Below are 72,089 nucleotides of genomic sequence, written 5' to 3' on the forward strand. Positions count from 1 at the left end.
GACCCAGGTGTAGGACCTTGCACTTGTCCTGGTTAAACTTCATGAGGTTGGCATCAGCCCACCTCACAAGTGTGTCAAGGTCCCTCTGGATGGCATTCCCTCCCTCCAGCGTATCAACCGAACCACACAGCTTGGTGTCATCGGCAAACTTGGTGAGGGCGCACTCAATCCCACTGTCCATGTCAGCGACAAAGATGTTGAACAAGAACGGTCCCAACACTGATCCCTGAGGGACACCACTCATAACTGGTTGCCAGCTGGACATTGAGCCATTGACCACAACTCTTTGCATGTGGCCATCCAGCCAGTTCTTTATCCACCGAGTGGTCCATCCATCAAATTGATGTCTCTCCAATTTAGAGACAAGGATGTCGTGTGGGACACTGTCGAACGCTTTACACAAATCCAGGTAGATGACATCAACTGCCCTACCCCTGTCCATCAGTTCCGTAGCCCCATCATAGAAGGCCACCAGATTGGTCAGGCAGGATTTCCCCTTAGTGAAGCCATGCTGGCTGTCACCAAGCACCTTGTTGTTTTTCATGTGCCTTAGCACGCCTTCCAGGAGAATCTGCTCCAAGATTTTGCCAGGCACAGAGGTGACACTGACTGGTCTGTAAATCAGTTCTGTAGCCCCATCGTAGAAGGCCACCAAACTGGTCAGGCAGGATTTCCCGTTTCACTGTTTCTCTTAAATTTGAAATTGGTACCTGTTACTTCAGTAAAAATATACTTTTTTTGTAAGAAGTAATGGGGAAAATTGATTTCTGTTTGTTCCTCTTTAACCTCACGTGCAGGAGAATAGTAATGTAATGTATTACAGTATTGATCCTGCCATTCATTGCTTTTTGCATAAGGCTTCTTGAGAACTGTGCTCTCTGGGAAAGGTTTTCTCAGCCAGATGGGCTCTTTACCATCTCTAGGAGACAGTAACTTGCAGTTCCTACAACATGGAGCAGGCTGGTATTTTAACGTGTCTTTGTGTTAGCTGTTTGTGTGTGGCTGATGGGCCACAGGGCACTGTAGGCTGAAAGACCACATTTCTTGGATGGTAGTTGTGCAAATTTTTTTGTGCATCAGCATTCTGGATCACTAATCATGCTACTAGGTAAAACAGTGCAAAGAATGGTCTCACTCAATGTGACTTCACAAGATAACAGTGAACACTATCAACCACAGAGCAGAAGACTGAAAAAGAGATATTAAAAAGGAGGATTTCTGTGTCTTGCAACATGCACAGATGAAGCAGGCAGGAGATTGAATGAAGCTTGGCCTATGCTATTCTTTGATACATGTTAGGCACTGGATGGGATCGCTTGTGGGGAACAAAAAGAGAGCAACAATACAATTCCAACCCTTTAGCAGATATCCACTTTGAATTTTAAAGGGCCAGATCAAACCCCAAGTATGCAGCATTCTGATGAGGAACTTGCGCCTGAATGTCTACTATTTATTCATGCTTATGAGGAGAACTATTTGTCTTTCATATTATATGAAAAATCATATGGTTGGAGTTTATGGAGAAAGGAAAACAGAAATTATTGGGTGGGGAATAGAGCATGCAGTGAACTCTAACGTGGGTTGTAATATTTGGTCAACTGGCTGTCAAATAGAGCAGCCCACAATTTCTTCACACTTCTTCAAAGCTTCAGGAAGTTTCATTCATCTCTGATAGCCTAAGACATCAAGACCAACCTCTTTTTCCATCCTGAACTTTTAATAAGAAGGTCAGTGAAGCTCCGTTCCTATGTCTGTTGGTGTGTGTCAATATAGCTTTTGGATGTTTACATCTTCATCTGAAAAAAAAAAAGCTTTTTGTCACTGGTAAGCAATAAAACCATGGATGTGCTTTTCTCTTCTGAACTCATTTTAATTCTAGGCTGGGAAGTTTCATCTTTACCTTCTAGTGGATTTTCTATGCTGATTTTAAACAAGATGTTTAATAGAAAAAAACCAAACCTTAGTATGATTTTCCTTAGTGATTCAGAAGGAGTTGGGACCTAGAACGTAAACTCAATTCTAAAATGTAGTTAATAATGATAATTTCTGGATAGAATTGATCAAATTGCCTAACATTTGTCCACTGCATCTCCTGTAGCTGCATCTTAATGGCAAATGGAGGCCCACCATTGGATGTAAATGTTATTTGGTACTGAAAACAATAAAGAAAGATGACAGTTCATCAATGGCAAGCACTTCAAGTTATCGATGCACGATTAAATCCTTAAAAACAAAATGGAATCTTTAAAGTGCAAGAATTTTGCCTTGAACAATAAATGTAACCAGTTTCACAACAAGTATAGTACTATATTTGGAGCAAGAATTAATAGGAAAAGAATCTGCAAAACCCAAACATCACAGCTTGCTATTTCAACACCAGAATTGTGTGAGATATTTCTCCATCTTACAAAGAGTTTATAAGAGGAAAGTTTCATACTTTGTTGTTTTGTTGGGTTTTTTTTTCAAGAAAGTACAAGTAAGTTTTGGATTTACCAGTATTAACTGATTTATGCAACTTTTAAACTTATCCTGTCCATGAATTAATTAGTTGCCAATCTCACTGTATTTTAAGTGAGAACAGCACCAGATGGAGAGCAGACAGACTTGCTTATTAAGGGGTTTTACTAGAAGAACAATTCAGCAAATATACCTCTGAAACCCACTATTGATACTGAAACAAACAAAACTTTCCTAAGAAATTATCTGATGCTGTGACTGGGTTCAGTTTTATTGACAGAGATTAGCATCCTTTCCTTGAACTGTGCTCTGTCTAAAATAGAACACTGAGCTCAGTTATGACCCCTGTGAAGTCAGTAACTCAGTGCCAAGTGTCTTCAACTGCATTAGGACTCGGACTATTGTTTTTAAGACAAACACTGGCAATTATCTAATCTGCACACTTTGACTGCCATGGTAAGGGTTAGACTAGCTCTTTCATTTCCATGCAAGCAGTTTAATTAGATTGGTCAGATACATTCAGCAATATGAAAGCAATCACACTGAGGCATCGCTTTTCCTCTGTTCCTGCTTCTACACAGGCCCTGTGAGGGCAGACTGCTTCTCTGTGAAGGAGGAATGTAGACCAGGAGCACATTCCCATCAGAAAAACACAGGGTTTGCTGAAACAAATATAACATAACCTAGTATTAGGTCAGGTTTTGGGTCTTGCAGCTACCAGCTGCCTAGACAAAGACAAATTCAGGCTGCAAGGCACTGTTGAGTCTGACAGCATCTAACTTCAACAGGTGTTGCTAGAGCCTGTAGGAGGTGTTGTGTCCTCACAGAGGCTGTCAAAACTATCAGGACAGCTTGAGAAGGCAGTCTCACTAAAGGCTTTGCTGGTTGTACAAAGAACCAGGCCATTCACAAATGCAAAAGATGAAAGCATGTTGCAGGAGAGTCCCCCACACCCACAGCCAAGACACACAGTTTTACATTCACTACAACACTTGAGCATCTCAGAAACAAGATCATTGTGCTCAGAATGGCTAGTGGCTACAGTTAGTATCCAATAACATTCTCTGTTGTTCCTCTTACATTAAAGCACACAACAGCCTAGTTTGGCCTCCTAAAATCTAGAGAAACAATTAGATCCCAGCAGGTCATAACCTTCTCGTTTGTATTCAAAGGACAGTCAATGCATGTTAATGAATTAGTCATTTGTCCCTGTGAAGCCTGTACCTGCTTTAATGAGCCTGAATGTCCACTGCTAGTGACACATCTGGTGTAATTGTGGGAGACCAGGCAAAGATCCCAATGATCTTGTTTCACTGACATTTACATTTTCTCTGGAAAGATAGAAGTGAGATAGTCACCTGCAAATGTTCAATTTATCTGCAATAGTTGGGATGAAAAGGAATCTTGAGAGATTCCTTCAGAGAATGAGGAAAGAGCTAGATGAATACACACCAAAATGGCCAGTGAAACTTGCAACCACATCATTTGTAAAGAAAAAATCCTCACATGTATTACAGAGATCTAAGCCTTTTATATGTTCCAAAAAAGGGCTTGAGCACCTCTGCGTATGCATATACAAGCTGTCGAAAAGAAGCCAGCCCAAATTTAACATTTAAATCTGAATCAGCCTGACACTTACCTCACTGAAGTTTGAAGAGACCTGGCTGTCATCACTTCAGTTCAGTGCTCTACTTCAGTTACTAAGAAAGACCACCAGTGTAGACAAGGCCTTCGTTACTTGCAGAGTGAAGGCTTGTGATGACCTATGCAAGCTACAGTTAAAGCTACAAAGATGCTAAAGTGCATGTGGAAAAGAGACTGAAGCTGAAAATGTCATGTCATCTTTACCTTAATTAGTGTATCAACCCCTTTTGGGATTCCGTGTGCAGCTTTAGATGCTGGAGCTCAGAACAGATGAAAAGACTTACAGGACACATGGTAATGTCCTCAATAGACTGTCATATTGAAAACTGTTGGAAAGACTGGATTATTGCCTTATAAAGGATACAAATAAGAAGACTCTGGGCAAAATGTATTCTACATAGAACCTGGTAAATCAGATAGACTGAAAAAAAAAGAAAGCAAATCCAAGGATAGTGAATAATATATAAGGGAGGAAATTTAAAAATGGGAAAGGAATTCCTTTTTGCATAAATGTAATTAAGCTATAAAATTAGTGACGCATGCAGTCACACAGGCCAAAAACTTAACTGGATTCCAAAGGGACAGAACGCTTACAGAAATATCCAGATTATAAACTACAGACAGTAAAACCATGGATTGCTATTCCAACTGTCTTTTCAAATACTTAGTACTAGCAAGGCATGCTGTGATGCTACACAAGGCCTTTAAACGTCAATTTATTACTTGCAACCTTTCAGATATATTTTCTTAAGGAAAGTCCAAAAGTCTCACTTGCCTCAAATTTCTAAATTTCTTCTACATTCTGGAGCTCCATTTTTTCCAGGTTAAGCATTATCTATTGACAGTGTCACCCAGCCTTAGCTAAGGCCATGTGATGCCTTTCTAGAGAGCACAGAAACAGACTGAATCATCATTTAGGCTCAGAGGTGACAGTGAATAATAATTACGTCATGCCCACCATTTTTTGAAGTTCACACTCTGTGATGGTTTTCTTTTATTCAGAACAAGGCTCAGACTGGCTGCTACTCTGTCCAACCAGCAGTGGGGAAGTTTACTGAAAGCACAAGCAGTGCTATTCGAGTCTACATCTGCCAAAGCCAGTTGCAAAACTTCTATTCAATTATACAGAGCAGGCCTTCAGAGTCCAAACGCAATTTGAATGAAATAAGGGTGAAGCAGGCATCACTCTGGTCCAAGTTCCAGCCATCAGCATGTTTTCCAGCTAAGAATGGTAAAGTTTTTTCATACCTTATAGGATTAAGTTACTCTTCATTCCATACCCATGAAATCTGATAAGAGCTATGATTTATCCACATATTGAGCAGCACAGATCATTCTCAACGCCATGTGTACTTCACCATGGCTGAAAACAACTGCCTTCAACATCCACAGATGACAAAAAGAATTTAGCATTTAAATCAAATATTGCTGAGGAATTTGTTGAATTCTGCTCCTAGTGCACAACAAATTGTAGAGATGGCATGTCTGTTTTCCAATCACTTTCACTGAATTTCTGAATTCTCAGGTGACTTTTAAAAATAGTGTTTGTCTACCCAGGGAAAAGCCATGTTTGTTATGGTTAGTCCCTGCACAGTCATTTTCTTTTAAATTAATAAAGACTGAACTTGTTTTAGCATTCTGAAGTGGACAAAGTTACACAAGTCAGCCCTACCTTTACTCCGGACAAATATGATTATTCACAGAGGAGTATGATCCATTTCAAGTCATCGTACCTCAGATCTAGGTATTTTTCTTTCAGATTATGCTTCCCAAGTGTTCCCATGCAGACAAAGCCTTACAGCTTTAGAAAAACCCTATCTCCAGTGCTTAAGCTTTCTCTGCAGCAGGAAAATTGCTGATAGCAAAGTCTGAAGAGCCATAGTAATGTCTCTGTTGCATGCACTGAAGTTTCCCAAACAAATGTAGCTGCACCAAACAGGTCAAAATTCTGCAATAGAAACTGCAAAATGATTCTCAGAACATACATATGTGGTGGCAGCACCCCAGATACACTTCTATTCCCAACCCTACCTTATGATTCGTCACCTATGGGTATAACAAAATGTAAGGCTCAACTATACGAGGATTTGTCTTTTTTATTTTTTCTGGAAAGCATGCTTTCGTAAGATATTCCTTGCCTTTAGTCTGTGTGCTTACAGCATTATTTTGAAAAGCCACTAGGCAGATGGTCCCCAAGTGTGAGTTAATAACTTGTAGGTAGCTTTTGGGGAAGCTTTTTTTAAATCCCTTCATGCAAAATGATTTTGCAAACTGCCTGCACATCATTTTTTGGCTGTTCTAGCAGACTATTTCAAAACGGTCAAGAGAAAATGGCAGATTATGTTCCACTCGTTTTGCAGCAGACTGTTACATTTATTTTGCAGAGGTAAAAGAATACAGAGGGAAAACAAATCACACACAAGGCCTTTACTGAAGATTTTTCTAGAAACTACAAGTCCCCACTGGCTACAAGGTCAGCATGTTTGGGCTTCTGCCCCTCTCCTGCAGCACATCTACAGCATTTCTTACCATTCAAAATAAGACTGCTTTTTGACAGAATAGGATAGGCTGAGTATTCAACAATCATGAGTCAGATTTCACAGTATCATAAGATTAATTTAAAAATCAGATTTCAAATGTAGGGCTCTTCCTGTTTACCTTTGGCTTGTTAAGAGATACTGCATAATTTGCATGGTATAAAGTCAGAGTTACTGTTAGTGTCTCATCTAGTGAACATCTCCCAGTGTTTTTGAACAGGTTTTACAAGAAGCCCACAACTATATGATGACAAAATGCTGCAGTCTTTCTTAACAATATCAGCAGGTCAAATGCCTTCTAATCCCTGCACAGATCTGTCTGTATGTAAACCAATCAAGTTTAACTGTCTGCCTCCAGGGTGATCCTTTGGTAAACAGATTATAAAAACAGAAAATAGAATATTTTCAGTTGGAAAGAACCAACAATGATCACCTAGTCCAACTGCCTGACCGCTTCAGGGCTGAACAAAAGTTAAAGGATATTATAAAGGGCATTGTCCACATGCCTCTTAAACACTGACAGGCTTGGAGCATCAACCACTTCTCTAGGAAGCCTGCTCCAGGGTTTCACCATGCTGTTAGTAAAGAAATGCTTCCTAATGTCATGTCTGAACCTCCCCTGGTGCAGTTTTGAACAATTCCCATGAGTTCTGTCACTGAATACCAGGGAGAAGAGACCAGCACCTTTCTCACCACTTTCCCTCCTCAGGAAGCTGCACAGAGCAATGAGGTTCTCCCTCAGCCTCCTTCAAGCCAGGCAAACCCAGAGCCCTTTGGCTGCTCCTCACAGGACATGCCTTCCAGCCCTTCCGCCGGCTTTGTTGCTCTGGACACATTACAGGACCTTCACATCCTTCTTAAATTGTGGGACACAGAACTACACCCAGCATGCAAGGTGAGGCTACACCAAAGCTCACTACAGCAGGATGATCACCTCTTTTGGCTGGCTGGTTGTGCTGTGTTTGATGTACCCCAGGATGTGGTTTGCCCTCTTGTCTGCCAGGGCACACTGCTGCTTCATATTGAGCCTGCTGTCAACCAGCCCCAGCAGGTGCCTTTCTGCAGGCCTGGTCACCAGACACTCCTCTCCTAGTTTATTTGTGCCCAGTGCTACTACATCCCAGGTGCAGAATACAGAATTTTGACTTACTAATTTTCATCTCATTAATCATAGCCCAATGCTACGACCTAGATCCCGCTGCAAAGCCTCCAGTCCCTCAAGAGAGTCAACAGCACCTCCCAGTTTGGTATCATCAGCAAACTTACTAATGATGCATTCAGCTCCTGCACACAGATCATTGATAAACACATTGAACAGAACTGGCCTTAGAATTGTCCCCTGAGGAAACTGAACTTTGGCCTGAGGTATTGAAAAGAACAGCTAAGAGCTCCAAGTTGATAGTTACAGGGAGTGCATTTCTTCTTCTAGCACAGCAAAACCTCCAATGACAAGGGACCAGGAAAAAACACCCCCTCTGGGATAGGGCCAAAGTTAGGAGTATAAAGAACAAACTCCAAAATGTACTTTCTTCTCAGAAATCACATAATGCTAATGCATATGTATCTATATTTTCTTTTTAAATACCCCAGCTGCTTCACTGCTCACAGCTCTCATGAGGAAAGGCTGAGAGAGCAAATGCATAAGGGATATTATCCTCTTATGGCATCACTGGAAGGGTCTCATCCACAGAATTGGTTATGAACACAGTATAAGAATCTCAATAAACACTGCATGGGCTAGACCAGAAAAGTCTAGTGATTAGAGTGACAAACATGTTTGCAGACAACACAGAAAAATGCATGTAACAGCTACCCTACTAGAGAGCATTTATTTTTGCTAGGTATACCTTACACTTTCATTTTAGTTTATGACTATAAAACATATGGGCAAAAAGTGTGACCACAGGGTCTTTAAAAATTAAGGTATTAGCTTCCCCATCAGGAAGTGTGCCTTCTCTTCTGCACCCCAGCACTATGTGACCGTGGGAAAGCTGTGTAGAACTCAGTTATGCTTTTCAGATCTAGTCTTAAACACAGCACAGTAACATGTTTTGCTTTTCTTCCTGTCTACTCTTTAATCAGGCCACAAAGTCCTATAGCAAATGCCACTGGTGAGCATAATATGTATGGATAGCTGGTAAGTAAGTAGGGAAGAATCAACTCTTCACAGTGCCTTATGTTTAGAAAAGCAAGTAGGGTGAGCTATTACTTGGTCCCAGGAAGCAGAGGAGCTGCAGCTACTACTGCTGCTGTGCAGGGCTGCTAAGGGGCGTGCAAGCCAATCTACTTAAATCCAGTCTATTTAAGTCCAATAGAAAAGATGCAGTCTTCTTGTAAACTCTTCTCTCCCTTCCTCCTACCCCTCCACACTCACAACTGCAATGCAGCAGTTTTGTTTTGTCAACTTGTAAAACACCGGGATGGCATAAGATGAATGATAATGAAGCTGACCCCAAACTCACTGAAATCAAGAGGGCTTTCTCTCCCTGCATATCTCCCTTTTCCCTCCAAATAAAATAGACTTTAGAACAAGTTAGAAGCCTGAAAAAATATTCTGGAAGTAATACTTGAAGGAAGGAACTCAGTCCCAGTATGTAAGTCACTGTTTGCCTTATTTCTAAGCACAGCTCTGCTTCTCACTGTTATTCTACAAAACCCATCTAAACAGCACTTCAAAGATGTCTGTGAACATGCTGTTAGTGGATTTCACTCACCATGTCTTTCCTGTTTTGATAGGGCAACAATTTAAGAGCTCTAATGTTACAGTTTTTTCCTAAGAGAAGCAGCGGTGACTCAGGTCTTTCTTTCCCCATGCAGTCAGTTACTTTTACAAAAGTTGAAAAAATCTGAAAAGTTTCTTCAAAGCCGTTGCCCTTCTCTCAGATTTGGCTGCAAATAGCCAACAAGCTCAGAAGTTACTGCCATATAAAAGAGTGACTAAAGAAACCTAGTTTCCCTTGGAAACGACCAAACCCTTCTCCAGAATGAATCAGAGTGAACCCAGTTCAGTTCAACATACTGTTGTCTGTAAAGCTGACATAATCTATTTCTGTAGTGCTCCAAGCAGCAGATACAGAGCAATCCCACCAGCAAATGATGTGTGAAAATAGCTATATCTACACTTCCTGCTAAGGCCACCACTGAGCCACAGTGTCCCTGTGTGGGGAGCTATTCACAACAAGAGCTGGCCCAGGGAGCCCTGCCAAGGCCAGAGTATTGCACTCGACAGCACATGGGCTAGTGTATGCAGCACCAGGCACAACCACATCCACACAGCCCTGCCAACATGTCAGAGGAGAGATGATGATGAGGAAGAGACTGCTAACTCTGAAAAAGAGAGAGAGCACTGGGAGCATGTCCACCAAAGCATCAGGAGAACCATGGGGCAGCTCAGCAGATTTTGCTGCTCACGGAGGCAAGAGGATGCCAGTCAGCAGACTGGGCTCAGTACTGAGCTCAGCTGGAGCTGCAGGGCCCTGCCACTCACTGAGCACTGTTTTGCCTCAGTGAAAAGCACCAGCTCCTGGCTCCAGGCTCCTACTGACATCCAAACTGAACAGAGCCAGCAGCTCAGCAGGAGCTGGCTGTAGCCCTGGATGTAGACATAGCCAATCTGTTCTCAGTGAGGACTGATGCTGCACCCTTAGAGCATGTCCTGCACTGGTTTAACCCCTGTGCAATCCCTTGTTCACTTGGGATGGTCCACTTCTCTTCAAGGGCGGGCAGCACCTGACCTGCACTGTGTGAAAGCCTACTGTCTGTTAAAAAGACATTTGCTCTGATGAGGCAGTTAAAATGAGCACGCTGCAACGCCTATAAAAATTATTGACATTCATAGCACCATTAATCAGCTGTGCTCATCCTCCAAATTCCACCACCTCATTGTGAAATGGAAAGCTGCAGGCTTGATTCACTGCACACCAGCTCAGCTCTACACCGTTTTGTCCCAGTCACGTCAGCACTGAACTGGAAGGAACAGCCACAGATCAGGGAGATTTGTCTGAACCACTTTGTTATCCTTGGAATTAAAACTTGGAAAATCGATTTTTTTCCAGGATCTTTTGCTACTTGCTCCCCCAATTGGGGAAGATGCTAATTGGTTGTTTATCATCTGGTCAGAAAGGGGAATTGAGTATTGCTTGAATGAGTCACAGCCTGCTGGAATTCCCTCCTGCCCCTTCCTTAGGTGTGTATGCCACACACCTGAGTAGAGAGACACTTAATGAGTAAGGCTGCTTTTCAGTGAAGGTACCTGGCTCCTGTTTCCTATTCAACAGAGACTCAAACTTTACAGGATCAGCCGCTGGCAGCACTCCCAGGATATTTTTCCATTCGCACATATTTCTAAAAATGTCAACGCCAGTCTAACCACTCTCATCTGGGAAGCCTGACATCAGATGTACATTAGCCCAGGAAAAAAAAACATAATCCAAAATGCAAGCCCCTTCTAAAAAGGAAAACAAATTCAAAGTATGTTACGTTGGCTCCTGCCTCTGTGCTCTATGAAAAAAAAACAGGAGGAAAATTTAAAGTGTGATTTTACACCCATGACAATTCAATTAGAGAATCAGACAAGTGAATAGTACAGGTTTCAGGGATGAGAAGTGATGGTATGTGAGATTCTTATTCGGCCCGATTCCTGCATGTTTGGGTTTGTTACTCAACAGGAGACAAAAAAGGTCCCAGGCAGAGCCTTAAGAGCCATGCTTTCTTTGCAGTTCTGGGATTAAAACCAGACAGCCAAACAGCACTGCATTTGACTGTGGGAGAGCTTCCCCAGGGAGGAACCATTTTGGCTTGAGCATTTTGTTCCCGTCATACATCTCTGATTACTTTCTATTCCAAATCTGGACCTTTCACACACCTTCCCAGCATCATCTGCTTCGCATGAGAAAATAGTGTAGACGAACAAGACATGCTATGCTGCCATTTTGCAAGCTGAGCTCAGGAATAAGCAATATTGTTTCCACACTCTCTTTTCCCCACAGCACGTGCTGTCAGCATGCATGCTATCACTGTAAGAGAGATCTCTATTTAACTCAGCCTGTCAAGGCTCAAAGAAAACAAAGGGTATGACTGCAGCCCTAAAGTCTATCTGAGTAGGATTCCCGAAATGGAACAGAAGTTGACTTCAGTAGGACTAAGCCATAATTACAGAATGAACCAAGAGCAGGATGTGTTCCTAAAATACTTTAAATACATATTTCACTGTCCGTGAATACTGCAATAATGACTTTACAACTTCTCTCACTAGGGGAAATTAATAGAAAGGCCCCTTCCTCTTACTGGCTCCAATGATGATTTTGTTTGCTTACTTCCAAGATATGTTTGGTTCTTGAATTATACTTTTGCTTTCTTGCAGATCTACATGTTTTTTTACATGTTGATTTTAAGTATGCATCCTGTCTCTAAACTTAATAATACATAAATATTATGAACAGAGGTTTTATCCTTACTCATTGTTAGTATGATGCCCTGACATAAAACTGATGCCCTGACATAAAAAGTTTCATCAGACTTTCCAGGTGGTGGACCTCAGCATTCCAGACCCCAAGTTTTGGTGGTATTTGCTATAGTCACCTAAGAGATGACCTCCACACTAAGCCATTGACCTACCCATCTGCTGCAGAAAACCACGCCTACAGCAGAAATTCCTTAGACAACAAGTTTCATCGTCTAGAAGACAATGCCTTCATTAAAGAGTCCTTCACAAGCCTTCTCCTGCCACTCCTACTCAAGGATGACAACAGTTGTCAGAGAAGTGAGACAAAGAAGAAAACTGAGTAATTAGGAGAAGGACTATGATCAGTGGAAGATCACATGGGATGCATGCTTGCCTATACAAAAACTAAAAATGAAAGCCCATTCATAGGTCCTTAGTGGTCCCTTCAGAGGGATTTGCTTCTCACCCACTTGTTGAAGTGGTTGACAGCATTAACATCTTGAATTACTGCAGTTAGAGCTGTCAAGATCCAAGAATTACAATGTCAGAAAAGATTTCAAGTGGAAGTTTACTTCTAGACGTGCACTCTTACTTCTCAGCCTGACTGAACTTAACTAATGTTCCAGTCCTTGGGGGCCACAGCAGAGCAACTTGCCAGCATATAGATTCAGCTTGAAGTTACAGTATTCCAGTGGTGGTCCGCTTCCTGCCCATACTGGGTGGTCCATAGTTTCTACAGCATTAGAAGCAGTAATACAGTTACACATGCTTGTAACAGTTTTGCTTTCAGTATTACATTCAAAATCCCAGTGCTCTGTAAGGGAAGCTTGGTGATGCTTTCATACCAGTCTTTAATTGCATACACATTTTTCTGAGGCCACCTCAATGGGTTTAGAGAAGTCAAACCATCTGGAAGCAAACACTGCTCAGAAAGAATGTATTTGTTTAGACCTATAGTTACTCCCCTTTCAGGTTGCTATTAGTTTAGGATCAAATTCTCCTTTTTAGCATACATGCAGAGAGAAGTAAACTGTGTAAAACTCATGGACCAGCACAGAAGGGCCTTATCCATGTCAGGTACAGGCCAGGCAAACATCTGCAGTAGATCATTTAGGTGAGGCTGACCATTTCTTTGGGAAGGAAGCTGGCCACAGTGAGATCTCTGCAGGTCTCATCCTGACTGAATTTCTTTGCCTACAGGTAGAAGCGTGCCCCCACCCCCTTTCTTATTTGTTTGTGCCTTATTTTTCCTTTCCAGTTATTGTCTACTGCAGCCTGGCAGACGGCAAGAACAGGAGCTGCACTTGGCTACCAGAGCCTCAACTGCACCACAGTTCCTAAGCAGTATACAAGATGCAGTGACTGAAACATAAGTTACAGCCTACACTAGGGCTGTGCAAACAGGAAAATCAGTCAGACAAAAAACAAAGCAACAGTATCCAGCTCTCACTGTCAGATTCACTTGTGCTCCTCCATTTGCACTTAAAAAAGTAGGGGGGAGGGAGGGTGGTGGGGTGCCTTTTAGTATAGTTGCATATACATGAGCTCAGGTGGAAGCAGAATTAGATGAGAACAGATTGCTGCAGAAATAATTGTGCTCAGTGAATAGAGACTGATTATTGTTTAAGGTAAAAAAGCACCAATGGGGGAACGCATAAAGCTTTTGAGATACTCCAAGAAATTGCCTTAAGGCAAGATGCCATGCAGCATCAAAGCAGTGCATGCTTCTCAACCCAAAGTGTGAAACCGAGCAACATCTACACTTGTCAGTTAAACAGTTTGAGGGAATGCTTCCAGGCAGTAATCACAATAAACTACACTGTTAAAAGCTACTGGTCACACTTCTAAGTTTGTACCAGAGACCTTTCTTTCAATTACTTCCTAGGTACAATCTGGCAATCACCACAGGCCAGGAACTGAGCCCGTTAGGCAGTTTGCCTCCGGCCACCTTGTTTTAGAGGGAGACTCTAACAGTATGAACACAGGCTGTTGCATGCCAATTGGCCTCAGTGACAGAGAACGCTCCTGGGCACATTTCATTTTCTAATATAGATGCAGTCAGGATGTCTATGAGAATTTGTATCTCCTCCTTAGTGGAATATCCAGCTTCCTTATTAAGAACAGAACCTACCCCATTTTCCACTACCAAGAAGCATTGCAAATTCCATTTTGAAATGCAGAGTGTTTCCAAGCCTCCCAGAGAGATTCTTTCTCATGCTTCAAAAATTCTACGCTCCTCAGCCTCTGCTCCATTATCAGTATGCATCACTGAGATCCTTCTTACATCCCTGGTACTCTTCCAGCACCTGTTTAAAGTGATTTCAATTCAGAATGTCAAGAAGACAGCTAACATTTGAGAAAAAAAATCCTCCAAAACTTAGCCAGGACAACCTTGGGAACACTATGTTGTGCAGTCAAAAGAATTTTGCTATCAGAGCAAAACAAGCAGATGAAGTTAGAAAAATATTTAGCTTCTAATGATAAATAATTTTTCTCCATCGTGTAATAATGATATTTAGCATTTCTGCAATAGTTTACCTGTTGCAACCACTATATGTGAGCAAGCTACACACACCTGTCAGTGGTGTCTGTGCTTCAGAGACAGATGGGGCCCTGAGGAACTGGTACTGTTTTCATCTCAGCTCCAGAGAAATCCAGAATGAAATGCCTTGGATACAGTTTTTGCCCACAGGAAGGTTTGGGACATTTCTAAATATTCAACACGCTGGCATCAGAGCCACTAAAGTGAGCACTATAACCCAAGGAATAGGTCACTTGGAGATACCCTGCCAGACAAGCGGGCAACAGGAATTTGAACAAAATTCTGCTATTTACTGGGACTCACTTCACCAGGCCTGCAGGAATATTTGAGTGTCTGCTTTGAATGAACACTTAAGCACACTCTTCTAAAGACAAGTACCTGTATCCCTTCTTTCAAAGCACTGTGTAGACTTTTAAAACATGATCCTGAGAGATATCATGCAAGTATTTTGCCCAGTAGCTGAAATCCAGAAAACACTCTGGAAGACACCGTTCCTTTCTCAGGCAAATGAACTGATATCTCAGCTATAAACTCATGCTCTTCCCTTTCCTTCTTATTTAGCTCCAGGAATATTTTCTCCTTCAAAGCACAGTGGCTAAGCTTTAGCTACAGGGTATTCCTTCCCAGAACAATCTTTGTCACCCTGCAGACTGACTGTTAACTGTTTCTGCACATCATTCTTGTGCACGGCCAGAATTTCTCAGCACGTTAAAGATTATATTTCCTAACTGAAACATTCCAAGAATTGCGTACTAAAAAATAACAACAACAACAACTATGTATTCTCAGACCAATCTTTCTTTAAATAAGCCTTTTATGCAGCACTGCCTTGAAAATTATATAGTTTTCTGCTCTAAGGAACTCATAAAATTTGTTCTGCAAATTCACATTAAAGCCTTCCCTCAATTACACCCCCTCAGATTTTCAAATCACTTTAAACAAGGCAGAAAAAAATGATAATGCTACACTGCTTGAATAATTCAAATAATTTCCAGCTGCCCCCCCCCCCCCCCTTCCCCCCAGTCACATGCATTGCACTTAAACAGGGAAGAGGGAGAGGAAGAGGAGGTGGAAGAGGTTTTAAATTTGTTGAACTTGCTTGACAGAATTAAGTGTGGTAGAATCTAACTAGTCCCTGCTAACTCTGGAGGGAGCAAAGAAAATCCTGGTATGGATTTGTGAGATTCTCTGGGGAAATTACTAAGTGCTAGGATAGAACCACTGAAGTGCAACCATATAAACAAATTTAATGTTACCAACCTCTGCTGCCTGTACACACCTCAGACCCTTAGATAGCTGTGCTACCAATCTAGTATATTTAAATTGCACCTTTTCCTCCAGTACCTTCATACAAATTGCAACCCAAAATATGAGTATTTATTATGCAACTGCATTCTCGTGATAAAGGCTGCAAGGTTTCATTGTACTCCTCACCTACAGGAAACCACCTCTGCCTGGTCTGGGTTAGAAACATGATCTGAAAGAGGCATATTTCAGTGTCAGACAACTGGAGAAGGGTAGAATTACCACTACCCTGACAGGGGAATTATTACAGCATTTCCATCCAAGGTGGCTTCTCTAGCAACCTGCTTTCCTATGTCAACTTTAACATAACTACCTCTAGCAACACATTCACATGAAACTGAAGAGAGGCAGCTGAGGAGTGCCCAGCACTAATCACATCTATTACATATAGCATCAAGACAGCTCTGCCACTTACTGCCTTGCAGTAATGACTGCTATCACTATCAAGTATACTGTGTGACAAAAGGGAAGGCATGAAATGAGCAGTGAGGTATTAATGCAAATGGTAAGACCTAGGGTATTCCAAGAACAAAATAACTGGAGTTGGAAGAGAAGGCAATAATGCATATCACCCCTCTTTTCAGAAGCAGTGGATCTGCATCTTCTCAGATAATACTAGTGAAGACTGGGAAACCCTTAGTCTAAGTCATTATTCACATGAGAAGGATTGCAATTGGTGACATAAACTACAAAGGAGAAACCAACACAGGATGTTTTTTAAAAAATGCAGTTATCTCTGGCTGCTTCAAAGCCGTTTCCCACAAGATCACAGATGACAGTCTCCATGGCACACTGCAGCTGAAACACAGAAACTAGATATATCTTTCTTTTTCATCTTCTGCATGTCAGACAACTGCTAAAACCTACACTGATTTCTTTGGAAACATCATGCACATGAGTGAATTCCTAATACGGAAGAGAAACTGCAGATTAATTTGGGTAAATGCTAAATTCTGTTTTGAAAATTATTAATTCTGCAGTAATCATATAGAGTTTGTGTGCTGGGAAGCCCATGCTCTAATGAAAACACTGTTGCCAGCTAGGAAGGTTTGTAATTTTACTATTAGGTCAGGTCACTTCTGAAAATTGAGTCAATTTGCTGCAAATTTGAAGCAACATTGTTCCACTGGAAAGGGCCACCTCGTTCTCATATCACATCAAGTCAAATCCAGTGGATTTTAACAGCTCTGATTTGGATTTAGCCAGGCATCAATGAGAACAGAATTCAGGTATCTGTCCTTAGCATAAACTTCTTAAAGAAAGCCCCAGCGCTGGCAAAGCAGAGCTAGTCCTAAATTGGACTACCTGTTCATTGTGCCCTGGAGTGAGATTTTACATTGCTGAATGACAAGCTCTTTGCTGAGTCAGATTCATCACATAGGCAAAAATATGTGATTACCTTACAGAGGGCAGCTGAGCTATAAGTTCAAGGAATGGCATAGGAGTTGGTACAAGCACAAAATCAAGCCCCATGCATTTACAACACTGGGGAACAAAGCAAAGTTAGGAAGTGCTGATACTGTGATGAGAATCTGGAGCTGTAGTTACTGGTTTCAACCCTGATGATTTCAGCCAAGATATACTAACTATACAAACATGCTTACTTGTAGTACTTAGGAAGAGAGAAATGAGTTTTTATTGCATCAATTGGTATTATTGAAAAAAGCAAAATAAAAAAAATGCTTCCAGGTAAACAAGCCATCTTCAAGGCACTGGTTCACAACAGTTCTGAGTCTGCCTCTGGTTTTGTCTTTTTCATCAGTGGTAAAAATAAGAGTATAGATACCTGGGAATCAAAAAGTACCAAATAAGGACACTACATTATCAAATTACAGAAGCGAGAAAACACTGCACTATATATACTGTGTATTAATGTTATTATTTTTCTTTAAACAAGTTGATATTTATCTGTGCAACTTCTAATTATCATTAATTCTTTAGTCATATCATTATGAGCTTTAGTTTTTTCCTATTCCAGTTAACATAAAGCTTCTTATTTCACATTATTTTACGGATACAATACCCACATTTTTCACAATATTTCATCCTACAGATATGAGGGATATTCTGGCCAATGGAGCCACAGCTAAGTTACTGGAGTTACTGTTTATTCCTACTGTGAGTTGACATATGGACATCAGACAGTATAACCTAGGTTTATTGAAGAATATCAGCACCCTTATGTCCCAAATTAAGGCAAGAGCAACAGAAATTTAACAGGCTGACATGGGGAGTGGTTAATGCATACAGCAAGAACACCCCACCCCACCCCAAACTGTACTGAAGCTACAAACACACTAAAAAAAAATATTTTGAGTTGCTGAATATAACATAAACCTTGGCAGAAAGATTTTGGAACAATGATTTTTACTGTTTATAGGCTATATTATTATAAAGGCCTTTTCTCTTCCATTTTTTAAACATTTGTAGCCAAGGCAGCCTATGGAGGGAGGTTAGTGAAACTGGTGGGTCACACAATGACAAGCTAAAGCTGCACCAAAGGCTTGCAGATGATGTTAAAGCTTTATCTCACAGTTTCCTCTGCCCTCAGCAGGATCAACCTTGTTATTAAGTGAGGTCTCTCTCACACACTGACTGCCATACAACATACCAATTCCATCACTGGCCAAGTAGCAAGACCAAAGCCTTGATTAGGTCTTTAAAACCCTCCTTTTGTTATTCCCCAAGTGTGGCAGCAATCTGCATGTAGGCCTTATCAAATTTCGCTGCTGGTCATGACATCTTGCCAAATGACCTGAACAAATCTCACAGAGGTAGTTGTCACTACTGCTAAGTAGCACTGTTGCATGCTGCTAAATGGTCTCCCGGGTTTAGGTCACAACTAATACATTTAACTGATACGTTTCAGAAGAGTAAGTTTTTTTGCATACATACCTCTCTTCCCTGAGAGTAAAAGTGCACTGCTATTTGCTTTGTTACCTAATGAGAGGTGAACAGCCAGTGCATGGAGAAGGGAAGCTACTTCAGAGCAACGCTCAGTGCGCTGTGAATCAAGAGCACCACCACCACCAGAACAGTGCTGTTTGCAGTATGAAACGCCATGGAACAGCCAACAGAAGTGCCACTTTCTCCTCACAAAGTCCAAATAAAAAGAGCACACAAAAGAGGGATTTGTCTGTGCTGCTCAAAGCAGCATTAACTCTGCCTCTGTATTCAGTGACCCCATCAGATGGGTCACAGTGCACACTGGCATACAGCCCTTGCCTGCAGAGCCACCCACAGCAATGCAAGAGACCAGGATGGAGACCACAGGGTGAATCTCTCTCCTCCTCTCCCTGCTTCCCCCTCTGAGAGCTCATATTTTAGATGTCCCAGTCCAGCCAAGCCCACTCAATTTTTGTGCCTCTCCTGTCCTTTTCCCCTTTGAAAGGCTTGGTTTTTCCTCCCTCGCATAGCCTTTTCTTTACAATGCTTGTATATAGAAGATCATTGTACTATTGTTCATAAAGTGCTAGGAGATGAATGGAGTTACGTAACTGCCAGTTTTTACCATTTTTTAGAATGATGGAAAAGTAAAATGGGAATGTAGACTTCCCTTGGGGCCAGGCTAAGCAAACTAACATTACCGCTGTCACAAAGGAATATCCACTTCAGCATCCCCAAAATGGAAGAATGGAAGGGTAATGCATTTCAGTACATACTGTCCTGCACGTAACGACAAGCCATTACTAACTATGGCATGTAGGCATGCATGGGGTGAGAAATATTCTGTGATGTAGCTCCTAGTAAAGGAAGTTTACAAAAAAGTGTTAGGGTTTGACTTTGTTTTTTTGGTTTTGGTTTTTTTTTTTTTTTTTACATTTACAGTGATTTGCTGTTCGTTAAGCTCTGCTATCTTGTGGCTTTTGATATTCCAAAGAGGTTTTATTCAGTTTGCTATTCATTCCAGGTCAGCTAACATAAACTCAATAATGGTTTGGACAGATTTCCTTCTTGTAATGAGCCTAGAATTGGCATACACAGCCTAAACTCTTCCTGTTTCACATCTGCAGGAGCTTTCTCAGAGTGATTTGGCTCTCCCTTTCTTATATTTTTTCAGTGGAAATTTGCATCAACATGTTACAAGGCTTCTGCACTGTCTGTATCCCAGACACAGACACATGCTGCCTACTGAACTCAATGAAGCTTCTTGACACCAAAATCAATTATAGCAAAAGCTGGTTCTCACTGCAGGAAAGTCCAATTACACTCTCATCTGGGCCAAAGCTTCAATTCTTCATGCAGACAATGCTAATACTCAGCCTGCAACTGTTCATGTCAAAGCGACTGCTCTGATAGGTGAGCAGTGGCTGCAGGAAGAGGCAGTCTTTCTATAGTAAGGATCTGGTGCTCTGATTTACAGAGCACCACCACTTGTTTTCAGGCTCACAAACTCTGCCATGCACCTAAATATTTGCACCAAAGTCCAGTGGGAACTAATGGCTCAAAGGTTTCAGCAGGGTATGTAGTTCATCTTTTAAATAACTATCTCAAAGATCAGCGCATCCAAAAATACCTGCTGAGCAATGTTTACTTAAGCATGTGCTTAAAGCTGAGCTCAAACTAAGTGCTTTGCTGAATTGTGATCAATCCATGTTTCTGGTCATATTACTCAGTTTCTGCCAACAACCTCTCTTATTAGAAAGCAAATCCTCTGCTGCCTTATAAGCCAATAGAATGCATCCTTGTAAAGAAGGTGTCAAGGCTGAGTTTGCCTGAGCTGTGCTTGACAACTGTTTAGAAAGCCGATCCAAACAAATATTTTTAACCACATTTTGAGAATAATTGGTTTTCTTTTCATTGGAAAGTTCTCTTTGTTTATTATGGAAATATGTAGCGTGTTCTTTCTAACTGAAGGTTGAGGAATGAATTCACAAGCTTGCATATAACCCTGTGCAGTAGTCAGGGCATTCTGCTCTCAGAGCTTGGTCTTGATTGGGAAGAATTCTAGTCTCAGTTATAGCAGGGCACATATGCTGTAATCCAGAGCTGCATTTTGCAGATTGGTTCCAGTGGGAAGACCGCAGCACCTTGCAAGACCAAGTCCTGGGTTATCTCTGCAAACACGCAGAAGGGTTCAACAAGCAGTTGTGATAACATAACAGTTCACTGCCACTGAAGGGTGAGGATTTCACTCCTCCCTGCTTCCTCACTTCCCTATAACTGTGGACCTTCTCCATCCCTTCCTAGCACTGGCTCTGGCAATCACTTGCTTTACAACTCACTAATTTGACAGAAAAAGATCTACTTTGTTCTTGTTGTTGCTACATTGGATTTTCTGCCAGATTAGTGAGGTCAAGCAGCTCCTGGAAGAGAAGGCAGCACTTATTACACTTGTATTTGCACAAGGACAGAATCAATTCAGGGTTAGTAACAAAAAGACACAATGGGAGGAAGAAAACTGAAAAGGAAGGAGGAATAGAAGGCCTTCCCTTTTCATCAGTAATGCTGTCTTAAGATCAGCTCAGCCCACTCTCCATAGCCCTATATACATAATAATTATAATAATAACAGTAATTACTGTTAGGTAATCCAAATCATTAATATCCAGAAGCCTTGCCCATAAGCAGGGTTCAACTGTTACATGAGGGGCTGCATATACACACTGCCCCAGCTCTAAGGAGCTGACAGCCTAATTTGGCACAATAAGCAATTAGAAGAGCAAAGTATGGAAGACAAAAGTGGTCAGGGAAGTGGAGGTAGTAGTTAGAGGAAGACATAACCAAACTTCAGCCCTGAAAGACTCACTGAATTGTTTGGTATATCAGGTGAATCAGATGGATTTAATCACTGAGAATAAATTAAACTACTTGCCGAGAAAGGAGCTTCACTGTATGGCTGTCAATGATTTAGATCTCAGCATGTGAAACAGGTGAGTATATCACCTTATATATATATATATCAGCCTTACCAAAGGGCTAATTATGCATTGCATTTCAACAAAAAAAGAACACCTCCCACTAAAGCGAACAGGAGATCTGCCCGAGTCAGGAGTGCAGCTGAACTGGGCACTTTGTGTATCAATCAGTCATGTTGCAAACAGTTTCTCAACATATTACAGCATCAATCCCCTTCTAAATAAACAAGCAAATCAACCAAGAAACCAACATCTAAAATTAATGTGAAAGATCCTGTTCTCTATTATCAGATTCGACATCCTTCCCCTCTCCCCAGGTTTTGGGCTGAGCAATGTTTGACAGCTCTTTATCCGAAACATGAAAAATACTACTTGCCTGGCACATACCATGCCTGTTTTATTGAAGAGGAAGGAAAAAAACATCATACATTTGGCCATTATCATTAAACAGCATGGTAAGGGACAAGTAAGCAGAGTCTGAGTTTGGATGAAAGAACGTCAAAGCACTGTTTTGCAAAGCTGATTTATATTTCTCACAGTTCATATATCTGAGATACCTGCATAAATTATAATCCTGATTTAGTATTTACTTAAGTTGTATTAGAAAACTTGTTAGAAACAAACCTTGAGCGTTGACAATCAAGACTTCTCTTTCTGCTAGTCTTGCTCTGCCATTGTATGTGGTGAAGGCATGAAACATCCTTCAGTAATAAAACAGAAGTTTCAGGGGAAAACAGAGTCCTTTGCAATAAAAACAATAACACAGCTTTTTGAGTTAAAGAAGCAACTTTGTGTCAGTCTTCACTAGTAAGTTGTACAGTGTTGTGTTATCATGACGAAGATAAGCTGTTATTTGTCTTTCAGCAACATCTTAACTGTAACATCCACAGCACTGAAAAGGTTTTGTTTGGAAATAAAAAGAAAACAAGGATGTGTTTTGATGAAAGGTGATGCTTTCCATCCAAGTCCAAGATATAAGCAATGGTTATTTAAGAGCACGGCATGCCATGTTAGACTCTTTCAAGTGCCATCCATTTCCAGTCTATGATAATTAAAACCAGTGAACTGTGTACATAAATGGTATGGATGAATAAAGGTAACTGATACACATGCCAAAGTAATCTGGAGTGTACACTGAAAATAGATTTGCAGATATTGCACTCATACTCTACCCTCTTCTTGTATCTATCCACTCCCTCGTGGTTTTACTCTGTTGTGCACTTGGATCCAAACCAGTAACAGCAGACAGTATTTTTTTCTCTTTGGGTCTCAAAAATCTAATGAAGACAGATATAAACCTGTAAAACTACAAAACTCACAAAAGATGCACATACTTTTTTTTTTTTTTTTTTTTTTTGAGTGGGGACAGTAAAGCACACGACTAAATTATTTAGAAATTCTGAAACAGCAAGGTAATTAATAAAGTTATTTATAAAGAAGTGTATCTACAGTATTTAATAATTTAAGGCTCACAAGAAACTAACATATCAATGACAACAGAAGTTTTCTGCTCTAGGGTTAAAAGCACCAAATTCACTTCACATACTACCTAACCAATCTGTACAGACCACAAGTGGAAAACTCAGAAAGTGCTGATCTGCTGATGTTCCTAGTGCTTTACGGATGTTTCATTTCACAGGAATAAGAAATCCCCTTTCAACCATAAATACAGTTATACAGATAGATAGAAAATATACTGGAACAATTTCAATTTGAAACTACAGTACAAAAACCTCAAACTCCCTCCCACCCAATCCATTCATTCTCCACACACGCATCCTCCAACTCTTTAATACTAAACATGGAGCAACTGAATTGGTTACAAATGACCCATTTAAAACCGACCGCCATTTGCCAAAATAAGTTTCTACAAATTAGATTTTGCACTGTTGTAATTTACCAGCTCCTGCATCATGGAGCATAGCTTGTTCTTAGTCTATTTTAAAAATAGGTGACCCTTTGTGTCATGGAAAAAGAACATAAAAACATGTTAAATATTCCTGGAGGACTACTCAGGACAGTGATCAATTTACAAAATATAGCCTGAGTTAAAAAAACTAACTGGTACCAAAATAATAATTATAGTAGTAAGTTTCTGACACCAGCAAATACTTCTGCATCTCTGAACTAACTCTCTCCTCTCCTTACAGGTCTGTTTCCCTGTTGGTGTCCAGACAGAGAGCATAGAGGGATTTTCTGAGATCTACGTTACTTTTTGCTTTGATATTGGTTTTCTCTAAGGAGCTGGTGCCATTGTTGAACCCCTCACTGTTTTCCAAGTGCACAACAGATTTGTTCAGAGAGTTTCTACTGGCTCTCCTCTTCACATCTCCCCCAGCTGTACTGCCCTGAGCACTACTGTGTTCATCTTTGAGAACAGCTTGCTCATGATCAGTCTCTCGGTGGTAGAAGTAATTGAAGTTGGACACAATGACAGGGACAGGCAGGGCGATGGTGAGCACACCCGCGATGGCACACAAAGAACCCACAATCTTGCCCCCCACGGTGACAGGTCGCATGTCCCCATATCCCACAGTGGTCATGGTTACCACTGCCCACCAGAAGGCATCAGGGATGCTGGAAAAATGAGACTCAGGGTCATCAGCTTCGGCAAAGTAGACAGCACTGGAGAATAGGATCACCCCGATGAAAAGGAAAAAGATGAGGAGGCCCAGCTCCCTCATGCTGGCTTTCAAGGTCTGTCCCAAGATCTGCAGCCCCTTGGAGTGCCTGGAGAGCTTGAAGATCCTGAAGACTCTGACCAGGCGGATGACTCTGAGGATGGCCAGGGACATGGCTTGCTGCTGGCCCCCACCCCCATTGCTGCTGCCAGTCCCAGGCTGATGCTGCTGGGCCAGCTCAGTTCCCAGGGTGATGAAGTAGGGGATGATGGCCACGATGTCGATGATGTTCATGATGTTGCGGGAGAATTCAGATTTGCTGGGGCAGGCGAAGAAGCGGACAAGGAGCTCAAAGGTGAACCAGATAACACATGTGGTCTCAATGATGAAGAAGGGGTCAGAGAGACTACTGGGTGGCTGCATGGGTTGGGGTTCCACAGTCGTGCCATTCAAACCTCCACTTTGTGTGGGCTGGGGCACAGGCATCTCTCTCTCATCCCTGAATTCTGGCAGGGTCTCCAGGCAGAAGGTGATGATGGAGATGAGGATGACCAGCACGGAGACAATGGCGATGGCTCGGGCTGAGCTGGAGCTCTCAGGGTACTCAAAGATGAGCCAGACCTGTCGCTGGAACTCATTATGGGGCAGGGGCTTTTCCTCCTCTTTGATGAAGCCCTCGTCCTCCCGGAAGCGCTCCATGGCCTCCTCACCCAACTGGTAGAAGCGGATCTCATCGGCAAAGACATCGATGGAGACATTGACGGGCCGACGGAGCTTGCCCCCGGACTGATAGAAGTAGAGGATCCCGTCGAAGCTGGGCCGGTTGCGGTCGAAGAAGTACTCGTTGCGGAGCGGGTCGAAGTAACGCATGCGCTTATCCGGGTCCCCCAGCAGCGTGTCGGGGAACTGATTGAGGGTGCCGAGCTGGGTCTCGAAGCGCAGCCCCGAGATGTTGATCAGCACCCGTTGGTGGTGCATGGCGCCCTGGTTCGCCACCGCCGCCGCCGCCGCCTCCTCCTCCTCCTCCTCGCCCGCCACCGCCATGGCCATGCCCCGGCGGTGCCCCCCTTCCTCCGAAGGGCCCATTTCCATCCCCGCACCACGGCGCGGCGGCGGCTGCGGTGGCGGTTGGAGCGTAGGGGCCGCTCCGCGCTCTGCCGCCCGCTCGTTGGGGCTGCACGCGCTGCCGCTGCGGCGCCTCTCGCCGCCTCCCCGAGGGGCAAGCGGGGGCCGCTCCTCGTCCTCCGGCGGCGGCGGCGGCGGCGGGGCACCCTCCTTGCCGTCGTTCAGCCGTGGAGCGGCAGCGGCGGAGCCGGCGACGTGCAGCAAGTTGCCCCTCCGCCGAGCCCGGGCACTGCCGCCGGCCGTGGCATCTTCGCTGCCCGCGATGGCCGTGGTGCCGCCGTTCTCCAGAGTCACCAGCGCGATCTCCATGGGCAGCGGCGGCAGGAGGCAGGCGCGTCTGAGGCGGCGGGCATGCTGCGCTCGCCGCTCCTCCGCCGCTGCCGCCGCCGCCGCCGCCGCCGCCGGCGGACACCTCCGGCCGACCGCCCTGCCCTGCCCTGCCCTGCCCTGTTCTGCCCTGCCCTGCCCGCCTCCGCCTCACTGCGCGGCGGCGCACGGCCGACCGGCGGCCGGGGGAGCCGCCCGGGGACCCGGATATGAACGAGCGATCATTATATTATGGTCGCTTGACGTCAAAGAGGATCCCTTCTCCTCCGCGCTCCTGTGCCGGCACCGGGATGCCGTCTTCCCCCCGCCCCGCCCCCGCCCCGCGGGAGGGCTCCGCACCGGGGCAGCGACACGTTCCGGGCAGTGTATCGCACCCGTGGGGACCGCGACGGGCCCCCAGCAGAGCGGCTGCTGCGGATGCCGCAGGTGCCGCTGGACCGCGGCGGCGAAGGGATGTGGGGAGACGGACAGGGGCTTCGCGGCGGGGACCCGCTCCTGAGAAGCGGGAATCCCTCCTCCCCGTGGGGATTACGGTGCGGCCCCCACGCGTGGATTTCTCGCTAAAGGGGTTGCTCGCAGAGAGGGCTCTGGCTGTCAACCCGCAGTCCCCGGTAATGAAAATCATAATCGAAAGCCCAGGGGATTCCTGATGCCTCTTGGTGTGTGTGTGTACTCCCCTTCCCCCCCCCCCCCCCCCCCCCCCCCCCAGCGTAATGAGAACAAAGGAAGGGATTGGGTATTTTGGGGTATTTTTTTTTCAGTTTTGCTTGTTCTCTCTCCCCCCCCCCCCCCCGCATTCCCCCCAGTTTATCATGGTGCAGCTCCAAAAGATGCTTCCAAAGCCAGCAGGTGACAACATTTCTATCGGGTTACCTTCATGTTGGCATTTGCAAACTGTACTTTACCTTTGATGCATTTTTAAACCCACATCCAGGGCTGATATGTTTCAGTAGATGCACATTTTATTAAAAAAAAAAAAAAGGAATTGAAGCAGTTTTACACAGTGACTTCAATTACAGTTCAGTAATACAATCAATGCTAAGATCTTATTTGCTATATTCATGAACCCATCTATTCTACTGAAGATCTACATGGGAATATACTAAATATGTATACAAATACTATAGGCTTAAACCATATATATATATCTCTATTCCGGCAGAGTTTCTCGGTTTCAAACAAAATATGTATAGAAAATACTAAGTGAAAGACCATTTTGCTTTTCAGTTGGCATCGCTGCAGTGACATTTTTACTCAGTCCTTGTGGTAGTACTGACAGCTCCCTCAAAAAGTTTACCTAGATTCAGAGGGATTAGTGGGTTTTCACTTAATTTAAAATGTTACCTCTGTGCATGAAATATGCCCAAAGATGTTAGAAACAGTGCCCAAAAAGAAAACCGTGATTACATTAACTGGTTACTGTAAGATATAAATTGCCCATAACACAACTGTGCCCCTTAATTTACTTTGAGAACTCTGTCACAGAATGGCTGACCTGTTCTGCCAGTGTTTGAAGTGAAGGACCACTTCTGTCACACAAGTATTTTCCTAGTTGCAAAATGACAGATAAGTTTTCTAGAGCAGCCCTTTTAAAATAATGGCCCTTTAATTTACAGTTATTTAATGGAATAATGTATTAAACCTGCAAAATGTGTATAACACCTTTTGGGACCAGGAAACTGCGATAAATACAGACACACTTGTGCACCCCAGCAAGTATTGGCTCATCTGTTTTCAGTGAATGCCAGGGATTATATCTGTAGGAAGAGCTTGCACACTGGTTTTCCAGCTCTGTCAGCTCTTGTAATGCAAGATAATTCTCCCTCTAAACCTTACCTCAGAAATAACACTTTATTTCAAGAGGAAACATCCCTAGACATGTCCATACAGATCTCCCAGAGGCATTGCCAGTCAAAATCATTAACTTGCACCCCAGGAACTGTGGCACCTGGCTGTCACAACCACCTTCGGAGTCTGCTCAGCGACTAGGTCCCTTTCACAGGGCCAGTCACAGGCATCCACAGACACTCAACTGTGCTTTCACCTGCATATGAATGTAACCAGGTACACAACATAAAACTGATGACTTGCTGGCACGTGTGCCTGCTCCCTCACCTCTCTGCTTTTTTCATTATGATTTAGCAAGAAGTATTTTTTACCCTGAGCACATACATGCACGCAATCAGTCCCTTAGACTCTAGCCCATCCACACCAAAACTTAACCATTCTCTCCAGCTCCCACTGCCACTCGGTTCTTCTAATCCAGTTATAATAACTTGTTGTCATGCTCTCTGACTTGGGTGTTGCTTTTCCTCCCCCTACCCGGTCCACACAGCACTCTTAGTGGCTTACCCTGCAGAGTCATTTGCAGGTTTTCTCCTGTGGCTGGATAAGGGGCTAGTAAATGGGACTGCCCTGGATAGGCAGCCTCAAGGGGCTGGTTAAATGCAGTTCTTCTAAGAGTCCCCACTTTACCAGCTAGCACCAATGAGGGGCTTACACAAGCTTTGCAGAAGAAACTCTGTTCAGGCTAGAGATTCTTTATCTTCTACCTAAAGGCAGGCTGCATCCCCAATGGCACCTTAACTGCCATGGGGAGAAAAGAATGATCATATCTTTATGTCCTGTACATGCTGGAGGCATGCCTGTGCTCAGACCTGTGTAATCATGGGCACCTGCACCACGTAGGAGATAGCTGTAACTGCCTCGCTTGTGCTGCTGCATTTTCGGCTTTGCACTGGCCTCCCCTGTTCTCAGGTACTGGGGCAGATGCAACTGGCTGATCCAAGATGTCATGGGCTGACGAGCACCACCCAATACATTACATAGAAAAGGCAGTGATGTGGCTGCTGGGAGCTGTCATTCAATGGTGGTATTCCTTTAGTCATACACAAACGCAGATACACACACACTACACACTCTCTGGTACACCTGACTAAGGTATGACCTTAGGGACATCCAGTCTTTTCACAAATACTCCCTTTTGGGCCACCCCTGTCACTGACAGTGGCTGTGGAGCTGCAGCATCACAAAAATAAAAGTACAACGCTGAGATGTGGAGAGATGCACACACCAGCCTCTAGAGGCTTAATCTGCCCACAGCCCTCCTCCTCAGTGGTGGCAGGACTAGATGCGTCTGCTTTGACACATTTTGTGGGGTCAGGGACCCCATGAATGTTCCTCAGGGGGTAACACGGGTGACTCATTTTTTTCCTCTCTGTGTGTTAACTAAACAATTTGCCCATCATGGCAGATGGTGAGGAAGTCAACTGAAGCTGAGAGGAAACTGAACGGGTTAAAAACAAATCCATGTCTCCTCCACTTGGTTAATTCCCCAGCAGCCTGATCCTGTGTTGAGATGATTCAGGCCAGAGAGAGAGACTGCCACAGTCCCCAGGGGAGACCCTAGAGAAAAGACTCATATTTCCTGTTCAGGAGGATTAAGTACAAGGCCATTGACAAATCACAGTAAACATCTGGATGTGAGCACTCCATCTATCAAGCCCTAATCCACTAAGTTATTCATTAAAGAATTCAGCAAAATCACACTGGTTTATATATAGGGTCGGCTGGTTTTTAATGTTTTGCTTGGAGGGGTTTTGTACCTGTATCAACAGATTTTTATTTACTTCACAAAGCAATCTACTGTAGTCTGCTTTTCCTTAATTAATTGTTTAGAATTTTTTTTTACCCTTTTTTTTCAAAAAAAAAAAAACACCACAAACAACAAACCCACACTCTGCCAATATTTTCTGATAGCATAAAAAATAAAAAAAAAAATCCAATAGGTAAAACCCAGCCACTTTCCTGCGTTTTATATTTTTGCAGTTTTAAGCCCAAGTCCCTCTGGAAGCTTTCCAGCACACAGTGATGGAAAAAACATTAAATAGTAATTGATTTTCTTTTCTGTATTTTGTTTTGATTAAAATGGGAATCCCTCTCATTTATCTTCAGAGAAAAAGTAACCATTGAGTAAATGGTCTGGTTAATTCAAAAGTAATTTGATCAGAACATCCATAATTTACATTGACTTGAACAGCAGGAAAGATGCTGAGCACTACCAGATATCAAGCTTATTCATTTAAGTAGACTACTTACATTATACATCTTGTGAACAAAAACTACTAAGAACATATAATAACTCACATTTTATAAGGGGGTGACTTGCACACAACTGTGCCCTTAGAAGTCATCTGGTAAGCTTGAATAACACTCCAGTCTGCTTACACGCAGACCAGACCAGACCATGTAGCTGAGCGCATTGTTTTTCACACAGCTGTGCCATCTTGTTTCCAGTGACATCTGCAGGCTTTACCATTGATATTGGTGGAATCAGCATTTGGCCCAGAGGTTTATATAAATCCAGCTGTGACAGGATATTTTCAATTCACCCTCAAAGCTTTGGACTCTGCCAGACAGCATGAATCATCCAAACTTGCAATTTATAATTTTCAGCCCTTTTGACTTACAGTGCATTGCTGTGATGTAATATTTAACTCTAGGGACTTGATCTTAAAGGGGAAATCTCATTCTGTGCCTTTATTCTCTTTTAAATTCCTGGAGCACATACCTCTGTCTACCCTAGGTTTTTGCTCTTGTCACAACAGGATGCCCCACGTGTTCAGTGCCAACTGTGATAACCCAGTTTAAAACAGGAATGAAAAACGAGTACAATCCGAAGGAGCAAAGAATCAAGACCTGCAGAACCACTCAGCTATACCTATGCAATTTTATCTGTACTGCTAGTACAAATAATCTTACAAGTTAATTTTTTTTGCATCAGTGCTTTTGTAGTGGCTGTACTCCATGCCAACATCTATTTCTGTATGCAAAGCATGGTGTTTCTGAGCAAACCTAATCCTTCCTTATCATTCAACTGAAAATACTTCATTTTCATCCTATGGCTATTGAACTCATGCTGAAAAAAGCCCTTCCCAATTCAAAGTACAAGATCAGGCCACTCAAGCTGTGAGGAAGAGGGACAGGAATAGATAGATCAAAGATTGCATGTGTAGGACGAATAGTTACAGTGGCACGTGGTTGAGGTGATCAATCAGAAGTTGTCAGGTGGCAAATTCATACTTTTGTATTTGTTACCAGCTATGTGGCTAGTCACAGTCCATAATCCACTGCAGTAAGCTCTGTCATACACAGACACAAATTAAACTGCATGGGCTGCTAAAAAAAAAGCTAAATGGCATGTTTGCAAATGTATACATTTAAAAAATGAGTGGATTTGCAAAAACATTGAGTGAGCTCATCCAAATTTTCTGCTCATTTCTATTTTTTAAGCAGTCACTCAGACAGTTTAAAATAACTCATTCACAATTATTAATTATTGAATATTTTATATTTAATAATATATTTAATTATTATTTCATTATTTAAGGATACATTCAAAATTATGAATGTATCAAGAAAAATCAAAATTTGTGATGCTTAGTCTGTTATAAAATTATTAGTGAATTCTTGAAATTAGTAACTACAGTCTGAAAAAGCTTATGTGAGGGGAAGCTAAGTTGAGATCTACTTGTGATTCCCTCACATATAGAAAAAAAAGCTAAATTCATTATATTTTTTTGTAAGCACAGATAATTTAGCCAGCTGCAGGAAAGCATGCTCTACCATGAAAATAGGGTCCAAATGTACTGATGGTTTAAGCAGGATAAGGCCATAAGTGCATCATTAAGTGGATAGGAGTAATGAAACAGCTTTACTTGCACTAAGTCTCCAATGCTGGAGAGGCCTCAGGGGAAGACCTCAACATGAATACACTATGTTAGATACACAGCAGCTTTTTTTCCCCTGCCTCACCAAACAAAGGGAAAAATCGAAGACCCACCCAGAGATTTTTATTCTTTAAAGCTCTAGCAAAAGAAGCATTCTTGTATGCAAAAGCAGTACAGTTTATACCGTAGGTAGCATGGAAAAATATTTGGCAGGTAGAAAAACAGCTAGCACATAGATGTAAAATAAGCCCTGCTTTGCTTTTCATACTCACCAGTGAAAATCAGAAGAAAGACTACTCAAGTCAAAGGAATGAGATTTATGATGTATCATTGTGGTAATGTGAGCAAATCCTTTGTGTATGTGTGTGAAGGGGAGGAGGGCAAGGGATAGAAGAATACCATTTTCTCTTATATATTTGCATGTAGTAGCTAAAGGGAAGGTTTGTCATGTGAACACACACCGGTGATGACCAAGTTGCATTTATTTTGCACAGCCACTAAACTCCAGGTTGGTGTAGAACATATTTTTTTATGTGTGTGTACATCCATTTGCTAGGTTCAGGTTACCGTCTAATCCTCTGGACAGTCGAGACAAATTTGGCTTGACAACGGCAATGCACCATGTTACTAATTCTAATCGTCTCTTTCAAAAGCTTTGTGTTTCAACTGTAAAAAAATCATGCCTCCATAATACTTGTTTTAATCAACAAAGCAGAATGCAATAAATAAATACTACTTTGTAGTTTAAAATCTGAATTTAGGGTTTTCAAGGCACTACCAGATCAAAACTTTACCAATATGTGTCTGCAGATGAATATGAGTGCCAAATTCTAGGAGCAAAGGAGAAGCCAATCAGTGATGTGCTAAAGTCAATGGAGCTAACACAGCTTTGTCCTAGCCAATGAATTGACTTTATACATTTTTTATTAATACTTTTACAATTAGGTAGTGGAGGTGGTTGCTTATGACAGTGTGAAACTTATCTTTGAGGGGAAAAGTATGAATAGAGAACTTCAGTCTATTCTATTAAAAATTATGGCATCATAAGGAACAATGCCAAGTAGTCTCAAATTGCACTGAAAGTTCTCTATTGCTATGAGAGCAGCCAAAAGCAAGTAAGCATTCAGAAAATGGTACATGATGATTCTTACTGCATTAGTTTATTTCACAGGATGAAAGTGCTAATAATGCCTTCTTTCTCTTCAGAACAGTGAAAAAACAGAGGCAGCTGTCCAGGCAGACAACATGATGCCCATTTTCCTTCATGCTTATGCTAATATAAAGTTAAACCATCAGAGCCATATAGCTGTAGTTCACCCCAGTTCTGGCTGGAGCTTCCTTAACATGAAAGCTGGGATGCAGTGCACAGATGAATGCATCCTGCAGTCCCTGTGAGTTCCTGGCTGCTGCTGTGACCTGAACACTGCTTTCAAGGCTGGAGGCACCTGCCCCTGCCTGATTTGGAAAAGTAAACTGAGACAGTCTTATGAATGCAAAGACAGGCTGCTATGCTGATGACTGCTTGTCTTGGGTTTGTATCAGCTTAATTAAGTGTGCTCCTAAACACCTTAATACATGAGTTTGTGGCATTCATTTTTATTTCCTAACCTGAGATACCTGAAGGTAACTCTGAGTCTGCACATGAGCCTCGCACACACTCCCCAAATACATTTTCTTCATGCAGTCATGTTAGAAGCAGCAGAAAACGTGCAAATTCATCAGACTGTGCTCACTCTCCTCTTCGATTTTCTTTTTAATGTCTCCTGCTTTGCCCTAAGGTAGGTTCAATAGTAGAAGTACAGGAAAAGAGCAGTGAGGTTGAGAACGTAGAGAACTGCACTGTTGAAGCCATCAGGGGACAGGCATTCTGTGAAGAGGTTGTAGGAAGAATGAGCAACAGTGGCTACAAACTGGGGCTGGAAGAGGGTGAAAAAAGAAGCAGCCAGATTAGGGAGCCTACATGAGACGTACCTCAATTGACCATTAGGGTCATCGTAAATAGTATCACAACATACCAGTAGTGTCCTCAACCTTAGTGTTACCTGTTTGCCTCTTCTGACATCCCTGAAATCTTGCCTTTCAAGCCCATCAGTGTTTTCCCAACATGAAAGCATGCCACATGTCCCCCAACCATTGAGGCTTGCCCACTGCTGCAAGGAGCAGGTTTGGAATCTAGCCTCTTCTGCCTAGAAAGAGACCACTGCCCTTGTGCCACTTCTCTGCCATAGGCCAGTAGCTGAGATCATGAAATATGGAAATTAGAGGTGGAAGACTCCTCTTCCCAAGAGTTAAGCAGGCTATTATACCCAGAACTATCTTGATTGGTATTTTAGCTTACAGGGAGGAACTACAGATGCTACTTTTATTCATTTAAACATTAATCCTTTTTTTTATATTTTACTAAGTCTCCTGTCTCAATATCCTTAAGCAATAAATGTTATGTGCCAAAAGTATGTTATATAAAAAATTTATTTCCTGTGCTATGTTTTGCATTACAAATATCTTTTAGTTTCATGCAATGCTTTCTTGTTCTGCTTTTGCCATTCAGGACAAGTAAGAATTCTGGACCAGTCTTCAGTGCACATTATTTTGCATGTACCCTAGCTCTACTTCCTCTTCTCTGGTCTGGAACATTGTTTTTATGCCCTACCTTTGAAAAAACACAGGTTGTCAAGGATCTGCCACCTCTTCAGAGACGAGGGAAAGAAAATCCAAAGGGATTCTCTACAGAAAGAGTAAAACTCACATATTTTTCTTTAACCCATCTCTGTTTGCCTGCAGTGAGACATACTGTTCCTTTTTGAAGAAACAGAATGAAGTTTTTTCAATCTCTGGCCTACCAAGAATCCAAAGTTCCCTCAAAACACCTCTCAAAAGCAAGCTGTATTTTCAGGGGATCCAGAGGGGAAAAGGATTCCATATACAACAGAAAAGGGAGGAAACTAATTGCTAATTTTTCTCTCTCCTTCCCATTACAAAGGTGGGGGCTTATTATTTAATACAGTCACTGCAGGCCTTTTGCTAGTTGTCTGAGAACACCATTCAGAGTAGGTCACCTGTCAGTTGACCTCTCATAATGGTGCACAGGGACACATGAGGACATTTTCATAGGCACCAAACAGAAAGACTTGAGCCAGTGAGGTGACAGAGGCAGACAGTAGGTATCATCACACACAACATACAGACATGCAGAGGTTAACACAATAAACTAATTACCAGCTGCATGATGCCTAGGTAATGCTTCTGCCATAGGTAATGGTTCATCTGCGGTCCCACGCTGACCAGGATATAATAGCCTGTAGATGTACAAATGAGTTTAGCATCCCAAGAAAGAAGGCTGAGTAGTAAAGAAGTCAGGATGAACAAGACACATAAACCATTCAAGACTAACCTATTCAAGACTAACTCTGTGATGAGCTCACAACCACTCTGATGATGCTTTCAAAATAGATCATATTATCCCTATGCAAAAACCTTCAATCCAGACTCTACCTAGGAAGCATGCCATATTCTCCATTCTCCTTTCAGCATATATCCATCCCATGTCTAGTGTTCAGAGACAAAGTTTGAAAGGCAGAAGAGACAATTCTTGATCTTCTGACCTAAGCATTTCATACCACTCTGGTGTCAAGGCGATGCAGCCAAAATGGCTTCCCCCAAAAAGGAGTACCAGAGCATCTTGTATAGGGCATACCTACAGTGGCTTAGTATTCAGATGCTTCTCTTTCAGTGGAGCAAAAAGGAGAAGCAGTCTGGATATGGATCAGAAAGTGAGCGAGGACTACGCTGAATACAGAGCAGGAAAAAGAGATCCAGAACCTGGGCTGCAGCACCAGGCCCAGCTGAATGCAGAGCAATGAAGCACTGGTTTGGGTGGAGTTATATACGAACCTTGTATAGGATGTTATTGTTTCTGTTTGGACACATTCTGTTGCCACATTCTTGTTTTGGATGAAGCAGTGGGTATAGCAGTCTAAATAGCCCAAAGAGCTGAGCAGATGGTATCAATTGAAATGCACATTGTTTTCACACCTTTGGAACTAGGTGAACTTTCTACCTGCCAGTCAGCCCATCTGCAGCATATATTCTATCTCCACACCACAAGAAAAACTGAAAAACAAGGTGTCTGTGGAAGCATACCTTGTCCTCCATGAACATATTTGACCCCTGAGCACCAGCTGAACAGCATAGTACCATGATGGTACCTGTGCAGAAAAGTCACCTGTTCTTGCTTCTTGCACAGGATAAAGAAAACCTGAAAGAAGACAGACAAAGGAAAATCTTGAGATGATGTGTTTAAAAAATAATGAATGATAATAAAATAATAAATGATAATAAAAAATAGATTATAATAAATGATAATAATTAATGGTGATTCTGAATCTCCCAAACAGATTTCCTCTGTTGTTGATAAAAACTAGTGAAATTCCACACATGGGATAGATCTCACATTGTCTGGAACAGGGAGTAACTGGGAGACAGAATTTCTTCCACAGAGCCTCAGCTGTTTTTACCTTTGGATTCAGGTCTCAAGGTCCAAAGAGGACACATCTGAGCTCTGACAGAGCTTCTATACAGTTTGCAGCTGCTTGGGTCTAGGTCCTTTTCAGGACATAGATTAGATGTTTACTGGTACCAGACAATGATCCACAGAAAAGGTGCTGTGCTGAATGTCTAAATCCTTCCAGAGTTTGTATTAGTAAAGAGAGTGGTTTTGGCAGATGAACACATGTTGGGTCACTGTATTTCAGTGACCACATGCATACACACATAACAAAAAGTGAATCTGCTTTCTGGGGACTCAGGACTGGCAAAAAGCTGCTTTTGTTGCTGATGAAAACAGAGGATTCATCAACCCATTGGCCTAGAAGGGCTGCACAAGCTGACTCACTTTTCAGACAGTGCATTGTCAACTTATGCCCCAAAGAGCACTAGACTGAAGTCTTGTTTTAGGATACAATTTATTCTTACTGGTCAAACAGAGAGGTAGGATTCCTTTGCTAGTTCAGTCATTTAATGAGTTTGTTTATAATACAGGAGGCCTGAATACAAGCTATAAAATGGTACTATCTTCAGGCGAACTTTCAGTTTCACATGGGACACAAACCTTTAACCCACAACTTTGGCACCAAAAATACCACCTCACGTATTTGTACATTTGCAGTTTATTTACTGTCCAACTAAACACTATTATTCAGCCAGACAGGCAATGGAATATCCTATCTGGCAGCCTTAATCAGCTAGCAACTAAGATTTTGGGGGGAACCATCTGGCAATACCCAAGATTAAAGCTTCTTCTGTAGCACCATGATTAGGAGGGAACACCCACCCACAGAAAGGGTGCTGGGGAGGGAATGTGTGCAGCTTCTGGGACAGAGACAGGCAAACTGGACAGCAAAGATTCTTTTCTTTTGGAAAGCAGTATGATAACCAGTGGTGATGCTGGACTCGTGCAGGCCAAATGCTGTCAAAACCCAGCATGCTTGGAGCTGAGTCCTCTTTTTTAACAGTATCAGCCTTATTCCCACAAACAGGCAGAGCAGAACACGTGAAAACAGCATTTACTGAAAAGCATCAACGAAATCAATACAGGATCAACCGAGGACATTAGCTTTTGGCACCTTGCCCCTTTCTGACAAGGAAGTGATTTGTTTACAGCAGCAGTCCCGCTACAGAGCCGAGCCCTCCTTACCTTATCGAGCAGCACGATGACTTTGGGAAAGAACCACCAACACACTCTTGCCATCTTCTGGGCAACACAAGGAAACGCTGTTAGACCTCAAAGCAAAATCACTGCTCAGTCTCACCACTTGAGATTGTCAACTATGCACTATGTGAACGCTGCCCACTTGGGATCCACAGCAAAAGGGAAAACCTAAGGGGCTCTTTTATAGCTGTTGTTTTTCTTTTTTTTTTTTCCTTTTTTTTTTTCTCTGGTATGGGAGGAAGAAATGCACTTAGGGTTGCTTTGGCTCTCATATGGTTGGTTCACTACGGTGCTTGCCCTTTGAAAAGGCAAGAGTGAGCTGCTCAGAAACTGTTTCTAGCCCGTTGGCTAGTACCTGAAAAAAAAAGAAAAGAAAATATTCATGCTTGCATCTGCTCAAAGCCTGGTTATATCTGGAAGCAAAACATAATAGCTCTGAATTCAAACAGCCAAAACTTATGCAGCATTTTGGAAAGCTGAAGCTGGTGGGACCCAGCCCCCTCTGGGATGAACAGATAAGGAATAGTCTTAGCCAAATCCCTCTGCTAAAACAAAATGTTGAATATGATTTATGCCATGCAAAGTTGAGGGCACAAAAATCAGTTTTCATGTTGGTAGTGGTCACCCAGAATCCTTATATAGTCAATGGACAGAGGCAATTTCAAAGGCAATTTGCGTTATATATATTGGACTTCAGATGGTAGCATCACCTTCAGCCCAGTGATCAAAGAGGGAACTTAGATGGCTATGTTGACTAAGATTATTAATTTATAGAGAGCTAAAGCAAAGTGGAGCTGTTGAAGCAATTGAATGAAATAGATTTAAAGCAACAAACAGGACTAAAAGCCTCTTTAGGCATGCAAATAGCTATTTATGAGCTGAACAATCTACACGTCCATGGGAGGAGGAGGGCCTAAAGTAAGCTTTGTATAGAACTGTACCCTCATTCCTAGTTCACTTCGGCTGTTATCCACTGGTTGGCACCGATAACTGTAGTCATCCAAAACTGAAGTTACCAGAAGCTGAAACAAAAGGAAAGAGAGATCCATTTTCTGTTAAATGCCATCTATTGCAAGAAGATGTGCATATTAATGCTAAGGTCTCAATGCTAGGGTATCAATCTAGTACTCACTGACAGAAAATCTGTGTAATTTATAGAGCTGAGCAAATAATAATGGTCTAAAACAAAGTACTTCACATCCTAGTGAGAATCTGAAAAAGAGAATTTGGCCTGGGCATTTTTGTAACTCTTTATGTGATAAGTGGAGTGCTCAGAAATGCTTCAGCAGGAACACTGAATGTGAGGCTCCAGAAACTCTGTGAAAATACACTAATTTCCTCTGCAAAACTCCCATACTGTTTTATTTTGGCTGGTTGCATTTCAATATTAATTGGAAAGCCAAAAACTGGACCAAGCAACCAGTATAACTGAGCAACCAAGGACAGACAAGAAATTTTCACATCTGTCCTCAGATCAAGTAGTAGTTGCTAAAAAGAAATTTGCAATTTGCTTTAACTAAATGTAACAATTGTGTTATAAACTAAAAGGGCAAATTCGTTAACATCATAATGTTTCTCAAACCTATTCGTCCATATTCCCCTGAAGAATTTCCAGTGGCCAACATAAACTAGGGAAAGGCTTATTCAATGAGAACAAGCAGAAAACAATGTCACCAATACCCTTAGCAGCAGGAAGCTGCAGTGTGTTTCGCACTCTTGGAGAGGAATGCATAAGTCTGGGAAAGCAGTTTTCATTCTCAGAGACAGGTCCCTCACCAGCGAGACCCAGTACAAAACAAGGAGATTCGACTCCCTCCATACACTCTGTGTTTCTTTGGGAGATCTGAATTTCAATATGCTCATTCAGGAACCTTTCAATGTTAATTTTATGAACAAGAGGAAGACTGAGAAGTGGGAGGAAATGAGGTATGCCTTGGAAATAATGCTTTCAACAGAGCAATACTGCTTCTCTTGTGGCAAAACATAACCCATGTCCAAGTTGGCTCTTACTCCCTTCATTAGAGTCCATCAGCATAGGCTGTTGAAATAGCTCTGGCTTTCAAATGTTTCCTGGATGCTTACCTAGGAGCCAATCCTGTCTCCTCACCTCTTAAAACATGTAGCCTGATAATGTCATCATGGCTAGATTGTAGGCAATCAGCAGGCCTCACAGCTTCAGTGATTTCCACTGATGCATGTAGAAGGGTTCCAGTGCCACAACAAAGAGGCAAAGGAGGTGTAACTGGAAGTGAAGAGTGAAGAGTGAAGAGACCCATGACCAGGGCCATGGGTCTGTTCATGGATCTGAAAAGCAAAACACACAGCCAAAGCTGGCACATCTCATACACTGTACGGCAGATATATTTAATAACTTTTCTTTATGCTCTCTGGCAAAAAGAAAACTGGTATCACATGCATCTGTACAAAGCAGTGCCACAGTCCTCCTAATACCCTGGAGCTCTATGTGCCAGACTCCACTTTTCATGGAGGCTTTAAGCACATTTGAGTTGGGACTGTACTATTAGAAGACTGCTCTGCTGAGCACCAGCATTCTGCAGCACAGGAGAGAACAGACCTTTCCTGTCATGAGCTGGAGCCCTCACCACAGGCTGCAAGACTGTCCCACACACAGGTGAAAGAAGTAGGTCAGGACACATGCAGCAGGGATGCACTGAACAAACCAAACTGTTCCTGGCTTTTCAGGAGTGCAGATCTTTACAGCTAAATAATAAAACTGTTTCAACCACTGGTGCTATTTCCTTCCTGCCCCACAATGCTCAGGACTGTGCTTAGGAAATGCCACTTCACTCAAAAATGACACAATGCTTCTCACTGATAAAACTGCTCTTCATTTCTATACCAAAGGGAAGCTTAACAGATTATCTGCCATGCCACCTCTTCCTAATTCTGCCCTATCCCTGACCCAAAGAAATGCAGGACACATTAAACCTGCCAAAGCATCCCAGTTCCCATTCATGCTTTCTTCTCCTATTCCCGTTGTGGTCACTGCTCTGTTAAACTCTCTCACCATCTCCATTTGCTTCCTGACCTGCCAGTCCCAAGCCCTGATCCCTCTCACTGTTGCAGCCCCAGCATCCTTGCTGAAGTCCTCTGTTGAATTTTAGTTCTTGGATCAATGGTGGGTCCATGGGCCTCAGGGTATTTTTTTTTTTTTTTTAGGGTCCACATGACTCTGTTAATCCCCACCCCTTCTAAACTTCCCAGTTCTTTACTATTAGTGCTATGGTCTGTGTCAAGAGCTCTTTGATATTCCACTTCTGGATTTAACAGGCAGTCAGAAGTCCCAAAACTCAATTTAGACTCTCATCTGAAATTCAAGTTCTGAAACATTTCAACCTGAGTACTGTGCCCCATGTCTTGCTCCTGTCAAAGCCACCATGCAAGCTTGCCATTCTACCTTGATGCAATTTTGTGGCTTTTCCTTATATCCAGGTATCCAACAGAGCCTTGTGGGACCAAAGTGGACCTGTAGAATCTCTAACTATTAAAGACTTGAAGTCTCCTAACTGCAAAAATGTCAAATTGAGGAGTAGTTTCTGTCAATATTTCATAATTGCTTTTACTAACATCACAAGGAGTTTAAACCTCAAAATATTAACTCTTTGGTCTACTAAGCTTTCCCATGACACATGAATATATACCTTTTAAAAAATTTCTGTTTCTTTAATATTCCAGGCTTAACAGGCAATCCTGAGCACATACTGCTCATCCTGTCACGAGCTGGTTGTAGATTGAACAGAAAGCTGCTAAGAGTTAGCTCTGGGCAGGGGAAATCCCCCATGCCTTCATTTCTTACAGCTGGAAGTGTCCCTGAGATGTATTTCAAGACTCAAGGGAAGTTTGTGATCATGGAGAAGGAAAAGTGAAAATCAGCCTAGTGAAAAAATGAGGATCATGATCCTTATAGGTTTGTTCTTCGTGATCATGCCATTTGTGTGGAAATTCCTATTTAAGACAGAAACTCTACTTACCTCCACTTTCAAGGACCCAGTTATAGAATTCCTGAGTTTTCTGCCAAGTTGGAGCCATCACAAGTTCTGGAAAGAAATTAAAATTAGCATCTCCCAGAAGAGGTTAACCCCATTTGTCCTATCCTTGACTGAGTTTTGAATAAGTCGGCTCCTAAGTCAATGGCTCAGGACCACAGGTAATGAAAATAGTTTGCTCTCTGTTGAAGTTAAAAAGTTGGGCCAGGATTAGTCATGTTTAAAAAAGGAGAGAAGAGGACCCCCCTGTAATGATTAGCTGTTTAACTGCTATTTCCAGATTTTGGTATTCTATTGAAGTTTCACCTCTAAAAATACTCTGAGAAGCTGCATACGAAATGCCCAAGCCAGGAGCTTTTTGCACCTTGTTGGGAAATCAACCACGTGATATTTTTTGTAAAGCAGTGTAGGCACAACATTCATGCAAGGACACACACCCGGTGGCACAACTGCATCCTTCTGCAGACGTTTGTGGAGATTCACAATGCTACCAGGCAGTTTTGGATAAATTCAGGACTGCTGCTGCTCCAGAGATGTCAGCTGAGCTGTGTTGGTTGTTTGGCTTTCTGAGGCCTAGTATATACATTAAGGTTGTTTTTCTTTATATTGTATATATTTTATAATAGGGTATAGTAAAATAGAGCACTCATATAGAGTATGATGCTCCTCCTCTTCCCTTCTTTCCTTTAGCAGGAAGACCTTTTCAATGGCATTTAGAAGTTCATCTAGAAAACACTTAACTGCAGTTACTTTCAACAGCTTCTGTTATCTGCCCTAGTTCTCTCCATTAGCAAATACACAGGACCAGTTTCCTCCCAGTTTCATCTCCTCCTGGTGCTGAGAAAAGCACATTTTCTCCTTTGACTTCTCATAGACTGATGACTGCAAGGTGCTTAGGCCTCCTTTGGACCTGCTCACTCCTCTCCTGTGTCCAGTGGGTCCCTGCAGCACAGTAGCTTGTGCATTACACAGCAGGGAAAACTGTAGCCTAATATAACACCTCTTATACTGGTACAAATGTGTTTTAAGAAGCTTTATGAATATAAACAGTTTCTTAATACCTACTCGACATAGTTCTGCCAGAACTACAAATGCATGGAGCATGCCTGGCACCGTTTACCAGCTGTACTTTTGACTTTGCACATCTGGATAAAACCTATTAAAATTAACACAGTTTTTTTGTATCCCAGTTGTATACAGATTTATCCTGGTGAAATATAGCAAGCATCAAAAGTTGCTATACCTACACCTCCCTGTCTGAAGACCACACAGACCGACATAAAACTGCACACACAGCATTGTGTCGGTGACAGAAGCATACTTGCACAAATTTCTCCCCTGCAGTCAGTCATTGCAGTCAAACCCCTTTTTGGTGTGTTTCTCCAACACTTACCCCGAGACCCCCAGCACAAGCACGTTTCATATGCATCCTCACACAGACACCCACCCTTGTAATCCGGGCAGGATCTACCAGCAGGGGGATTAGTCAGTGATTATCAGCTGGCTCAGAGTGAGTCCAGCAGGGATTTCATATAGTTACATGCCCTCAAACACCCATAAGCATTCCAGCTCACTTCCTTTGCTTTCCTCAAACTGTATTGAACAGGAAAACCCAGGAAGCAGGAACAGACTTACCCCAGCAGAGCCCGGATTTGTGCCTCCCTTCCTTCAGGGGTGTCCTCAGCATACAGCCGCTGCTCCTTTCGCTCTGGGTGCATGTGGCAGCAAAACAAGAAGCTACAAGAGTGTGTGCCAGTAAAGCAGGCACTGTGCTCAGCTTTCTTCTCTGCAAGTGAGGTGAGTACATCAGCTGCTGGGTCTCACACAGATGTGGTGGATCTTCACACCTCTTAAGCACAATTCAGAGTCTCCTCGTGGTACCCACCAGAAAACCACCAGGCACCATGGTGTTATCTCGTAACTTTGCCAGAGCAGAGGTTACATCACATACTCTTCCCCCTCCCTCTCTTGACTCCTCACATGATGTATCAGATATAGGGACTGGAAAGAGGAGGAAAATTAATGTGGAAAAGGACTGGGATTCCACAGGAGTGAACCACTGACCTTTAGTGTCATGCTTGGGAGCCTGGCCAAGTGGGAACCAGGACAGCATTTCTTCTGCAGGTTTCTTCAGGACATGTCGTGACAGCTTTTCAAACAGTAAAAGATGAGGAATCATGCCTGGACAAGACCCTGGAAAATAGTCTGTTTGGAACACTCCTTCAGCCCATCACAAGGGGCTGTCAACGAGCCTTTTATGTGCCCAAATTGCATCCAAACCACAAAATGAGGGAACAGAGAATGGTGGGAATACCAACCCACTCACTCACTGAGGGAAGACAGAGCAAACTCAGCTGGAGTCACCCTTCATATCAAGCCTCTATTCCTAGGGAAGCTGCATTTAATTTTGTTTTAAGATCTATGAAACAAGTTTGAGGAGTTTGTTGGTGATGTGAGGTTTCCCCCTCTGTTTATTTCTGGCAACCGTAGCAAGGAAAGACATAGAGAGCCTTAGTCAGCAGTGGCTCAAGTCAGTAACTAAAGTGCATGTGATTCCGTGCCATGAGGAGGCACCTGTGCAGAACCAGCACCCTGGCCCCATCCCACCAAGAAACAACAGAAACCCAAGTGATGGGGCTCTGCTTGGTCACCTGAGGTGTACCTGCATCTGGGTATAGATATGCTCTCTTATTTTCCCAGTGGTCACAGCTTATCAGAAAAACTCTGAAAAAAAAGTGGGTAGTGTCATACCTTGTACCACTGCGTTGTGTCTGTCACCAGATACATCACAAGCACTTCTGAAGGGCAAAACACCAAAGATTAGCTTTTGAAAGCAGGATAATTAGACATACCATATGGTAGTAATTTTTCATTGCAACACATCGCTTGTTGATGCTGCTGGACAACTACTGTGTTTCCATGACTTGTGGAAGCTATAAAAGAAATTAAACAGATACTTTTGGAAAAGGTGATTTGGTTGTGGGGTTTGCATGTGGTGGTGGGGTGAGAAAGGCAACCCAGTTTAGGAGAAGGTTTGACTGACCTTTGGTATCCTATTAGTTGTGTTTTCTGATACAGATTGCTGTTGATTTAGGATCAAGGAGACAATGACAGTAAAATATACATACCATTTTTTTACTTCCTATAAAGTCCCTTTCTCAAAGTTTTTAATTACTCATTAACCAACAGTTTTCATCTCTAAAGTTTTGGTGCTCAAGTCCTTGAAAATATTTGGTGATTTATCTGTGTGAACCAGTGGAGGTAATGTATCAGACCAGCCTTTTCTATCTGTCAGTTATGTGTAGATGGGACTGAATTTTATTACTCTTATGTGGTAACTTTAAGTAATGTTTGTTGAGCTATTTAGATTGATTATGAAACTCGGAATTACAGACAAAATTTTTCCATCAAGCATTTTTACCCTGGTGAAAAAAATTCAAAGTGAATTTTCTCAGGCATGTTTCATTTGGGGCAAATTTCTTTATAGTTCATGTAAACTGATTTTTTTTTTTTTTTTAATACCGTGAAGCATATTTCAGTTTTTAAAAACCTGCCCTGTTCTTGAAGTATTCCCAGTGGTACTGTTGCAGATGTTCACTAGCATGGCTGGCAGACGGAGAGATGACATCAGTAACATGGTACTTTTACACTCCAAGAATGGGTGTCCTTTGATGGATGTCAGTACAACTGTGAGGGCAGCTCTGTGGGGACCATGCACAAAAGCCATTGGGGCTTTCAGTTTCAGCAAAAGCTTAACAGAAAAAACATTGCTCCTTCACTGAAATAGTATTAGGGGAGCTATGACTGCCAAAGTGAATTGGGCTTTTCATTCAGTGGCTTGTCAAGAAAAAAAGGTATTGCAGGAACGTGGATTACAGCCATAGTAACAAGCAATTCAGTTACATACAGTATGTGACAGCTCAGAAAAGTTAATCAGAAATTGAAAAGATTGCATATTACTATTTCAAATCCCGGGTATCTCCTGCTTGTAACATAGGTGTTTGATACAAAACCATTATCAATAACAAATACCAATAGCAAAATAATTCTGACAGCTTCTAGACAATGTGGGTTTTGTTATTTTGTCCTCTGATTGCTGTTGCTTCCTAATACTAAAAGCACAAGTTAATAAAACAGACCTACTTCAATATTTGAGAAAGACAAGGAGCAGTGGGCCAGTTTCATCTGGATATCACAGCTACATCATAGTGATGCTTTCAACACCATAGCAGAGGCTTATCAGATCTGACATGCCTGTTTGCTTTGCTTTTCCTCCATACACTTCATAGAAAGGAGATGTATGGTGGTACACATCTCAAGTCTTAAAACCTCATGGGTTCTAACCTCATCTCTTGTAGCAATGATCTTTGTAGCTGTGAGCAATTTAACTATCTCTCTTAGGGTAGCATGCTTTAGTGGTCAGTGTCCCTGCCCATGGCAGGGGGGTTGGAACTAGATGATCTTAAGGTCCTTTCCAACCCTAACTATTCTATGATTCTGTGATCAAATTGCTTATGCACTGTAAAACTTTATTTTAATATAGGTAAAATTGCTTAAAAAATCATGTTGTTGCATCAAGTTTAAGACCTATTTTTTTACTTTTCCAATCTTAAACCGTTCTATGTTATTATTTCAGTCAGCCACTGAATCCAGGTGAAGTCCTATAGGGCAGGAAAGTCTCAGATGCAATATCCTGTTTATGCTCATTTCCACAGTGTTACAAAAGAATAAGCCATGCTCATACAATGCCAATAACCAACGTTAAATCTGCCAGTAAAAAAAAAATGACTAAGTTTACCAATCAAGCAAACTGACTTTTTTTTATCAGCTTCTAAACTTCAGGGATGCATGGGGTGATACTGAAAGCAGTGAAAGACAATATCTCTTCTGCAGCAGAAGAAACCTTTAAGTGTTATCACCAGCCTGCTGAAATGAACAAAACATCAAATAATAGCAGGAGGAATTTCAAGCTGGGTCAAAGAATATTTAATCAGTTAAGTCACCACAGCACACCTTTTAAGACCTGAGGCGACCAGATACCCTCTAATCTTACATATACCTGGCCCTTGAAAAACTTGAATGGCATCAAATTCACTTCATGTGTAATTTAGCTGAACCAAACAACTGTTCTTTGCACACAGGTATTCATATGCAGTGTTTTATATGCAGATATTTAAAATTATTTGTAACTTATGTACAAAACTTAGGCCACCTGACCAGGAATGAAATCCAAAGGAATATGTGCACCACTAGTTTGCAAGATACATCTCAGGTGGCAGCTTTCCTGACTAGCTTCATCTGGAATGGAGGGTTCTGGAGCTGGAGAAAGGTTTCAGTAAGTTGTAAATGTCAGAGCTGTGGATGCAACAGCACAGGAAGGAAGGAAAAACAAAAAAAAACAAACCTCTCATATCTACATCTGCCCTTTGCTAAAAAGGTCTAAAGCCACTTATGGGATAACATACCTCCTAGGGTGAGTGCACCTGGGTCATGAGAAGTGAAAGGACAGGATCAGATTTTCAACACTACCAGCAAATGAAGCACTACCTTGCTCCTTGGCAAGACTGTCCTCCAAAGAAAATTCTGAACTTCTGAAATGGCATATTCATGAGCATATTTGTCAAGAGAAGTTTCTGTAATCTCCCCTACTACACAATCTTTAACAATCACGTCAGCTTTCAACTGCTAACAACAGAAATAAACAACAGCTGGTTTTATGAGTACTCTCTCAACAATGGCTAGCATCATAATAGATGTTTTTACATCAGTAGAATTTCCTAAAAAATAAGAATTGAATGACTTGGCTTGTTTTGCTAATATGGAATTACCAACTCATATATATTTCTAGAGAAATACAGTGATTTCAGGTGACAATCAACCATCACTAAAACAGTCTGAAAACCTAAACAAACTTTTCAGTGTACCTGGGTCTAGTTCACAAACCTCTTGTGCATGAAAAAAAAACCAAACTCATACCTACTTAGAGCAAATAGAAGCCTTTAAGATGCACAGTGAAGTAGTTTATGAAGCTCCTTCTGGCACAGGGTTTCTCTTTCTTGATTGCCTCATTTATATACCATGCAACCAATTGCACAGACCTTAGAAGGTTTGGCAGTGACTACAGGAAGAAAGGTTTTGGCAGAAGTACTGAGCAGCCTGTCTCTATGCACAGGACTGAAAGATTGCAGCAGCTCTTGTGTAAAGTATCTTCTCTCATTACGTGCTTTTGCGACTGAACACCAGTCTTGGTTGTCGGAGTCTGAAACATCCCTGTCTGAAAAAATGAGTTCCCAAATGACTTCTAGGTCTAGAGAACTCAGAAACCTTTGAATTTAATGTCAAAATCTACTGATCATTCGTCATGTCTTGAATCAGTATTGTTTCAGACTCAGACTGTGACTGCTAAGGAAGAAGTGACTTAATGCTGATTCCAGCCATCATTCAAAAACCTCACAGAAATCAGCTGAAAAAAATGTCTTATTAAAAAAAAACAAAAACAAAACCAAAAACAAACAAACAAACAAAAAAAACAACCAAAACAAAAAAACACCAAAACCAAACCAAAACCCAAAATTTCAGCATTTATGGATGGTAACAGCAACAAGGTTTTTATGCTGAAATCTTGGCCAGAACTGAGAAGCAAAAAGAAAGAAAAGGTGAAACTGATGAGCTTTCATTTAGACATTAGGCTGGGGGTTATCTCACCTTGTTTTATATGCCCAGTTCTGAACTAGTTACTGCAGGACTCAGCACAGAGAAATAGGATTCTCTAGTAACCTACTTATCTGCCTTAACTTAGATGTCTGTCTTAGAAAGGAGTTGCTCTCCAGACGTGCCACTCTCCATGTGCTATAGAAGGAATTATTGATCATAGAATTGTAGAATATTTTGGGTTGGAAGGGACTGATGATGAACTCTGAATCAGGGCAAAAAAAAACTGCAGGAAGGAATCCCAATCCAAAGAATGGCAGGAATATTGTTTTAGTCCTAGAGCTTTACAAAGCACACAGAATGAAACAGTTTGTTCAGAGCTTCTCGTATAAGCAGCATAGTCTCCAAAACCAGACCTCATAGCATTTAAAATATGCATGAACCACGGGCAGAACATACATTTAATTGCTGCTGCAAGTAGTGCAGTATCCACATAATAAGACTACAGTGAAGTAGTGATCTGCGGCTAATCTGGGGTTATTTTATCCAAAATTATGACCTCTATCTTGTTTTCCCATCTGAAATCATGGGAATACAAAACCTTTATAAACCTCAATCTTTGTAATACTTGAGTGTTTCCGTTCTTTTGGGAATTTTCCTGTTCCATTTCACTCCCACACAAAACCACCAGCAGCACTGAACTGAGAAATTAATTTTGACCAGCTGTTCCTATCTGAGGGAAAGTACATAATAGCACTTGTCACTGAGCATCCACTGCCACTAAGGAAGGGATTTTCTTTTCTTTTCTTTTCTTTTGTACCCAGCCTTCTGGTATTCTTCCCTTATGTGCACCTGGCTGATCAAACATGCCAGTAGTACTAAATGCTACACCAGAGGCTGAAGAGAGGTGTAAGTGGTGTATAGATTTTGTGCAGGCCACCTAAAAATGGCTGGGGTTCCCACTATGGGAAAAAAGATTCTGCTGTAATTGAAATGCTGATGTTAGAAGCAAGTAATGCATATTCTGGCTCTAAAATCAGATGCTTTGAATTACTGCAACAACATCTATCAGCCTCATGGGGATTCTGAAAGTCTAAGACATCTCTCCCTCTTCTTGTTCACCTGGCAGATATCCATATCATCTTCCCTTTGCAAAGATGTCTACATCATATTAGTCTTACCTAAATCACTCTGTGATGCCACCATGCTTTCACCCACTTCTGTTTCAGCCCTACACCTGGAGAAATCTCCCCACACAAAGTAGTATGACTACTGTCTCACTCCTTTTCATCTTCACATTTTTCATTCTGCTTATGCCTGCAAATCACTGGCATGTGGTGGTCAACAGCCAACAGCCAAGTTAAAATGTCTCCTTAACTCTTACCGCTTTACTTTCTATTCCCATTTTCCCTACTCCTACTTTTATGCTGCTCATATCTGCAAAGCATTTGATTGTGTCTAACACACTGATTGCAAGCTTGCATGGTCCAGTTCCCCATGCAGTGATGGACAAAGTACTAACAGTAGCAATAAAAAGTGAGGATGTAAAATCCTCATTCTTCCTTTAATAATGTGGTGCATCTGCTCCCAGTGATCTGGAAGCCAAATAGAGCAGATATTTATAGGAGCCAGAAAATGAGCAATTCAACTTTCCAACTTCTAATGGTGAATTGTGTAGCCATGAGTAGTACATAATGTTCTGATCTCTGTCCTTATAATGCAATCACCATTTGGAAAACAGCAGACACCTTCTTGAAATTGACTTACATTTACAATAGCAAAAAAGATTCAGTTTTGTTACAGCCCATCCTTAATCTTCTACCTATGCATGGTCTATGTGAAATAGAAGACTTTGCCTTGAGTTAATATAACGCATAACAAAAGACATAGTGACATGAAATCTTTACCAAGGCAACATACCTTCATTCAAACTGGAAGAGTGGTGACTTCCTTACTGGGGAGGACTTTTGCCGGACTTTATATACCATTCTCACAGCAATTAAAGCAGTGTGGAGGATGACTTTGGAGGGAGGAGGGGATTCTATTCTATGCTATTCCCCCTCTATTTATCGCAGAAAAAGGGTGTAGTTGTGATTCCAGTTCCAGCAGACTCCTTAGCCTGGTGGGGAATCAGTTAATAACTATCAAGGCCATATGCAGTCAAAGAGCTGCAGAGCTGCATGGTAAAGTGCATGACGTGAATCCTTTGTAACTCCCTGAGGTGTTATGAAGCTTAATTACTGTTTACATATGCTTGGAGATTTTCGGCTAAAAGACAATATGTTCATGGGAAGCATCATTAATATCACTATTGCTGTTGGCTAGTACAGTCCTCAGAAAGGTGACAACAAATTAGCTAGAGTTCTCCCTCCTCCTGCTGCAGTATGCAGCAGTGCAAAACCTACTGCTTTCCAGTCCCCTGTGCCAGCATTACATACCAAGGAAAGTTAACCAATCCTATGGTCATAGGTGTGGTCATATTTACAGATTATAGGACAAATCCTGAGGGATGATGAGGACTGGCAATCCTGCTTGGGTAGTTCAGTATATTTCAAGCTGCAATATATTTCAGCCTGCCTTCCTGTCTTCACTACTGTAAGAAGTTTGTAACTGGTACATTCAGGATTGTACATGCTCCTGGGCTTTCAGTTTTGTTCTTATTGCCCTCCAGATCTCTGGGAGACAATTTTCTATATACCAGTGTAGGAAAAACACTCTTAATGATAGCGTATACTCCTAACTGGAAGTCCACACACTACCCTTCTGAGATGAAAATGCTGAACTCTGCCGCAGGAGATACAATGCAATACAAAGCAGACACTGACATAGAAAGACTGCTTCTGAGTATGCGAACCATACACCTCTGTCTCATTTGTTTGCTCAAAAAATGGATGAGGTACAACTTGTTCCCTTCATGTCTAACATATCAAGGAAGCCTTTCAAATGACTTTCTGTCATGAGGAGATTCAGACAATTAAAACATGATATAATGACTGCACAGCTAGCAATGGACAAACTATTAGTACAAAGAAAGCAGATAGAAGAAAAAGAACCTGGTTTTGCAAAAAAATGTTCATATGGCTCACAACTTCCTTAAGGCTGAAGAGAGTCTAACTCACATTAGAATAATATGCTGAGCCCCAGGTTGATAGTTCCACTTCTATATCAAGTAGGTAAGACAGAAGCACATATTTAAAGGTTTCCCTGCAAAACATATCCAAAGGTGTGCATTTAGGACTCTGATAAATGAAAGCATGTTGTGCTAGCACAAGTAGTCATCAGGCTGATTTGTGCAGTGCCTAATCACCCTCCACATAATTCACATAATTCACTCCCTCCCCACTTGCAAATAGATTCACTTCAGGATTTCACAGCTTCATCTGTGCAGCTCTGTTCCCCAGAATTAATGGCTTAGCCAAAATCCAGCTGCAATAGTAAAAAGGGATGAGTGAAAGGCTTAATGAAATATATGAACGCTTGCTGGGATGTTGGCGATACGGCAAGAGAATTCATTCAGCAGTGGAGGGGAGGCAAGAAGGTTTCCACCCCCATGAGAGGCACTGATTAGTCACGAAGAGGATAGACCAGTTGTGGTCCTAAATTAATAGAATAACCCATCCCCTTGGCAGAATCAGGGAATCACCTCTGTTGGGTCTTTTATACGTCAGTTAAATGGAGTATTCAGAGATACCATGTAGATCTCGGGCAAACATTCATTCCCTGTGAGATACCTGAAACTCAGCCATATATGCCAGGGCTCAGTTGTGTTCTAGGGAGCGATGCAAGTCATCTTATTAGCTGAGCATTTTTTTTTTGCCATGTAGCCATGGGCCTTTATTCATGTCTTAGACATCACAGTTTCTTCTTCTGTACCTAGGAACATTAAACAGCTGCATCTGCTGCAGAAACAATCTGTTTAAAAAGTTGGCATAAGTTGGCCTAGCAATAATGGCAGGATGCCCTGCAACTGGGCTATTGGGCTAAATGAACCAAGTTTTTTTGGTCATAACTGGGTCCTACTTAATAGTATGGTAAGATTTTTTCCTTTTCCCGCAGAATTTCCTGAACTGGATGTGATTTCCAGTAGGTCATTGGATTTCATCTCACTGGACAGCAACTGAGGACATTGAATTTGTCTTCAAACATAGCTACAAACAGACGTGTGAATGTACGTAACACAAAGAGCTATAGCTTCCAAGCTCATGGCTGCAGATGGCTAGAATTTCAGTGAGGGAATGTTTCAGAAATGTTGGTGCTATTTGTACTAAAATATACAATTCTCACATCACCTTGAGAGGTTAGAAAAGTGTAACAAGGAAAGCCCAAAGCAAGGAATAATTTAGTGTATGAAAAGTTGAGCAGGTTCCTTTTTCTCTACCTGATGAACTTCAACACAGTAGATACTTCCTTTCCTAGCTGATGAATGGAGATAAGAGTATGTAAAGAAATTTAAGCACAAGAGGGTACATTTACAGTAACACATTCACTTCCAAATACAATGTTCTGACTTGATTGCCTACCTCAACAGAATTTTACCCTCTTCAGCCATCACTTATTGCATGGCCTGAGGTCACAGAGAGATTTTGATAGATTCTGCTTATGCAACCCCTCAGTCACCTGCCTTCCAGAATGATGTTTCCAGGCTGCTTAAGCTTTCCTCTGCAGCTCTTCATTTCCAAAATATATAGCATTTGAGTTGCTTTCTTCTGAAGCCTCTCAAATTTGCCTACTGCACTAAAATGCAGTGACAGTAGTGAATCCCATTGACCAAGAAAGAACACCTCAGTGGAAGAAAGGAATAATTTATCTAACTTCCATCACTTTTTGACACTCCTCACTTCTTTATATGTAATACTCCTTTCAACAATATTTAATTAAACCATTAACTCACTTTAAAATGCTAACATTGATGCATGCACTACTGTTTGGAAAGCCTAGATCCTGGTTATACCACATCAGTCCAGTATAGCCCACAACTCTCAGTTATTCCTGTGTGAGCCAGGCTGTGTTTACCTTTACTCTTTCACTGGTATCACTGCTACAAAACAGGTTGTTTGAAAGCATTATTCTTAATATTAGTGAAAATATGTAATTCTCAAAAGCCCCCAAAACAAAGCACCAAGCACGCTATGGGAGTGGATTAGTCACTGTCTTGTACTATGTGCAAGATAACATAAATTTGTGCTGGGCATGTAAAATGTTAAATGCTACTTGATCAGCCTGGCAGAATGGTATGCTCCTTTACAAGGACTAAAAGGATGCTGCTGCTGAACACTAAACACCTGCAAATTTGTCAAGGAGGTGATACCAACCAGGCAAAGGCCAGGCTTTGAGATGTATTGGCAGGGTGTTGTGCACACAGACTGTAGAAAAAGTGCTGGTAAGGCTTAAGCCCAGCATATGTGGTGTGGCTTGACTGTAACCTGCTAGACTCACAGGGAGGGCTTGCATTCTACTTCTGGCTGCTGCAAATAGCCCTTGAAATTGAGGAAGAGTGGGGCTATGCACCATGTACTTTTTTTTTTTTAACCTAGTTTACTTTCACATTGTGGTTTTCAGCATAACAGAAAATTGTCACTAACACCTCTGACCTCACAGAATTTCCATTTCCCCCAAGTAAGCAAACTAGCAGTCTATAAATAGAAAGCATTACACAATTTATTAAGAATGGAATAAGTACCATCAGGATTTGTTATAGGGATAGATTCTAATATATATATATTTATATTTCTACCACTAGAGGCCTGTAATGTGCTGCACATTTTGCAAAATCCACATTATATGTCAGTAGCACAACAGTACTGTGAGTACAAATCTGCATAATGTTTTTAAAGAGTTTTCTACATATTTAGTTTCAGCTTCCAAAGACAATTCTCTGCCAATAACAGAACAAGTTCAAATAAGCAACTGTTCAGTGATTTAATATGATCAGAAGATAAGACCCTTACTAGTCAAAGTGGATGCTTTTTATGCATGTGAGCAACTTTCCTGAGCTGTCTTTAAAATTCATGGACTGATTGCTTGTGTAATATTACTCAGACCGGGATTTACTGAACAGACACCCAGGCAGATAGTTTCAAGTTAGAAGTAAATAGACATTTAGGAATATATCTACACTTCTAGTTTGTATGTACATTTGATTTGAAGATACAGCACATCTGACATGTTCCCTGTTATTGGTAGTCTGAAAAAAATGTACTTCACCTATACATGAATGCTGTATTTAATGCTATTAGAGAAACATTCTTTTATTCTAAAATAGTCATGAGATGGATATTAAAAAAAAATAGTTCTGTTTACAATTTTTTTTTTGTCTTTTTGCTCTGATAAGTCAAAGTTTTCCTCAAGTACAAGTAACTTTTCTATGGATTTCAGAGGAACCACTGAGATCCCAGTCTTTAACTGAAACTGAGCCCTCAGACTGGTGGTTTTCTACTTCTAACATCCTCCATACTACCACTTCAGGTTTATTGGTTACTCCCTTACAAGCTGGACATAAGTACATGGGTAGAGTGCTGACATTTCATGATATTCATTTCAAAACTCTTGCTTCACAGTGAAGCACACTTCTTCACGAGTCACTGCACAGGTTTCACTGGAAGTGTTAGCAGAGGAAGGTGAGAGATGGCAGGAGGAATTGCTTCCTGAGATAAGATTTGTCTCACCTAAGTTTACCCACCTGGAAGTTAGATGTCTTCAACAAACCCACAGGCAGTGGAGACAAACTGGAGTTATTAGGAGGTGACTCACTGTGCCTATCTGTCAGATCTACCATGAGGCGGCATGAATCACGTTAGCAATGCCTAGCTTTCTTACTGACAAAAGAAAGAGCCTAGACAATTAAATTAGGTTTTATGCAGTACCGAAAATACTTGGGTCTGAAGCTCTTTGCTTAGAGCTCTGTGCAGTAATTTCTCTCTGGAGCATAATGCAAAGCACACAAAGTCTAGTGTAAAGAAATGGAGAAACTTTTGCTGGTGCTTCCTCTCCCGTTTCTGTGAGTGTAAATCACTACATAAACCACAGGCCAGTCAGACTAACCCACAGCCCCTAGACAGTTTTAACAGCCAACTGGACACATACTAAAAATGCATGTCTGAGATCCCCATAGAAGATGCTGTGCTTCCCTGCTCTGCTCTTCCCACATGCGTGGCACTGCCACCATCCCTCTCTGAACTGAGAATCAAGGGTCACTGCAGACTCTGAGAGCAGAAAGGCAGCAATGAAGCAAAAAGAGAGGAGTTTGTGTGGTGGAAACACCACCCTTGCCACCCAAGCCAAAGCCTGAAGGTGACTCATCCTCCTCTACACTAACTCTTGCACAGCTCCTGTAACAGGGAGTTTTATGCGCTGTTCTTTCTTTCCTTCGCTTTTGCCTTCCTCTTTAGAAGAGATCCAAAAAGTTGTCCTTCTCCCTGTGAATGACTTTCCTCACATTCCTTCTCCAGAAAGTGGTCTTTTCTGCTTGGTCACTGGCCTGTGAAAGTCCTGTTGTTATGCATGGCTTCAGGCACTGTACAAGCCTTTAGGCATTTACTGCAAAACAGCATATCAAATCTGACACACTTGGTAGAATACACATTCAAAGTCGGGTTCCCAGCACATATAAACTGATGTGGCTCCAGAGAAAAGACGATCCTCAGTACCACTCGGTCACTTGAGACAATAAATGCAAAATGCCCCTACAAAGACTTTGAAAGCAGACTGGGTTTAAGTGGGTGCAGCTTTGCTCATTTTAAAACTGTGCTGCTTATAATTCCCACCATCATGGAAATGTTCGATAACAGCCTTATTGTGCACTTCAGCGCACAGCAAAACCTATCTTCCTACACAGAAAGGAGGTGTCTTCTAAAATTAAACGTCATTCTAGTTAGCATTGTAACATGCTGGATTTTCATATCGAAATATGGCATATTGGCATATTGAAGAGCTGATAAACAAATATTCAAGAATGAAACTTCAAATGGGAGAACGCAGTAAAGCAGAATAATGCTGCCTTTCTCAAGCTGTAGATTTGGTGCAGCAATTCTAGGGAACAGAGATCATCTAAGTCTCTGCATCCCTGGCACAGCTGTGTATTTACTTGTTCTGACAATGCAGAAGAGACAGAGGACTCGGTGACTGTGGGAAGCTAATCAGCTTCTAACTCCAGGAAATTCTTTCCATAGGAAGCCAGCATTCCCTTTCTGGGGTTGCTGAAGAAGACATGCACCACTGGAGTCATCAAGGAAGGGTTGGTTTCTCCCTTTCTCAAGACTACATCAGTAGGCTGATGTACACAATGCAAAAAATACATGGGAAGTACAGAAACATCCTTTCTCTCATCCCAAAACAAGTCCTTCAACCTAGCTGAGGCTGCCTTTTTAGGCAAACAGCTTAGCTTTGCACACAAGAGACAAGGTCCCTCAGCTGCTCTAAGCAGGTGTAGTTGGCCTGACGTCAGGGGACACCAGCTGAGGCTCAGGTCAGATCTTTCTCCTGGGCCCATATGTTTCACAGGACACCAGCTCCATATTGTTGCATTTTAAGCACTAACTCAACTCCTGTAATTAATAAAAAGCAAACATAAGCCTTCTGGCAATGGAGGCAGAACAGCTCAGTGAACTATAAGAGATTCAGGCTGGATGTGACAAAGAAACAGGTTGCCCAGAGAGGGTGGATGCGCCATCCATGGAGCCATTCAAGGTGAGACTGGATGTGGTTCTGGGCAACCTGATCTAGTTGAAGATGTCCCTGCTTATTCAAGGGGGCTGGGCTACCTGATCGTTGAAGGTCCCTTCCAAGCCAAACCATTCTATGATTCTATGACTCAGTTGCAAATTGTTCCTCTCCCTACACTGCACTAGAAGAATGAGGAGAGGCCATCACATGAAAGAGTGACCAGTAACAGTCCAGCAACCAGGCTGAGGATAAACCTGCTATCCCAAATTTCATTTTCACCAACTCTGCAACGAGATTGCTTTAGCATTTCTGGAAAGCCCTTGCCTTCTCACACCAATATCCTTTAGCCAAGCAAGCTCAAACCACCACTGAAAGATGCACAAGTATTATCTTCTCTACTTCTGTCCACCTTCTTTGGGAGGGGAGGTGTTCATACTGTCTCACTGAAGACTACTGGCTTAAGCATTTGTACCTTGGAGACATCCCATCATTCTTCAGTTTCTGTATAACAAACCAAGTCCTTAATGTCAATTTTACAAACAACTTCTAAATTAGGATCTTAACACAGATGATAAAAATACCTGCAATAGGCCAAAGGCAATTGGCTTTTGGGAATTTGAACCCTTATTTGTTGCAATGGATTTTTGCCTCCTCCGTAAAGTGTTTAAATTAGCACTAGGATCAAGCTGAGACCCTTGGGTAGTCATCACAGGGAGGCATACACGTTTATTGGGAAACCAACTTGGAGGAGGTCTGAGCTGCCCTTTGTAGATGTTTATCTTTCCTGAGAGGCAGGCAGGGACAAGGAGTCACTAACCTATTTAGAGTTCATAGTTGTGCAGAATGAATCTAGACCATAAGTGTGAAAGGAGAGTTCGTTTCTAGAAAGGCTTATGCAGTTATTGATATCTCAGCAGGTTTTCTGGTGGAGCCTGGACCTTCACTAAGTGTTTTGGATCAAAGCTAACTCATGTCACACCATTTATTTGTACCTGATTGTGCAGATTGTTCCAAGACACAGTTGGAACAGGTATAGCTATTGAACAAAACAGGCATGTAAAACACAGAGATTCCCTGCATGCAAACACAGTTTATGTCTTCTGTGGAAGTGGAAGCCTGCATAGGGCAGCAACAATACTCCTGCCACAATGGCACCCTTCCTATTCCCATCCGGAAGTAGAGTGGGTAGCAGAGATTCAGCATCCTGCTCCCAGCCCACGTACCAAAGCCATTAAGATGAAAGGCAGGAAGTTTGGGCAGGGGGAGAGGAAGCAACTTCCTACAGGGCTCTCAAAACTAAATGGTAGATTTAGAACCTGTGAACAGCCATGGGCTCATGTGTTTGATTCAAGCCAGGTTCAAAGCAGGCAGAAACTGGCAAAGAAGCCTCTGCAGTGCTGTTAATGTGCTTCACTCCAGAGCTGCACTTCTTAAACATCTTGGCATGTATGGCTCACTCTGGCACCTGCTTCACTTGAAATCTGCTACCCACAGCCTCAATGAACAGCTGTACCCTTTGGGACTCTCATTTCCTTTTTCCCTGATATGCAGATTCAGAGAGGAGACAATGACAACAAAAATAGAATAGAATAGACTAGCTCATCTGGAAGGGACCTGCAACAATCATCTGGTCCAATTTAGGGCTGACCAAGTTAGAGAGAGTTATTAAGGGCATTGTCTAAATGCCTCTTAAAAGCTGACAGGGGTGGAACATCGACCACACCTCTAGGACGCCTGTTCCAGTGTTTGACCACCCTCTTGGTAAAGAAATACTTCCTAATGTCCAGTCTAAAAATCACATATGGCAGGAGGATATGCTGCATTTACTGCTGTTGGTGACACAGGGAACTGGGAAAATGAAGGTTAAAGGCTTATTTCCCCTAAGAACCTTTCTCCTGAAATATAGTTCTCAGTATCTAAGCCACAGCTGCTGTTGTACCACCATTCATGTTGATATTTGCGTTTGTGGTCAACTGTTACAATCAAGTAAGGATGCTCTAAATAAAGGCAGAATGAAGACCATTCATTTTTTATCTTTTCTGGTTTAGCTTTTATGAGCATATTTGAGTGGAAGGTGGTGTAGAAATGACTACTTTATTTCCTTTCAGACCTTCTACTATTCTGGGATTTCTGGCACTTGACTTACTTGGTCTAGAACTTTTTGCTGTTATAAACAGTTTATCTCAAGCTACTTTAGTGAACTAGGCTAGAACTTTTTGCTGTTATAAACAGTTTATCTCAAGCTACTTTAGTGAACTAGGCATGATTGGCACGGTTTAAGCCCAGCCAGTAACTCAGAACCATGCAGCCACTCTCTCTTTCCCCCTCCTTCCTCCCCCCCTCCCGGCTCCTGGAGGGATGGGGAGGAGAATCAAAAGAATGTAACTCCCACGGGTTGAGATAAGAACAGTCCAGTAAGTAAGGTGTAACACAAACCACTGCTGCTACCACCAATAATAACAATGATAAGGGAAATAACAAGGGAAGAGAATACAACCGCTCACCACCCGCCGACAGATACCCAGCCTGACCTGAGTAGCGATCTAGCCCTTCTGGGTAACTGCTCCCAGTTTATATAGCGGGCATGATGTGCTATGGTGTGGAATACCTCTTTGGCTAGTCTGGGTCAGGTGTCCTGTCTCTGCTTCCTCCCAGCTTCACCTCCTCCCTGGCAAAGCATGAAACTCAGAAAGTCCTTGGTCAGAGTAAACATTACTGAGCAGCAACTAAAAACATCGGTGTTAACAGTGCTGTTCCCAGGCTGAAAGTCAAAAACACAGCGATGCATCAGCTACTAAGAAGAAGAAAAATGACTGCTACTGCTGAACTCAGGACAGGACCTAGAAATGAAAGTCTCTAGAAATGAAAGTCTTATACAAGACTGTGGAAAGCTGCTACTGCTTCAGTCTTTGACTCTGACTGTAATTTCTTACGGGGAATGACTGTAAATCCCATCCAGTCTTCCTGGGTTTCTTACTGTCAGTGACTTGGAAGAGACCTGCTGCGCTTGCACACTAAAATTAGCACCACTGGTCCTGCCCCCTCAGAAAAAAAAAAAAAGAAGACTGGACACCAAAACCTTCTGGCATGGACTTGTATGTGCATATACTGAGAGGGAATCCTGTTATTGCCATCTCTAATGCACAGGAAATATGGACTCTTCTGCTGCAATTCTCTATATGTAGAAGATGACAGGATTTCTTCTAAGAAAAAATGAGAGTACTCATATGTCCTCATACTGGTATATCCTGTAGGATTCCCATGAGAACTTGGAGCAGCTCATTTGTCCTTCGTTAATCTAACTCAAGGGCATTTTTAGTTTTAAAATAGTCCTTTGAACATGACAGTCTTGTGCATATAGTGAGGGTTGCTCTGAGATGCAGGAGTGTTCTGTGTAGCTGATATTTGGTTCAAGAACTTCCACCCAAATTGAATGCTGTCTATAAAAACCTACTGGGGGGGGGGAAGAGACAGAGAAGGGGAATTGCTCTTTTTAAACCTCTGCATGATGCCATAGGACTCATAGCAAGAGATTTACCAATGTTTCTAAATCCAGGGTCAGCATCGCTAATTGACTTCATTAAGGCTGTGCTGATTTGCACCATCACAGAATGTGACTCCAAAACACTGCATTTAAATTCAATTCCCCTTCCTGCTTCATCTTTCCAAACAGCAAAATATGAAGAGACAAACTGCCCCCCCTCAGCAACTATAGAATATGGTGTCACAGACAGATCTGTTTGACTCTCCTTGCATGATCTAGAGCAGCGGATGAAAATGTAGACAGAGTCCATTCGCCAGTGGTGGCAAAAGAGGTGAATGGAGGTCCACTGATAACAACAGCATTTACACCACCTGCCTATCTTCCCCAGTAGCATCACACTAATCCCACCACTACTGCATCTTTTGATTAAGGCACCTCTTCCTCCTAATGGAGCACTTAAGGACACTGATGGGGTGTTTGTGCTGCAACAGAAGCCCAAGCCAGTTCTGCTGTAGGAAACAGAGGCTCTCTTTCCTGTATGTGTCTCTGGGACCCAGCCCAGCAACTCAGTCTGCATGACAGTTTGCCCCTAGAAACCAATAACCTATTGCCCTGCTTTAGACATCAATGTATAACCTGCTTACTCCACTTCTACAAGAGCTTGCTGTCTGCCCACCCATTCAACTGCTCTGCATAAAGCATGGTTAATTCCACACATAGTGCCCTGTAATTTAGATGAACTCTGGTTCACCCTGATGCTACTATCCATTTTCACCTCAGAGCTACATTCCTCCAAATTAGCTGTGTTCCTCCAAATGATGTCTATTGACTTGGTAATTTAACCATGGTCTCCCTTCACATGTTTATATCTCTCCTGGAAACATCAGTTGTCTTTGTAGTGGAAAGGGGCCTCTTTGCACATTTGAGAGTGTTTTCTAGGATGCTGCAACACTCATCACAAATTCCCCTGCACTCCAGGTATCACATAGAGTATTATCAAGTGTCACTGCTTGGATGCAGTACTGCACACCCCACGGATTTTGCGTGGTCACAAGCACAGAAAAGCAAGGTTCAATGCTAATAAACCACTTGCTCATTCTTCTTGCTGCCTCTTGTCCATCAGAAGGACAGAAATTATAAACCACAATTGTAAGCAAAATATCCATGCCATGTTCTCATGTGATACGCATCAAGACAACGTGGAAGAACTTTGTGGTCTCTAGGGCAAAACCTTAGAGGCATAGGAAAGCTATCTCCTTGTATGTGGCAATTGAGGCACCTTCCAATTTTCAAGAAGAGATAGAAGTCTGGGTGTCAAAGGTATTTTATATGCAAGGGATTTTCCACCCCTCAGTCCTGGAATGAGCTCTGCTGAGAGAGGCCAACTTGAACTGCAGCCTGAATCTTGTAGAAACAAAACAGGCCAAGCTGTCAGATGCTTAACCATTGGTAGTCATGCTCCCAGAGTGGCCATCAGCTGCTGCTTTGACAGGAATCCAGCATTGTTTGGGGGTATTTACCTTAGGGGGCAGACATTCTCTGCTTTAGGGAGAGCAATTAAGATTTCAGAAGTCTGTATGCATGTTTATTGCTTTTTTGTGTTCAAGAATTATTCATGTCACACCTTATACTCTGACTCAGCTTAATTAGCATTGGAAAGGTCATCTCCCAGTAATTTAGGTAGATGAAGTACAGGAAGTCATACACCATTTCCCTTTCTCGCTACAGGATGGAAAGTCTAAGTATCTTTATGCTTGCTCTTGCCTATGTTTTTGATTCATGGGGATGCCATCATATTAGCAGTGATTGTTTAAAGTATTGCCAACGCTCATGCTGCAGTCAGAGGTTAGCTTTGCTGCAACAGAGGAAATAGAACATATGTTGGCTCTTTGGCTGCTATTGTTTATATATGGTGTATTATCTGAAAACAGCAAACATTCTTTGTGCAGGTGGTCAAAACAAGGTAGCTTGCAAAAGTGAGGCTTCTGAAAAAAAATAACACCTTTACCTGTGTCTTTCCAAAACAGTGTTTCCACAATTTTTCTATGGCTATGCAGTGTGTTTGAAAATGAGTAGAAACCATTGAATTAGACAGGAACACTGGCTCTCAGGCAGTGTGCTCCTGGACATATCAAATATAATAATGTGTGTTTAATATTAAGATGATGTTGAGTTGGCTTTACCCTCATAAATCACATATCTCATTGTATGACCTAACTTTGTTTTTTCAATTTTGTTTCAATAATATTTCACAGCCTAAGCAAAGCTATCCCTATGCAGAAGAGGCTATCATCTTTCATACAGTTCATGCCTATCTTCTACAAGTACAACTTTGCCTGATATTTCTATACCTCACACACTGGCTGCCAGAATCTTAGACGGCAAATGTGAAGTGACTTTAATCACTTTATTTTTTTTTTTAATTCTTGACAACAACAAAAAGCATCATTTTTTTTTCTGTCTAGAGAGTGCCTGACCATTCTTCCTGGAACTAAGACCCTATAGAAGTGCTCAACCTCATTATTTAAGGATTAAGTCCAGCATTAAAACCTAACCTTCAATCAGGAAAGCTCCCTGTGGTTTGAGAAAAATGGGAAAAAACAAATATAGAGGATGAACTAGAGGACTTTTTCCACTGGTACTGGCATGGTAGGGGCCCTAACTGCTTTCAAGGCTATTGCAGGGGTGATTGATAATAATAATATTATTGCCGTATCAATAAATGCCCGAGAGACCAAAAAGTATGGTAGCTATGCCCAACAGAATTATTCATTTCATCAACTCCAGTGCTCCTCCATGCAACACATGAACATATTCACAGTGGCAGTTCAGCCTTCTTGGACAACCAAGCTCCATTCTGAGAAAGGGACAAATCAGCAACAAGCTGTGATGAAGCAGGAGTGAGAATGGCAATCAAGTGCCATGCTCAGACAGTAAAGCTAGAGTGTAAACACACTGAAAGTTGGGCTGTTCCAAGTAGGTGGAAGTCAGTTTGGGGGATAATTTGACTCAATACTGAATAGTCTTCCCAGGGCAGGATGAATTCAGATCACCAAGGAAAGACTTGACATGCAAGTTGCATGTATGTCAAAGGCTTCAAAAGAACAGTGGAGAGAACAAGACACGTATTTTCACAGGCACAGCCTCAAGCCACTAGCTTCCACAACTGCCTGACACGACAGCTAGTGAGTGCAACAGACTTCTGGGGTCTTGACTTTTAAAGACTGAAGATGGCCCTCACTGTTTGATCCAGCATGCCAAGGCAAGCAGGCTCACACAGCCACTTCTTTTACTTCCTGGAAACCAGAGTTCCCTAATGGTCTGAGCAGCACATTATACAAGCTTTCTGCCCCTCATTTCCTAGAGGAACTGCTTTTAATCTAGTGATCTTCATATTCTTTGTGAGCGCCTGTCCTCTGCCCTAAGGATTAGAGTATTTCAAGAATTGCTTATGCAGTGTAAGTTATTCCAGCAGATTATAGAGGAGATAGGGGATAGGGGATGGGATATCCAGCAGATAGGGGAATCACTGATAACAGAATACAGTGTAGGTGGGAGATACAGGCTGGAAAAAGTCCAGGGCTAGAATAGCAAACCTAGGAATGAGAAAGCTGCAGACAGTCCTGAGAGCAGAGGCAATCTGTGCATGGTAGCATTGTGCAGCTGCCTCTCAACACGAACTGCATGATGGGTCAAAGAAAGCATGTCTGAGGCACGACAGAACAGGGCTTAAAAGCAGGGAGTTTCTCTTTGTACTGGCATTCCTTCATTACACCATCTCATAATCATGTTTATCTCCAGAAGTTAGCAGCAACACATTCCCCCAGAAACACCTCTCTCACATCTGTTTCCATCAGCACTCCCCTGGATTTCAGCAAGACTGCTCAAGGGAGACAGAAAGCCACTGGAACTTATGGTCCTCAGTTTACCATGTGTGTAAGCACAGCCAACTTTTGCATTTGCAGCAATACATAGTTCACCTGGGGCTAAACCCACTTTCTCTCAGCATCTGCTGAACTGATGTTCACCTATAGCTCAGGATCGGATTGAAGTTTGCAGGTGGTGACACATGCTTGGAGGCATTTCCAGTAACACAGAGAAGAAAATTCAGAGAGGCACAACTGCCACCCACTGGGAGCCACCCGCAGCAGTACAAGTCACTGTGAATGCCACCTCCCTGCCATCATGGAGCATGTTCAAAGCGGGGAGGTAACCACAAGTACAAGAACACAGTAGCAAAAACAAGGCAAAGATAATCTGATGGTTATTAGCACAAGGATATGTGTAATAAAAGGTCAGCTAGTTCAGGAGAAGCCCCTTTGAAGTTTCAGATCTGCCTGACATCTGAGAAGTCTGCTGCCTTACAGAGTTGGCAGCAGGAGCCACTGTTTTTCTCAGGCTCTTTTGCCCATGCCTGCTGCATGCAAAGCAAGGACATACTTCAGCACAGCTGACAAGCCAGATGTGCCTTGAAAATCGCACTTGTTGGGACAAGGGCATTCCAAGTCCTGCTGGATTAGTGTAGTCAGTGCTAGGGAAATATATTTTAACACAAAGAACTCAGAGTTCATTTTTATCCCTGTTCCCCTGTCGCCCATCCCGTGTCTTCCCTTCTCTGGCTAGGGCTGGCATCCAAGGACGCAGATTCAAAACAGCCCTGCTGCTGGGCAGCTACTCCTCTACTTCACTCAACAGCAGCTAGCACAGCCCCAGCCTTGATAAGGGGGTGTTAAATGCCCGAGGACTTTTGCTGGAGGGTGCATATGGATGACAACTGAGAAATAAAGGGTGCCAGCTAGCTCAGGGGAGCCATATACTTCAGATGGGAGGTGGAGAGCAAAACCTTTGCAATCCTACTTTTTTTTGAGTTGTAGCACAGCCTTACTGTTGCTAACCAAGTCAAAGTCTAGCTTCAAGGAGTCAGGGTTACATGTAAGTCAGCAGGCTGACATCTCAGCACCTGACCTGGCTTTATTCAGTGAGCATGTCTTAATATGCTTTGGGTATGACTCTACTTGTATGTGGGGAGGCACAAGGAGCATGACTATGAGTACAAAGTTAATCCTTCATTAGAATGGCACTTGCTGGCTACTCATCTGGTAAAAGGGAGACAGATGAAGCCCTGACATTTTGTCCACATAGAACTGGATATATATACTTCCACAGATATATATATATACTTCCACAGATATATGTACTTCCACTGGATATACATACTTCCACAGAGAAGAGATGGTGATGGATGCTGCCAAGAAAAGGGTTTTGCTATGTTCAGGTTTCTCCGAATTAGATGTTTGGGGATACAGAGAGCAAGCTGCTGCTACAAAATCTCTTATCCACAGAGCTCTTGGTAACATTTTTCTCATGGTTCCCAAGCCTGCCTCCCTTATTTTTCTCAGAGAGTAAAGGAAAACGCCCACTGAATTGGAAATACAAATGCACTCTCACTTCGGCCAGCTGTGGCAATCCCAAATCTTTTGTGAAGGAAATCCTTTCTGAGGGACTCCACTTACAACAGGAATCCATTGCCTTGTTCTTCTGAGGAAAGTGCTCCAGTCCTGCCTGAGGAGCTGCATCATGGCTCATCTCAGGTCATTTCCTGCGCAACACCAGCATCTGCAAAGTCATCCAGACTTACTCGGCTGCAGTCTGCTGCGCTTCAGTTCAGCGCAGCTCCCCAGCTCCACAGGCACCGTGCGTTAGTGCTGGCAGGGTAGCGGCGCGCAGGGAATCAAGGCAGCCTCGCCATGACCTTGCAAAGTCAGTGAGCTCACATGGAAAGGAGCCAGCCTCTTGTCCTTCCCTCCTTCGTAAGCCAGTCTCTTGTAGTGTGGCACAGCGAGTGGCACCTGTCACGAGCTCCATTTTCAATTCCCCAGTTGCTGTGCTCCCTCTTCCTCCTCATCTCTGATAGAGGACTGTAGAGGTTACTGGATTGCCTGGTCACTTGCAGCTGTCATCATGCCCCCAAGTAGTATGATTTAATTCTAGGAAGTGGACTTGGCCTAGCTCCAGAAGCCAAGGACACAAGTCTGACATCAAGTCATTTCTCTCCCTCAGGTCATAGGCCTCTGCGACTCCTCCAGGTAGCTCAGGCTACTAGCCCACTTCTTTAAAGATGACAGTCCCTTGGTCTTTAAGGGACAGCTTCACCTTATATGGTTTTCCAGGTAGGAGCTTCTGAACAGAGACAGATCACTATAAAATAATATTATTTCACAATCCTGAAAAATGAGCTAGAGTGACAGTTTACATGAAAAACAAAACAGGAAGGAGAAGAAGAAACACTAATCATATCTAGATTCACCCACAATGTCACCATTGCAGTGGTAATGACAGCAAACCTCTACTTTTTTAAAAAACAAAAAGTGGATATGCTCTTTAACCCTCCATCTTTTCTAACACAAACTAAGCTGAAAAAAGATGTCTAGATAAATGTGTGAAACATACCTGTAATCCCCATACCTTGTGTCTATAATACGCTCATTCCTACATAAGAGAGGGATGAAGTTCTGAAGTGACAACTGCAATATAACAGATTACCTTTTCCCCTTCTCATACCAAGAGTCCCTATCTACTAAACTGAACAACACTCACTTGAGAAATCTTTCTCTCACAAACTCCAATCAAAAGTCAGAGCTGATCTTCGTATCTGAGAGGAGGCAGAAGACTCCACGTCAGTGAGCTGCACACTTCCCACCACTGACAAAGAAGCAAGGAGCTCAGGGGGTACACGGCAGCGTTTGATAAAAGAGCTGGAGAAAGCTGCCCCTGCTGTAAGCACAGGCATCTTTCCTGCTGCAGGAATTGGAACACTAGGGCAGGCTTCCTAGGGACATAAGGATTAGGCAGGACAGATAAAAATGACAGTAACCAAAAATGAAATACAAGACATTCATTGCAAATTTAATTCTTCTCTTAGTGAAGCTTGTCCTTTTCATTTGTGAGGCTGGTGCTGTCACCAAGGTCAACACAAATGTACTGTCAGCTGAAGGAAATTGGTGGAAACCTCAGCATTTCTAAATGTCCCCAGGATTTCTGATGGCTTCTGCAAAAAGTGCATGAGGTTTCATTGTCCTGTCAGAAGCCCTACTTGTACAGCTAAAGAAGTGTTACCCATTAAGAGTAGACAAGACATCCTCTCCATTAATCTTCTCTGCCTTCCTCCACCAGCCGCAACCAAGAGAAGCTCAGCCCGTACTAACACACTATAGTCCAGCTCTCACACTAACTTGCAGAGGTGGTCCAGCCAGAGCAGTACGCAGTTTCCATCAGCACCATGTGCCAAAAGCTGCAGTTGTAGGGAAAAAAAAAGGGTGCCGGAAGAGAATACTGGTAAAACAGCACTTCTGAGATTAGCCAGTTCTCTGAAATGTAAGAATATTGCTATTGCATTGTCTGCCAGCACCACGGCACTGCAAAAGATTGTACTCTCTGTAGGCTTGCTTCAGAATGGGTGGGTTTCGCCATCTGTCTCCTGTGCACTGTAGAGAGCACAACAACTCGCTCTGCACATGCTCTGGCACACACCAGCAAATAGTAATGTCTCCAGCTCTGGCTCAGAGTGGGCAGATGCAAGCAAATTCATCACTGTGTTGCTCTAGATTTGCGTTGCTATAACTCCGCTGAATTCCACAGAGATAAGCTGGAGTAATACCTAACTGAATCTGCTGTTTCTTCGCCTGCCTACACACACACTCCCCACTCCAACTACAGCTTCCACACAGTGGCCTATGGACAGGTGGGTTTGTGTAGCAAAATGTTTTTAGAATGAAACACTGGCAGAGGAGACCTCTTGGTGAAGTTTCTTTCTCAGTGAAGCCACCTATGAAATGTACTGGGAACCAGAGCATCAAAGACCAGTGAGAATGTTTAGCATGTAGGTAGCAATTTTTACCCACAGAACTAATTCAATCTTAAAGCAGAGGGCAGAAAGCGTTGCCTGTAGTTATTGAATTGACCAAGAAGGGCAAACAGGATCTATGTTCCCTGACTCCAGACAGGCTATTCCAGTGCCTTATAGACACTGTAATTATTTATGAAAACCAACATACAGCTGGGTTAAAAGAGATGAGAGTGGCCACCATGTCATCTTCTCTCCATCAAACCCATCCCAATGTAATGTGAGTGGATGATGTCAGATTTACGAATGCTGCCGATTTTTCTCTTAGCAACCCTGACAGTTGCTGGGAAACGACGACTTGCTGTTACTACGGTGACACAGGGTACCAAAACCACATGCCTCACAACACCCACCTGCAAGAAAATGGGAGAAATGCACACCTTGAGTCTCCCATCACTTCATAGGTGATGAGGTGGTGAAGGAACATCTCCGCTCAAGTCACAGAAATAATAAACAGAGCCCAGTGTTCTTGCCACATGTGGTCTAAAAAAGGCTTTGACAACCTTGACAGATCACCAGTAGTCTTAGCACTTCATCCTGCCAGCACCCAGAAGACATAGTTTTCTTGTCCCTTCTGCCAGTCACAAACAATGACAATGAAAAATCTTGCAAATTAATTCCTGGATCTGGGACTGGTGTCAGTGTCAGAATTTTAGGGCTTTTGACCATTGGTCTGCTGGTGGTAGACAGGGTACACCTGTCCCAGTTGGGGAAAATGATTCTAGCAGGAGCTAGTGACTGAGGATGAGGAAAAGGCTGAGGTAGTTAATGATGCATCTGTCTCAGTCTTTAATAGTCAAACCAGCCATCCTCAGGGTAATCAGTTCCCTGAGCTGGACGGCAGAGGTGGGGAGCTGTTTGAAGTCCCCATAATCCAGGAAGAAATGGTTAGTGACCTCCTGCTGAATGCTGAAGGATCTGGCAGAGGAGCTTGCTAAACCACTCTCCATCATCTATTAGCAGTCCTGGTCTAGTGGGCAGGTCCCAGAGGATTGGAGGTTGGTCGTGGTGATGCCTATTTGCAAAAACGGCAGGAAGAATGACTCTGGGAACTACAGGCCTCTCAACCTAACCTCAGTTCCATGTAAACCTGCATGGTTAGTAAGTACGGACTTGTTTTGAGGGATCCACCATTCAGGCTATGAACTGAAAGAACCAACACCCCACACAAGCAGAAATAGACAGCTTGCCTCAGAATCATACAGGGAATTGTCTGCTTATCCCAGCAGCTTGCAGTTTTCTACTGAGCCATCACATTAACACAGAAAAACAACAGGATGCCATCCCCTTACAAAGATGGAAAGGAGGCTGCAGTCTGTTCATGACCTCCAGTACTGAGGGCCTCTGGCCTTATGCAGAACAGCTACAGGATTCCAGCTCTGAATTTGCATCTCTGTTAACTGTCTTCTCCTGACTCAGGAGAAGCCAAGTATCAGTCCAGACCAAGCCTTTCAGAAGAATGTACTATCTGTATCTGCTAATGGGCTCTGAACCTTGAGACCAACACAGATCTCTGTCCCCTCTTAGTAGAAGATGAGTTTCCTTTCCTTGCCAGAGAGGAAGAAAAAAGGTCTTAGATATTTACCTCCTGGCCTAAAATCAGTTGACTGTACATCACAGTCCAAAGCCAAAGTGGGTGGAATTGAAGATGGATAGGAAGCAGACCCACAAAAACATCCACTCTTCCCCATCACTACCCCACATGGACATACGCCAAGATGAGCATGGCATTCTAGCCAACTGGATGGTGCAGAGGGAACTGCTGCTTCCTTTGCTGTCCCTGCAAAGGGAACAGCAAGAGTTACTTTGCTGTAGCTTCGTGCAAAGTAGTACATCGTACAAAATACTACAAAAGACTTCAGACCTGCCATTTCACCACACGTCACAGCCAAGAGGATTATTTCAGTAAAGGTAGGTACTAAGCTCTGATTATCTTGTTCCAAAAGTACAGATTACTGCAATACAAGCCATGGGAAAAACAAATAAACAAACAAACAAAATCAAAAAACAAACAACATCAACACACCCAAATGAACATGAGAACCAGCTGACAACAAATCAAGCCAAAATGTTTTCCTCAAAGTGTGGAACAATACAAAAAAATTGCTTTTCTTTTTTGATCAGTTCAAAGGCTGGTTAGAAACATTTCATTCAAGTCTTAAGAGAAAATACAGGCAAAATATTTTCTATGGCATCTAAGCACAAAGGAGCCATTTGATCTCTTGGTCTGATTGCTTTGTGTTCCGTAGACTTCAATTTCATCCATTCACTTCTTCCACAAGCCCAGTGAGAGATTTTCAGCTTAAGCTTCTACATCCTGAAAGCCATCAAATTTTGAAGACATCAAGAGGTGGTGGTACTTCCCTTGATCATTTCCTCCAAAGAATAACTGCCAGTTTCACAACAGTGAAATTTTCTGTTCAGTTCTACACAAATGAGAAACACTAGGTAATTTTGCTGCAACCAGCACAAGGCATAAACATACACCTATGCCATCCAGTCCATTATATTAAAATTATTAGCACATTTCAGAGACATCCGTCATCAGAGCCATTTATTATTTATCCAGCTTTGGAAAGATATCAGCCCCCAGCTGCAGTTCAGATCATCAGAAGCATTCTTCCTCCATTCCGTCCTATCTGATTGAAGAGCAATGGAAATCCTGGCTGGGTTTTCTAACTGTGGGAACCATGCCAGCTGACCTCACTTGATGCTTCCAACAACCCTATTTATGTAACCACACAGCCTTCCTATGCCTTGGGGCAGTTGGCCAGGAAGCTGATGGGTAGTCTAGAATTACAGTAAGTTTGAATATGAGGTATGATTTGTGTTAGGAATTGGGAGCGTCTTCTTATGGCTGAAATAAGCAGACCTGCATGCTATGACCATATGCTTTAGAAAGCGTAATATTCTAAATGGTCAACAGGCAAATCAAAGTCTTAGATTTTCAAGAGAAACTGGGAACAAAGATCTAATTTAAATTAAATGAGAAGGATTTTCTTCTTCTTCTTGGTAAGTCTCAACCTGAACAGACAAACTCAACATTTAGCTCAAAACTTCAAATGCCAACCAGGGGACAGTGGAACTGGCATTTACATGGTGACTTGAGCTTTCTCTGATATTTAAGACAGACTCAGTTACAAAAAATTCTCTCAGTCAGAAAATTCTTGAACAGATTCCCTGTGATTCACTGTGTTCCTTGCTCCATCTGTTTCCCTTAATATCCAATGTAGCTCCACATTAGCCTCACATTTTAAGAATGAATTATGAAGACTATAGCCAGCTAGATACTCTGCAGTGAAAAGGCTGCATAAGGCTAAGATAAAAAAAGTTAACACTTCTAAGTGGTGTCTTTCAGTGTAAACCTGTCAAACTCTCCCAGCAGTACACTAACCTGGAACACTAACCTGTTTTAATACTCAGTAAGTTGTGTCAGCTGTTTGCTTCTGCCGTGTTGCCATTTCTTGGCTTTTTCTTTATTTTTCCCCAATCCTTGTTTTCTACTTGTGAGCTAAACATCAAGCCTAAGTCTTTCATTAGACCTACAGTCACAAAACTCCACCAGGCCGCATTGTCAGGACTACTGCCTTTTCCTGCTGCACACCGTCTACACCTCATATATCCAATTGCAGCTCAAAGCCCCTTCAGTCACTGGTAGCTGGAAGATTCTGTGAAAGCAGTGATCATCCTTTCTGGCCTTGAGTCAGCCAGTGCAAGTCAGGCCTGATACAAACTGTCGGGAAAGAAGAGGACTTGCTGAGGTGGTTTGCAGTAGAGCACAGCCCTCAGGAGGGGTTGCACCACGGGAGGGAACTGCTTCTAGCACAGCTCTGACCATCCAGGCCACCCTGTCTTCTCCAGCCTGCTTCTGTATTTCATGCAAGCCCAGAACCCCCCTGCACTCCTAGCTGGTGTGGGAGGTAGTTTTGTGACATTTAGGGATTTTCTGCACAAAAAAATAAATCTCATAGTTAGGTAGTTAAACTAAGATTAGGGCTCATACTTAATTTTCAGAGGAAATAACCATGATACCAATTAGTTCTCACCAACCCCATGCAATGGGGCACAACAGAGAAAATCATATAGGAT

The 72,089-nt window shown here is 42.4% G+C and overlaps 1 protein-coding gene and 1 pseudogene across 1 annotated transcript; both read right to left on the minus strand.

The window, feature by feature from the left end:
• Positions 1–23,198: 23,198 nt before the first annotated feature.
• On the minus strand, positions 23,199–26,523 carry LOC133281194 (potassium voltage-gated channel subfamily A member 5-like). The gene has a single exon (XM_061476468.1). It carries the CDS (start codon positions 25,838–25,840, stop codon positions 23,930–23,932), a length of 1,911 nt encoding a protein of 636 aa, XP_061332452.1. The 5' UTR covers positions 25,841–26,523; the 3' UTR covers positions 23,199–23,929.
• A 6,782-nt stretch (positions 26,524–33,305) lies between these two features.
• LOC133281152 (elongation of very long chain fatty acids protein 4-like) lies at positions 33,306–43,689 on the minus strand (annotated as a pseudogene).
• Positions 43,690–72,089: the final 28,400 nt, after the last annotated feature.

The sequence above is a fragment of the Pezoporus flaviventris genome, unplaced genomic scaffold (assembly GCF_033815535.1).
Source record: "Pezoporus flaviventris isolate CSIRO_AGI_PZ_B2104156 unplaced genomic scaffold, CSIRO_AGI_Pfla_v1 ptg000096l, whole genome shotgun sequence".
Lineage (NCBI taxonomy): Eukaryota > Metazoa > Chordata > Aves > Psittaciformes > Psittacidae > Pezoporus > Pezoporus flaviventris.

Excerpts from the sequence above, each read along its gene's own strand:
- LOC133281194 (XM_061476468.1), bottom strand. The coding sequence starts at position 25,840 with ATGGAGATCGCGCTGGTGACTCTGGAGAACGGCGGCACCACGGCCATC.